At 44.3% G+C, this 72,089-nt stretch overlaps 1 pseudogene; it reads right to left on the bottom strand.

Moving 5' to 3' along the window:
* Positions 1-42,530: 42,530 nt before the first annotated feature.
* LOC124656757 lies at positions 42,531-66,087 on the bottom strand (annotated as a pseudogene).
* Between the last annotated feature and the right edge of the window lie 6,002 nt (positions 66,088-72,089).

Raw genomic sequence — 72,089 nt, 5'->3', positions numbered from 1 at the left:
TGTGGGTCATCAAGACTATTTTCACGGCGCTGTTGCCGGGGAGTGAAGCGCTATTGGTAAGTGGAATTGGTAAGGGAAACTTTTCTTGTTTGTGCTGATTTTATTTCGCTTTCGCTGCCATAATTCATTATGGAGAGATCTTCTCTTGAATTTTTATTTGGAAAATCTACTACTACTGCAAAGGTAGTGGATGAGGCGCCAGGTGAGGAAGAAATACCATACAAAATACCTATGAAAATTATTGATCGTGTTGTGGATAACCGTTATACAGGGGATGGAACTGTCCATCCTGGAGATCATTTACTGTTGTTACATGAATTATGCGGTTTATTCAAGTGTGCAGGTATTGCTATGGATGAAGTGAGGAATAAATTATTCTCTATATCGCTGTCTGGTAAAGCGGCGCATTGGTATAAATTACTGGATAATGGGGATTCTCTTGAATGGAATGATATTGTGCCCCGATTTTATTCTAAGTTCTATCCTCCAAGTGAAATTCACAAGGATCGGAACCGCATATATAATTTTTGGCCTCATGATGGAGAGAGTATTGCCCAAGCATGGGGGAGATTGAAGTCTTTAATGCTCAAATGCCCCATTCATGAGCTTCCTGGTAATATTATTATTGATAATTTCTATGCAAGACTTTCTTTTCAAGATAAGACCTTGCTGGATACTTCTTGTTCTGGATCATTTACACGCAACAAAGAAGAGTTTAAAAGGGACCTTCTTAATCGGATCCAGGAGAATACTGAAGGATGGGAGAACGACAAGGATAGAGAATCAGGTATAAATTATGATTATAAATGCATTGAAGCTTTTATGGATGCTTGATAAATTTCGTAATATGAGTGCTACTTATGGTCTTGATTCTCAAGTTGCTGCAAATCTTTATAAAGCTTTTGCCTCTCATTATGAATTGCCTAAGAAGAATTTTGATAAGTATCATCAACCGTATAAAGATAAAATTGATTCATCTATAAATAAGTGTGTTGTAGTTGAAACTGTTGATCATGTTATTCCTGAAGCTTATATTGAAAAAACTCCTTTCCCTGCTAAAATGAAGGAGTACTCTGTTATAAATAGTGCGGTTCATAAAAGTGAAAAGAAACCTAAAGAACCTGAAGAGCAAATAAAAGTTGAACCTGCTATTCCAATTGTTAAAGATCTTGTGACTGAAAATGTGGAAGATGGTCATATTATTTTCTGTGAAGATGCTTCTAATATTGTTTCACATCCTAATAAGTCTAGGAAAGCTAGTGTTCCTATGCTAACTGTTAGAATTGGTGATCATTGTTATTATGGTTTATGTGATATTGGTGCAAGTATTAGTGCTATTCCTTATGAGCTTTACACGGAGATTATGCACGAAATTGGTTCTTGTGAACTTGAAGATATTGATGTGGTTATTCGGCTGACTAATAGAGAAACTATCTCTCCAATTGGTATTGTTCGAGATGTGGAAGTTCTATGCGGTAAGATTAAATATCCTGCTGACTTTTTGGTACTTGGTTACTGCTTGCTAGTAAATATTGTCCTATCATTTTTGGTAGACCTTTTCTAAATACTTGTGGAGCTGTTATAGATTGCAAGAAAGAGAAAATTTTGACTAAATTTGCTTGGTGAATCTTATGAGTTTAATTTCTCTAAATTTGCCAAAACTCCTTATAAAGCTGATTCGCCTAATAATGATTTTAGAGTTGAACAGTGTGCATCTATTGCTCTTGCTCCTAATAATCCTTTGCGAGCAACATTTGGAGAATAGTGAGAGTGAAGTTTTTAGGGAAGAAAGAAATGAGCTTGATGAAATTTTCCTTCGTCAACCTATTCTTAAGCATGATTTACCGGTAGAAGATCTGGGTACAACACCACCACCAAAGGAAGATCCCGTCTTTGATTTAAAACCATTGCTCGATAATCTTAAATATGCTCATATTGATGATAAGAAAATATATCCTGTTATTATTAGTTCTAAGCTTTCAGAGTTTGAAGAAGAAAGGTTATTGGAAATACTGAAGAAACACCGAGGAGCTATTGGCTATACTCTTGATGACTTGAAGGGGATTTCTCCCTCTATTTGCCAACATGCCATTAATATGGAAGATGATGCAAAGCCTGTTGTTGAACATCAGCGTCGTCTAATTCCTAAGAAGAAGGATGTGGTAAGAAATGAGCTATTAAGACTTCTTGAAGCTGGTATTATATATCCTATTGCTGATAGTAGATGGGTTAGTCCTGTGCATTGTGTTCCTAAGAAAGGAGGAATGACTGTTGTGCCTAATGATAATGATGAGCTCATACCTCAAAGAGTAGTTGTAGGGTATAGAATGTGCATTGATTATCGAAAAGTTAATAAGGTTACTAAGAAAGATCATTACCCTTTGCCTTTTATTGATCAAATGTTAGAAAGGTTATCCAAAAATACTCATTTTTGCTTTCTTGATGGTTATTACGGGTTTTCACAAATAGGCTGTTAAAACTAAGGATCAAGAGAAAACCACTTTCACTTGTCCCTATGGAACTTATGCTTATAGACGTATGCCTTTTGGTTTATGTAATGCCCCTGCTACTTTTCAAAGATGCATGTCTGCTATTTTTCATGGCTTTTGCGAGAGTATTGTAGAGGTATTCATGGATGATTTTTCTGTCTATGGGAATTCTTTTGATAATTGCTTGCGGAACCTCGATAAAGTTTTGCAGAGATGTGAAGAAACTAACCTTGTTCTTAATTGGGAGAAATGCCACTTTATAGTTAATGAAGGAATTGTATTGGGACATAAAATTTCCGAGAGAGGTATTGAAGTTGATAGAGCTAAAGTTGAAGCCATTGAGAAGATGCCCTATCCTAGGGATGTTAAAGGTATTCGTAGTGTTCTTGGTTACGCTGGGTTTTATAGGAGGTTTATTAAAGACTTCTCCAAGATTTCAAAGCCTCTTACTAATCTTCTTCAAAAAGATGTACCTTTTGTTTTTGATGATGATTGTAAGGAAGCTTTTGAAACTCTAAAGAAAGCCTTAACAAGTCGCTCCTATAGTTGAACCTCCTGATTGGAACTTACCTTTTGAAATTATGTGTGATGCTAGTGATTTTGCTGTAGGCGCTGTTCTTGGACAGCGGGTAGATAAAAAATTGAATGTTATTCATTATGCTAATAAAACTCTTGATGCTGCTCAAAGAAATTATGCTACTACTGAAAAAGAATTGTTAGCGGTAGTCTTTGCTTGTGATAAGTTTAGATCCTATATTGTCGATTCAAAAGTTACAATTCATACTGATCATGCTGCAATTAGATACCTTATGCAAAAGAAAGATGCTAAGCCAAGGCTTATTAGATGGGTGCTTCTGTTGCAAGAATTTGATTTGCATATTGTAGATAGGAAAGGTGATGATAATCCTGTTGCTGATAACTTGTCTAGATTGGAAAATATTGCTTATGATCCTGTTCCTGTTAATGATAGTTTTCCAAATGAACAATTGGCTGTAATAAAGGTGAGCTCGCAAGATAGCCCTTGGTATGCTGATTATGCTAACTTTATTGTTTCCAAGTACTTGCCTCCAACCTTTTCAGCTCAGCCAAGGAGGAAATTCTTTTATGACTTGAGACATTATTTTTGGGATGACCCACACTTATATAAAGAAGGAGTGGATGGTATTCTGCGAAGATGTGTTCCCGAATATGAACAACAGGAGATATTGAGTAAATATCATGGTAGTGCTTATGGAGGACATCACGCCGGAGATAGAACCGCACAAAAGGTTCTACAATCGGGTTTTTATTGGCCAACTCTCTTCAAAGATGCAAGGAAGTTTATTTTATCTTGTGATGAATGCCAAAGGGTTGGTAATATCTCCAGACGCAATGAAATGCCTATGAATTATACTCTTGTTATTGAACCGTTCGATTGTTGGGGATTTGACTTCATGGGACCTTTCCCCTCTTCAGAAGGTAACACTCATATACTTGTTGCTTGTTGATTATGTTACTAAATGGGTGGAAGCCATACCTACAAAAAGTGCTGATGGTGAGACCTCTTTAAGAATGCTTTTAGATATTATTTTTCCTCGATTTGGAGTTCCTAGATATATTATGACTGATGGAGGTTCACATTTTATTCATGGTGGTTTTAGAAAAACTCTTGCTAAATATGGTATTAATCATAGAATTGCTTCCGCTTATCATCCTCAAACTAGTGGGAAAGTAGAACTATCAAATAGAGAGATTAAATCTATCTTGGAAAAGACTGTTAATAAAACTAGAAAGAATTGGGCTAGTAAATTGAAGGAAGCACTATGGGCTTATAGAACTGCTTATAAAAATCCCATGGGAATGTCACCTTATAAAATGGTTTATGGAAAAGCTTGTCATTTACCTTTAGAACTAGAGCACAAAGCTTATTGGGCGGTAAGAGAACTAAATAAAGATCCTAAACTAGCCGGTAAGAAGAGATTGCTACAATTAAGTTCTCTAGATGAATGGAGAAGTGAAGCTTATGAAAACGCTAAACTCTTTAAAGAGAAAGTTAAGAAATGGCATGATAGAAGAATTATCAGAAGAGAATTTAATATTGGAGATAAAGTCCTATTGTATCGGTCTCGTCTCAGATTCTTTGCAGGGAAATTACTCTCGAAATGGGAAGGACCATATGTCGTTGAGGAGGTGTATCGTTCAGGAGCAATTAAAATTAGCTCTCTCCAAGGCGATGCCACACAAGTGGTGAATGGACATAGACTCAAGAATTATATCTCAGGTGATTCTTATAATGAAGATGTTGATGTTATTCGAGTGGAAACACCGGAGGCTTTTATCAAAGGTCAAATTGACAGTCCGCCAGAGTTCGACTTTGAATAGGTAACAGTACTGGTAATAAAAAGTTCGCGATTTACTTTCCGAACAATGTTTTTGCTGTTTTTGGAAAATATGAAAAATTACGAGATCGAAACGGAGTGGAGGAGACGCACGAGGGCGTGCCCCCATAGGCCGGCGCGGGCCCCAGCCTGGCCGCGCCGCCCTATGAGGTGGCCACCTCGTCGCCTCTCTCCGACTCTGGTTTGACCTGGTACTTTCCTTGTGTCGTAAAAATTCCTGCTATATAATCTCCCGGACCCCTGGAGGTCCGTATATTGTTTTCTCGACGTGTTTTGTTTCGAGCTGTTTTTGCCAGGATCTGTCTTTGATCTAGGAGCACCATGGCCTCCAACAACAAGGGCAAAGGGCTTTCGGAGGAAGAAGTGAAGAGGGTGTCGTCAAAACAAGAGCAACAAGCCGTTGGGAGTAAGCAAATCGTGGTGGGATCTGTTGACACTCGACGTTCTTTCTCTCATAACTTGCAGGGACCCTTACCACCCGCTCTTAGCCTCGACTCTTTCCCTGAGTTGGAAGAAGCTCTACGGGTTACCGATGAGTTTTGCGATCAATACCGTGCTCTGAGAAGGGAAGTGGAGATACTTCAGGAGGAGAATTACCGACTTCGTAGAATGCTGGAATATTACTCGATTCCCATCACAAGGCTGCCACCGCCACTTTCAGATAACAATGAATCTCTTCGAGTCTTAGTGCAGAACTGCCAAACTGAGAAGCTGAAGCTGAAGGAGATCTGTAAGAATCGCGGGAAGGATTCATCACCACCATCGCCGAAGGAGTAATTCATCATCGGTATTGGCATCCCCTTGGTTTGTTCCAAGCTTGGGGGAGTGCCGCGGTATCACATCATCACTATCTTTTACTTTTTACTATCAAGTAGTGTCATATCATGAGTAGGGAAGTTATCATATAAGAAGTATCTCTCCTTTAGTTGGTTGTCTATGTATCCCTTGGTGTGAGTTATCGTTATGGAATATTAATGAGAAGTCTTATCATTTACATATTGCACATCTTATTTTAGTTTGCAATCTCTATTATATGATTGATCTTGTTATTAGTATTGGTATCACTTTGGGAGCATTGAATAAATCTATTTGGTTTTGGCAAACTTAGCATTGGTCAATAGCAACAACACTTTGAGGTTTAAGTAGAAAAGAGAAATACATGTAGTAGTTTCATTGTCTTTCTTTCTTGTTAACTCCTTAGCTTATTATTCTGAAGTTAAAATTGTTTGTACTTACAAGAAAGATGCATGATTGTTTCTATCACATGTATATTTGTTTGTTTCCCTCAACTCTTGTGCTTGCTAATTAACCTTGCTAGCCAAAAACCTGTACCGAGAGGGAATGCTTCTCGTGCATCCAAACCTTAACCCAAACCTATGCCATTTGTGTCCACCATACCTACCTACTACATGGTATTTCCTGCCATTCCAAGTAAATACTTCGTGTGCTACCTTTAAACAATTCAAAATTTACTATCTCTTATTTGTGTCAATGTTTTATAGCTCATGAGGAAGTATGTGGTGTTTTATCTTTCAATCTTGTTGGGCGACTGATACGTCTCCGACGTATCGATAATTTCTTGTGTTCCATGCCACATTATTGATGTTATCTACATGTTTTATGCACACTTTATGTCATATTCGTGCATTTTCTGGAACTAACCTATTAACAAGATGCCGAAGTGCCGATTCTTTGTTTTCTGCTGTTTTTGGTTTCAGAAATCCTAGTAACGAAATATTCTCGGAATTGGACGAAATCAACGCCCGGGGTCCTATTTTGCCCACGAAGCTTCCGGAAGACCGAAGAGGAGACGAAGTGGGGCCACGAGGTGGCCACACCCTAGGGCGGCGCGGCCGGCCCTTGGCCGCGCCGACCTGTGGTGTGGGGCCCTCGTGTGGCCCCCGACCTGCCCTTCCGCCTACTTAAAGCCTCCGTCGCGAAACCCCCGGTACCGAGAGCCACGATACGGAAAACCTTCCGGAGACGCCGCCGCCGCCAATCCCATCTCGGGGGATTCGAGGAGATCGCCTCCGGCACCCTGCCGGAGAGGGGAATCATCTCCCGGAGGACTCTACGCCGCCATGGTCGCCTCCGGAGTGATGAGTGAGTAGTCTACCCCTGGACTATGGGTCCATAGCAGTAGCTAGATGGTTGTCTTCTCCCCATTGTGCTTAATTGTCGGGTCTTGTGAGCTGCCGAACATGATCAAGATCATCTATCTGTAATTCTATATGTTGCGTTTGTTGGGATCCGATGAATAGAGAATACTTGTTATGTTGATTATCAATTTATGTCTATGTGTTGTTTATGATCTTGCATGCTCTCCGTTACTAGTAGATGCTCTGGCCAAGTAGATGCTTGTAACTCCAAGAGGGAGTATTTATGCTCGTTAGTGGGTTCATGTCTCCGTGAATGCAGGGAGTGTGACGAAACCTCTAAGATTATGGATGTGCTTGTTGCCACTAGGGATAAAACATTGGTGCTATGTTCAAGGATGTAGTTACTTGATTACATTACGCGCAATACTTAATGCAATTGTCCGTTGTTAGCAACTTAATACTTGGAGGGGTTCGGATGATAACTCTGAAGGTGGACTTTTTAGGCATAGATGCATGCTTGGATAGCGGTCTATGTACTTTGTCGTAATGCCCAATTAAATCTCACTATACTCATCATAATATGTATGTGCATGGTCATGCCCTCTTTATTTGTCAATTGCCCAACTGTAATTTGTTCACCCAACATGCTTGTTTATCTTATGGGAGAGACACCTCTAGTGAGCTGTGGACCCCGGTCCAATTCTCTATACTCGAAATACAATCTACTTGCAATATCTGTTCTACTTGTTTTCTCGCAAACAATCATCTTCCACACAATACGGTTAATCCTTTGTTACAGCAAGCCGGTGAGATTGACAACCTCACTCGTTTCGTTGGGGCAAAGTACTTTGGTTGTGTTGTGCAGGTTCCACGTTGGCGCCGTAATCCCCGGTGTTGCGCCGCACTACATCCCGCCGCCATCAACCTTCAACGTGCTTCTTGACTCCTACTGGTTCGATTAAACCTTGGTTTCTTGCGAGGAAACTTGCCGCTGTGCGCATCACACCTTCCTCTTGGGGTTCCCAACGGACGTGTCAACTACACGCATCAAGCAAATTTCTGGCGCCGTTGCCGGGGAACTGAAGAAAAGCTACACCACAGAGATCTCTAACTCCCACGTCAACTTTGCGCCAGAAGCAAATTTCTGGCGCCGTTGCCGGGGAGATCAAGACACGCTACAAGGGGAGTCTCCACTTCCCAATCTCTTTACTTTGTTTTTGTCTTGCTTTATTTTATTTACTACTTTGTTTGCTGCACTATATCAAAATACAAAAAAAAAATAGTTGCTAGCTTTACTTTATTTACTGTCTTGCACTCTATATCAAAAACACAAAAAAATTAGTTACTTGCATTTACTTTACTTGATTCATCATGTTTCCTTTTAATTTTACCACGAAAGACATATCGGTAGGACGTGGGTCTATAATTGGGAGAAATAATATAGAAGAATTTTTCAATCATGTCGGTATCAGTTGAAGATTTTGAAGATAGACACTTGGTAGAACTTGCTCCTACCTATGAAATTGCCGCTGCTGCTTTAGTTCGTATGATGGAAACTAAATTTGTTAACCTCAATCCTATAATCCAACACATGTTTCTTACACTCGGTGATATGGAAGAAGGGGAAAAGAAAGACTTTGTTTTAGAAACCCTTCTTAGAGAATTTGGTGGTATAGCAAGAGAGGCTAGAAAGGTCTTTGCTAAATATAATATGCTTGGTTATTATACCAATTTTGTTAGTCTCCTTGAAAAGATGGATATGGATAGAATAAAGTACACTAATAATATTAATGATGGTGGGGAGATCAAAGCACCAATACCATGTAAGCTCGATGAATGATGCACTAGAAAATAATTATGCTTGGCTTGTTCCTGAAAATTTGTTTGATGAGAGTAGCAAGCCCAAGACTAATGAAAAGGGGGACGCTAAAACTTATGTATCTAATATACTATGCCTGGTTGAGAAAACTCCGCATCCCGCTGTAGATGCACCATCTCTTGATAATACTTGATACACACTTTCTGCGCCTAGGCTGAAAGGCGTTAAGAAAAGCGCTTATGGGAGACAACCCATGGTTTTTACTACAGTACTTTGTTTTTATTTTGTGTCTTGGAAGTTGTTTACTACTGTAGCAACCTCTCCTTATCTTAGTTTAGTGTTTTGTTGTGCCAAGTAAAGTCGTTGATAGTAAAGTTCATACTAGATTTGGATTACTGCACAGAAACAGATTTCTTTGCTGTCACGAATCTGGGCTGTTTTCTCTGTAGGTAACTCAGAAAATTATGCCAATTTACGTGAGTGATCCTCAGATATGTACGCAACTTTCATTCAATTTGAGCATTTTCATTTGATCAAGTCTGGTGCCTCGATAAAATTCGTCAATACGAACTGTTCTGTTTTGACAGATTCTGCCTTTTATTTCGCATCGCCTCTTTTGCTATGTTGGATGAATTTCTTTGATCCATTAATGTCCAGTAGCTTTATGCAATGTCCAGAAGTGTTAAGAATGATTGTGTCACCTCTGAACATATTAATTTTTATTGTCCACTAACCCTCTAATGAGTTGTTCTAAGTTTGGTGTGGAGGAAGTTTTCAAGGATCAAGAGAGGAGTATGATGCAATATGATCAAGGAGAGTGAAAGCTCTAAGCTTGGGGATGCCCCGGTGGTTCAGCCCTGCATATTCTAAGAAGACTCAAGCGTCTAAGCTTGGGGATGCCCAAGGCATCCCCTTCTTCATCGACAACATTATCAGGTTCCTCCCACGAAACTATATTTTTATTCCATCACATCTTATGTGCTTTTCTTGGAGCGTCGGTTTGTTTTTGTTTTTGTTTTTGCTTGAATAAATGGATCCTAGCATTCACTTTGTGGGAGAGAGACACGCTCCGCTGTAGCATATGGACAAGTATGTCCTTAGGCTTTACTCATAGTATTCATGGCGAAGTTTCTTCTTCGTTAAATTGTTATATGGTTGGAATTGGAAAATGATACATGTAGTAATTGCTAAAATGTCTTGGATAATGTGATACTTGGCAATTGTTGTGCTCATGTTTAAGCTCTTGCATCATATACTTTGCACCCATTAATGAAGAAACACCTAGAGCATGCTAAAATTTGGTTTGCATATTTGGTCTCTCTAAAGTCTAGATAATATCTAGTATTGAGTTTTGAACAACAAGGAAGACGGTGTAGATTCTTATAATGTTTACAATATGTCTTTTATGTGAGTTTTGCTGCGCCGTTCATCCTTGTGTTTGTTTCAAATAACCTTGCTAGCCTAAACCTTGTATCGAGAGGGAATACTTCTCATGCATCCAAAATCCTTGAGCCAACCACTATGCCATTTGTGTCCACCATATCTACCTACTACATGGTATTTCTCCGCCATTCCAAAGTAAATTGCTTGAGTGCTACCTTTAAAATTCCATCATTCACCTTTACAATATATAGCTCATGGGACAAATAGCTTAAAAACTATTGTGGTATTGAATATGTACTTATGCACTTTATCTCTTATTAAGTTGCTTGTTGTGCGATAACCATGTTTACGGGGACGCCATCAACTATTCTTTGTTGAATATCATGTGAGTTGCTATGCATGTTCGTCTTGTCTGAAGTAAGGGAGATCTACCACCTTATGGTTAAGCATGCATATTGTTAGAGAAGAACATTGGGCCGCTAACTAAAGCCATGATCCATGATGGAAGTTTCAGTTTTGGACATATATCCTCAATCTCATATGAGAATAATAATTGTTGCCACATGCTTATGCATTAAAGAGGAGTCCATTATCTGTTGTCTATGTTGTCCCGGTATGGATGTCTAAGTTGAGAATAATCAATAGCGAGAAATCCAATGCGAGCTTTCTCCTTAGACCTTTGTACGGGCGGCATAGAGGTACCCCATTGTGACACTTGGTTAAAACATGTGTATTGCGATGATCCGGTAGTCCAAGCTAATTAGGACAAGGTGCGGGCACTATTAGTATACTATGCATGAGGCTTGCAACTTGTAAGATATAATTTACATAACTCATATGCTTTATTACTACCGTTGACAAAATTGTTTCTTGTTTTCAAAATCAAAGCTCTAGCACAAATACAGCAATCGATGCTTTTCCTCTATGGAGGACCATTCTTTTACTTTTATGTTGAGTCAGTTCACCTATTTCTCTCCACCTCAAGAAGCAAACACTTGTGTGAACTGTGCATTGATTCCTACATACTTGCATATTGCACTTATTATATTACTCTATGTTGACAATATCCATGAGATATACATGTTACAAGTTGAAAGCAACCACTGAAACTTAATCTTCCTTTGTGTTGCTTCAATGATTTTACTATGAATTATTGCTTTATGAGTTAACTCTTATGCAAGACTTATTGATGCTTGTCTTGAAGTACTATTCATGAAAAGTCTTTGCTATATGATTCACTTGTTTACTCATGTCATATACATTGTTTTGATCGCTGCATTCACTACATATGCTTTACAAATAGTATGATCAAGGTTATGATGGCATGTCACTCCGAAATTATCTTTGTTATCGTTTTACCTGCTCGGGACGAGCGAGAACTAAGCTTGGGGATGCCGATACGTCTCCGACGTATCGATAATTTCTTGTGTTCCATGCCACATTGTTGATGTTATCTACATGTTTTATGCACACTTTATGTCATATTCGTGCATTTTACGGAACTAACCTATTAACAAGATGCCGAAGTGCCGATTCTTTGTTTTCTGCTGTTTTTGGTTTCGAAATCCTAGTAACGAAATATTCTCGGAATTGGACGAAATCAACGCCCGGGGTCCTATTTTGCCACGAAGCTTCCGGAAGACCGAAGAGGAGACGAAGTGGGGCCACGAGGTGGCCACACCCTAGGGCGGCGCGGCCCGGCCCTTGGCCGCGCCGACTGTGGTGTGGGGCCCTCGTGTGGCCCCCGACCTGCCCTTCCGCCTACTTAAAGCCTCCGTCGCGAAACCCCCGATGCCGAGAGCCACGATACGGAAAACCTTCCGGAGACGCCGCCACCGCCAATCCCATCTCGGGGATTCGGGAGATCGCCTCCGGCACCCTGCCGGAGAGGGGAATCATCTCCCGGGAGGACTCTACGCCGCCATGGTCGCCTCCGGAGTGATGAGTGAGTAGTCTACCCCTGGACTATGGGTCCATAGCGGTAGCTAGATGGTTGTCTTCTCCCCATTGTGCTTAATTGTCGGGTCTTGTGAGCTGCTGAACATGATCAAGATCATCTATACGTAATTCTATATGTTGCGTTTGTTGGGATCCGATGAATAGAGAATACTTGTTATGTTGATTATCAATTTATGTCTATGTGTTGTTTATGATCTTGCATGCTCTCCAGTTACTAGTAGATGCTCTGGCCAAGTAGATGCTTGTAACTCCAAGAGGGAGTATTTATGCTCGATAGTGGGTTCATGTCTCCGTGAATGCAGGGAGTGACGAAACCTCTAAGATTATGGATGTCTTGTTGCCACTAGGGATAAAACATTGGTGCTATGTTCAAGGATGTAGTTACTGATTACATTACGCGCAATATTTAATGCAATTGTCCGTTGTTAGCAACTTAATACTGGAGGGGTTCGGATGATAACCTGAAGGTGGACTTTTTAGGCATAGATGCATGCTTGGATAGCGGTCTATGTACTTTGTCGTAATGCCCAATTAAATCTCACTATACTCATCATAATATGTATGTGCATGGTCATGCCCTCTTTATTTGTCAATTGCCCAAGCTGTAATTTGTTCACCCAACATGCTCGTTTATCTTATGGGAGAGACACCTCTAGTGAGCTGTGGACCCCGGTCCAATTCTCTATACTTGAAATACAATCTCTTGCAATACTTGTTCTACTCGTTTTACGCAAACAATCATCTTCTACACAATACGGTTAATCCTTTGTTACAGCAAGCCGGTGAGATTGACAACCTCACTTTGTTTCGTTGGGGCAAAGTACTTTGGTTGTGTTGTGCGGGTTCCACGTTGGCGCCGGAATCCCTGGTGTTGCGCCGCACTACATCCCGCCGCCATCAACCTTCAACGTGCTTCTTGACTCCCTCTCGGTTCGATTAAACCTTGGTTTCTTACTGAGGGAAACTTGCCGCTGTGCGCATCACACCTTCCTCTTGGGGTTCCCAACGGACGTGTCAACTACACGCATCAGCGACTTTCACCAATGGACTAGTGGCTTCATCCGCTTATCCAATAATTTTGCAAAAAGAGCTGGCAATGGGGTCCCAGCCCCGATTAATTAACCTTCATAATTTTATAAATAGACCCTCCTCCATGGTATGTGATTGTTGGAAGGCACCCGAGGATTCGGTTAGCCATGGCTTGAGAAAGCAAAGGAGGGGAGGAGTGTCATCTAAATAAAACTAAAATAAAAAGGCACTCCTTCATGGTATGAGATTGTTGGCAGGCACCCGAGGATTCGGTTAGCCATGGTTTGTGAAAGCAAAGGTTGGGAGGAGTACCAACCTAAAATAAAACTTTATGGGAGCCGCTCTTCGAGAGTTTGTCTGGCAAGGAGGTTAGAGTACCCGCTACCAGTCGTTGACAACAACAAACACCTCTCAAAATGTTACTTTTATTCTCTTTATATGATTTCAAAACTGAAAAAGCTCTAGCACATGATTTAATCCCTGCTTCCCTCTGTGAAGGGCCTGTCTTTTACTTTATGTTGAGTCAGTAAACCTATTTACCTCCATCTTAAAAAAGCATTTGAGTTGTTGTGATCAAACCATCTATATTGTGATTTACTTCATCATGTCTTTTATTCTTCCTTGTTTAGTACAAGTTTTATCCGAATGAATATAGCTTTGAAAGTTATCAATGATTATGAGGAGATTATTATGATTGAGTATGCAAGTTGTGCCATATAAACTTTAACATGAGAGCGCTGCTCGATAGATAAGTATAACCTGTTAATTGTTCTCTGACCAAGAACGAAGTTTGCCATCACCAATTATGATTTCTTATGCACCTTTATTTGTGATTACCTTCTACTTGTTTCAAGTTGAATTATATGAGGAGGTTGTTTACTAGAATATCTTGTGTGAATGAATGTGATGCTTCTTGTCCGTATTTTATTTATCGACTCTTCACTCCATAAACATGTGGTCCTGTTTACCGAGTTCAGTTTCGCTTGGGGACAAGCGAAGTCTAAGCTTGGGGGAGTTGATACGTCCATTTTGCATCACTATTTTATATCATAATTTGTCTGTTATTCATTGATATATTTCATATTTGGAGATGATACTTATGTTATTTCATCTATTTTGCATGTTTCATGATTATTGGAGGATCGCGCACCGGAGTCAGGATTCTGCTGGAAAAAGCGTCGTCAGAATGCAATATTTCGGAAGATCAACAATTGACGGAATTTATATGAAAAATCCTATTTTTCCAGAAGACGAAGGGAGCCAGAAGGGGGAGCCGAGGAGGGCCGCCGTGGGCCAACCTCACAGGCCGGCGCAGGCCAAGGCCTGGCCGCGCCGCCTTGTGGGGAGGGGGCCCACAGCCCCCTCTGGCCTCCTCTCCTTCGCGTATTTCTTCGTCCCGAAAACCTAAGCTCCGGGGGGACAGTCGCGAAGAGTCATAGCCGCCTCTGCGAGGCGGAGAACACCAGAGAGAAAAGAGCTCTCCGGCAGGCTGAGATCCGCCGGGGAAATTCCCTCCCGGAGGGGGAAATCGACGCCATCGTCACCGACATCGAGCTGGACATCATCTCCATCACCATCGTCATCATCTTCATCATCATCACCGCGGTCTCCATCGCTGCACATCGTCACCGCTGTAACAATTTGGGTTGGATCTTGATTGTTTGATAGGGGAAACTCTCCCGGTATTGATTTCTACTTGTTATCGATGCTATTGAGTGAAACCATTGAACCAAGGTTTATGTTCAGATTGTTATTCATCATCATATCACCTCTGATCATGTTCCATATGATGTCTCGTGAGTAGTTCGTTTAGTTCTTGAGGACATGGGTGAAGTCTAAATGTTAGTAGTGAAGTATGGTTGAGTAATATTCAATGTTATGATATTTAAGTTGTGGTGTTATTCTTCTAGTGGTGTCATGTGAACGTCGACTACATGATACCTCACCTTTATGGGCCTAGGGGAATACATCTTGTATTCGTTTGCCAATTGCGGGGTTGCTCGGAGTGACGAAACCTGAACCCCCGTTGGTATATCGATGTAGGAGGGATAGCGGGATCTCGAGTTTAAGGTCTGTGGTTAGATTTATCTTAATTACTTCCTTGTAGTTGAGGATGCTTGCAAGGGGTATAATCACAAGTATGTATTAGTCCTAGGAAGGGCGGTGCATTAGCATAGGTTCACCCACACAACACTTATCAAAACAATGAAGATTAATTAGCTATATGAAGCGAAAACACTAGACTAAAATCCCGTGTGTCCTCAAGAACGTTTGGTCATTATAAGTAAACAAACCGGCTTGTCCTTTGTGCTAAAAAGGATTGGGCCACTCGCTGCAATTGTTACTCTCGCACTTTACTTATTCGTACTTTATTCATCTGCTGCATCAAAACCCCCTGACTACTTGTCTATGAGCATTTACAGTGAATCCTTCATCGAAACTGCTTGTCAACACCTTCTGCTCCTCGTTGGGATCGACATTCTTACTTATCGAAAATACTACGATACACCCCCTATACTTGTGGGTCACCATTGATCCATATGCCTCAACTCATACTTTCCGGATACTTAATCCCATCTTTATAACCACCCATTTACGCAGTGGCGTTTGATGTAATCAAAGTACCTTTCCGGTATAAGTGATTTACATGATCTCATGGTCGAAAGGACTAGGTAACTATGTATCGAAAGCTTATAGCAAATAACTTAATGACGTGATCTTATGCTACGCTTAATTGGGTGTGTCCATTACATCATTCATATAATGATATAACCTTGTTATTAATAACATCCAATGTTCATGATCACGAAACCATGATCATCTATTAATCAACAAGCTAGTTATACAACAGGCTTACTAGGGACTCTTTGTTGTTCACATACCACACATGTATCAATGTTTCGGTTAATACAATTATAGCATGGTATGTAAACATTATCATAAACACAAAGATATATTATAATAACCATTTTATTATTGCCTCTTGGGCATATCTCCAACAAATACTACTAGGGTTTCTCCATCTCCCCCAAGAATGGGATGAACTACTCACACATGGAGACAATCAAGAACATCATCATAAACTTGCGTATGGAAAAGGGATAACGGTGTGAATCCAAGTACAAACCTACTATGGTAATGTAGATTACAATCTATTGGGATGGACATAATGGAGATGGTGATTCTTTGTAGATGATGATGAAGGTGATGATGCCTTGTCCTCCAATGATCCAGGTAGTAGCTTGGATGAGGCCCCTTCTTGACCTTCCTTCAGATCTCTTCTAGGACGATGTTCTGGTGTTTGTGGTCGCGTACGTGCTTGGATCTCGGATCCTTCTACGGTAGGTGAAAGTATTTGACGAGGCGGTGCTTCCGACAGGTGGTACGGGCAAGGGACGCCCGTACCGATGCCCGTTAAAGTTAAAGAAGGTTGTCCTTGCATTGTATTTTTCTCATGTGGGTTATTAAGTGCAATTTTTTTTATCACGTCAAAATGCCAGAAAATGACAGTTTTAATTGATATTTTATTATTTACTTATTATTTGGAGATCCTGTGTAGACTAGCATAAAAGGGCGCGGTAGCACGCTGAAATACAAAATCCCTACCACTACTTAATGAAAACTTAATGGAATAACGATGCAAAAACATGCTAAAAATGCACCCATCAACGAGCATATGTTAAGCTTGGGGATGTTGGTGCATGTAAAATGCATACATGAACTTTGCACTTTATTGCAACATATTACCACATATTTGCATCTTATATAATGTTATTTCCATGTTTTATTATGTTTTAAAGGATTTTCTAAACAACCCCCTTCCTCCGGTTCTAACTCTGTTTGGCAGGAAATGACATTTTTTAGTATTTTTGACTTTCCAGGAGCTACGTTACTCGAAAAAGGGCAAGGTCAGGGGCCATGCTTCGGAATTTTTGAGACGAACAAAATGAGCTAAAGTGGGACACTAGGAGGTGAAGGAAGTGGAAACTAGGGCATGTGGCGCGCCCTCCCCCTTTGGGCGCGCCACCTGGGGTCGTTTCACCGTTGTCTGTCCGATTCGCTTCAATCCAATGCCCACCGACCTGTTTTGACCTAAAAACCACTATATATACGACCCCTCAGGGTTTCGTCGAGGACGGCGGCATAGATCAAAAACACAGAAACAGAGTTAGTAGGCCGCCACCGGCGGAGATCAGAGGGGGGAAACACTGCCGGAATCACCTCCGGTGGACTCCTCCCCCCTCCGTTGAGGGCATCATCAGCATCTTCACCATCTTCATCACCATATATAACAACTCTTCATCACCCCCTCTGTAATTTCTTGGCAAACATGATGTATGATGCAATATATTGTTTTCCCATGATCTATTGTATCTCTATGTTGATGTTTGAGTAGTTAATTGTTCATGGCAATTGTTATATAGTTTGTTGATGGCTGCATACAAGTATTTGTTATCTTATATGATGATATTTTGTGCTGGTATATGAGTGCACACATATGTCAGGAGATGCATAAGGTTGTCACGTTGCATGTTGATAGGATGAGAGATAGCGGGAGCGACATAAATCTTGTCCTGATTCTTAGATGCATGTTAGCGGGGGGGTCCAATTATGGGGACCTTTAAACTTACAACGGTGGTTGAACTTCATGTCTTAATAATTCCGTTGTTTGCACATACCATTGGCCTTAGGATCAATCACTAGGGGTGTACTTGCTCATGTCCATGGATACACCTATCTATGGCTCCTCTCTAGAAAAAAACACTAAAAAGACTACAATGATCTTCACTAATTGTGTCAACCACACAAACAAAATAGCAATTTGCCAGAAAACTTGCTCTCTTGAGTTACTCCACTTTCCTTCCCTTCATCTCATTGCATTTTACTTTATTGCACTTTACTTGTCTTGCATTTTACTTTTTGCATTTTAATTTCAACACTTATAGTTTCTAGTAAAAACCTAGTCACACACACTATATCTTTTAGCTTTGCATAGAAGGCCATATAAGTGGGTTATATGGCTTTAGAGAATATATACTTTACCTTCATATCCCAGTGGGTTCAAGACTCAAATACTTATAAAATTGTACTGCGGTGATCCCCTGCACTTGGGGGTTATCAGGGATCAAAGTGGAAGGCGCCTCCGGAGTACGCCATGGTCGCCAACGACTGTAGGGGACCCGACGACCCGAAGGATTTCCTGGGTCAACGCGTGGCCATCCGCACCTCCCTGAAGCCGCTACAGCCGTCACCGGTGGAGTCTGGCCGGTCCTAGTGGGTGAAGGAGAACCAGGCCTACTGTGCACGCCGTGGTGGCGACGGCCTAGGCTGTAGTCTCTGCGGCCATCTGTCCCCACCGCGTGTGCCATCACAGGTTCTGCGGATGTAACCACCACTTTCGCCTCATAGGTCCGAGCCGCGCTCGGCGAGCGACAACGATGGCTCCTCCGATGACAACGACGACGACTACGATTACATGTACTATAGGCCTAGATATGAGTATGACTAGTCTTGTATTTATATAATGGAGTAAAAATAATTTTATTTAAAATGTACATCATTTTTATGGGGGTCATGACTGGGGGCCGACCGACCCCCATCTTTTGTTTAGCGTCGGAGCGCACCATATGGGCCAAAAATGAACACCGCTAAAGCCTATATGGAGGGACGAGTGGAGATACTCTTAGCATCTGAGCATCAAACAGTTAAAATGTCAGATCAATCGTTTAGGAATGTCGATGCATGGTGTACCTAAATAGATAGCCGGCACTTGGGCTACATTTTATTACTGTAACATAATTCACCCAATAAATTTGGTACATTTATTATGTATTTTTTTTCAGCAACCACATATATTATTAATTGAAAATAAAGTTACATGAAGCAACACATGTGAAAACTAAAAGATAAACCGGGATAAAGTGATTATCCTGAATTTGCAGATAAAATCCTAAAAGATCGATAAATACAAAGTGATCCCTAGGATTTTCTGCAACCACCGTAGCCACGGAAAATTTTGTGAGTGAGAAAAATGCACACAACACCAATGTTTGGTAACATAGTTGCACAAAATACAGAATCAAAATAAATTTTACACCTAACCTCAACTTTTAGGTTAATGTATTGCAGCTAGCCTAAATTGATGTTTTAAAACCCTTAACTGTGTATCTGACTCATGGGCCCAGATTATTTTATCAAATACCACATACATATAACTCTTTGCTTAAAGATGGCCATATAATTTTAAAATATAATCCAAAATATTGTAGTATACCATTTTTAAAAATGGGCCACTCAAGGATAGAAAAATAGATATTATGCACATACAAAATATCTTGGAATGTTGTATCTACTTTATGTAGATACCGATGTATCTAGACACTGTAATGTGTATAGATATGTCTGTATTTAGACATAGATACATTTGTATCTAGGCAAAGGTTAATCACTTTTATTCGAATTGAGAGAGTATTTTTTTTTAATAATTGGTGTATATACGGTATAGAAATTTAGGGCACATGTGAGATACGTTGTTAAGGACCATAAACTGGAAATTTGGACTCGTTGCAACATATTACAACAAAAGTTGGGGTTAGCTATAAAACTTGTGTTGATTATGTGTTTACTGCAACACCTTGTGACCAAAGATTGGTGGTGAGAGTGGATCTATTGGTGGAAAGTCTGCTAACAATTCATTCCGAGGATCTTCTATGGCATAGGCAACATATAGATGCACTCGGTACCTTTCGGTACCTTTGGTAGCCACACAAGATCCTCAGAGTGGATCGGCTTGCACCAATCTATCTACTCCAGGATGTTATGTGTGGCTAGGCACCGACAATACAAGGCACACAGATGCAAGCATAGCCACAAAATCCTTCCAATGGATGGCTCCTAGGCGAACTCTCAATGACATGTGGTTTTTTTTGACGTGGCACCTTTCCAAGTTGTGTCTGGGGCATCCTCAATGTCCTCTACACACCCGAGATGCACTTGGGGATCCAAACACAACTTGTAGTCGCACTAGACAAAGCATGCCTTTGGGGGCAGGGGCGGTGGTTTGGGGGATGCGGCTGCTGAGGATATAAGTGCATGCATTAGATCATCTCTGACGGCATAGGTTCCTTTTCGTTTGTGTCGAACAATGGCAGAACCAGATAGAAACCTAAAATAATTTTTTTTTTCTAAAAAATAGAACATCTCGTTTCTGGATCAAATTTGTGATCAATATGGGACGAGGTGGAAAGTGTTCACGCGTAGGTTTGTCCTCTCTCGTGTCTTTGTCGTTGGTAACTAGCAGAGCCAGACCAAGCACCACACACAAGAAGTAAAACTTAGCACCACGAGGTCGAGCGACCACCGTCGGCCCCGTCCTGGAGGCAATAGGGAGTTGCGCCGGTGCTCATCTAATTGATGATAGGAGGAGGGGCGACGCACCGAGAGGTAGGATATTGTCGACGTGCCGAGAGGTAGGACATTGCCGACATGACTGGTTTCCCTGGTAGCCTCCCGGAGTCGTTCTTTGCGATGGTGCCTAGGAGGGAGGAAAAACATAAAAGAGAGAAAATACGAGTGAGGAAAAACAAGGCGTGGAAGGAGAGATGTGTGTCCACCAATGGGCCTAGCAACAAACAACAAGAGCCTTGCCTGCTCCAATCTCATTGAAGGCTCGCTAAAACACTCGTGTGATTCATTCCAACGCAAGAATGAAAGAAAGAAACCCGGGACGAAAGTAAACAACCTATTCTCTGGTGTAAGAACCACAAAGTGAAGTTCACCCTCCAATATGCGGTGACCTTAAAGGCGGCGACCAAAACCTTTACAATAATGGTGGAGCAATCTCCGCGATTAAATTAGAGGCTCCCAACAACGATCATGAAGCTTGACAACAACAATAGCGATCTCTGGGGCTGGCCTCACTACTAGGAAAAGCTCTACTGTAGGCGCACCAGTTTTCGTTATACCCGATGCACCAGCACTCGCCGGTGAGAACATGTCGGCGGTATTACATTACCACTGGTTCACCATCCTGTGTGCCAGCGGCACCTCCCTTACCACTGGCGCACCAAGTGCGCCGACGATAAGTCCATACCACCGGCGCGCTGGCCTATGCGCCGGCGATAAGACGTGGCACCAGTGGCGCTTGCACGTGTGCCGACAGTAGTGGAATAGATGCACCATCGATATATTTTTGATTTTCTTTTTTTTGTTACTGTTCAACGTATTTATATCTTGTATTTATACAGGTCAAGTACATAGCATGTGAGAGGGGATTTGGTGACTAGGTGTATATGTGAGCACCCTCTAGATGCCACACGATCTGCGTTGAGATCTGGTTCTCGTCAATTGGATCTGTTGCCTTGACGTTATCTTATCCATCGCTAACGTACTTGGCGTGGGTCCTACGTGATTTGAAAGTGCATCTGGCCCACTATTTGAATTCAAAAAGGTGGGTCCTACGTGATTTGAAAGTGTTGTTAGTGCTGATATGGTTTGCTAATCCAACAATGATGGTAACAGTGGATTGCTAGATGTGACATGTGTCAACCAATGGATGCGTGCTCACGTATACACCCGGTCACCAGGCTTCTTCCGCATAGCATATTTATACAGATTCAATACACATGCAGTATGGAAACACCTATATTCGAACATGAATTTACGGTATCAATACACAAATACAAGTCGTTTTCAAATCATGATTCATATAATGTTACAACACCGAAAGAAGTAGCAAGTTGTAGAAGTGACAAAGTTATCAAGTCTCAACCTAGTCGGTAGTATCATAACTCGCAATCTAGCTACTGATCTAAACTACGATCACATAGAGCAACATCATGGTCACGATGAGCATCATAACGATAACGATGGTCTTCATCCGGTTCCTTCTCATCTCTCTCCTCTCTCCCGCTAGATAGCACATGTATCTACCTTCCGCTTCCACCCTGGTGTTGTACCCTTTGTAGCTTTTATCGCTGAAACGGTGCACTGTCTCCGACAATCTTCCCAATTGTCGTATACTCTGGAGTCTCGAAACCCTACCCTTGTACACGACATACGAAGACATCTCTATGCAAAAGACCAATGAAACGTCAGTAGCGAATTCATAGGTAATATATATTCAACATATAACTATGCAACAAAAAAATAGGCTTTTACGCGCTCTGTTGTTGGAGGCCGTACCCCTTAGCGACTTTTACATGCTCCGTTTTGTTTTCGTTGAGATTGCCACTTGGAGGATTTTTACAGGCTCCGTCGGCAAACCAGTTTTGTGGTCCACCGATGTGATTGCGTTTCTGTAAGTGGCAACTGTGTTTGGGCACCTTTGCTTCCGCGAACGCTTGGCGCCACTAGTCTCGGTGTCACTAGCCCAGGCGGCTCCACTAGCCTAGGTGCCACTAGCAGTCCTGCCAACGCCACTAGTGGTTGTATCGCCGCCCCCAGCGGCATCCTCCATCTCATAGCTGCTTGTAGCTGATGTAATTTCTTTCTCATGTTGCGATGATGACTTAAGAATGCCTAATGGTTGTGCAACTCCAATTCTTGATGAGAAGGCCTGTCACCGTCGTCGTTGGGGTGTCCGGATGACGAAATGGTAGCTGCACTAATCAATGATGAAATCTATTAGTAAGCCTAAAATTCATGGAAAATGTTGGCACGACCTCTGCTATAAAAGGTCATGCCGTGTGTCAGATTTCCGGAACGGAAATGAATCAACGTTTCGACAATTCAATGGAAACTCATGTATAGTACCTGTAAAAAAGGACCCTCTCTTGCTCAACATCACAAGCACAACCTCTTATTGGTTAAAATTGTTGTGCAATTCAATGGAAACTCATGTATAGCCCATAATTTGTTCTATTGCATAGGCATAGTCAATTTGGTACTCGATCCGTTTGCTGAAATGCTATGATAGAGTTTTGTACTCAATCTATTTGCTGAAATGTCAATGAGTATATTTAGTTTTATACTCAATATGATTGCTCATATGCATAAGCATATGTAGTTCTGTACTCGATCAATATGTATTTCCTACTTTTCCTTAAATTAACACCCAATCATGTGTCTCATAATTAAACAAATAGGCATAACTTGGATATTGCCTGGACAATTATCCACCCCTTCGTATATAAATGGTGTTGAATTGAATGCTTTACATAGTTTGTTAGAGCTCATGAAGGTCACAACCTAGACGTGTATTGCCTATGTCGCACATGTATGAATGATGAGAGGTGGCCTCAACATATAGTGAATGATCATCTATAAACTTTTGGGATGGACCACACATATATTAGATGGGTTTATCATGGTGATCCATATGATGATCCTATAGCAGGAAAAGAAAATATTTATCATTCAGATAAACTAGGACAGACGGGAGAAGCTAATCTTGCTCACGTTGTATGTGTGCTATGATGTCTAGTTGATTACTTATATTGATGTTGTCATTTTTTCAATAGTTCAGATTGTTGTGCCCCATCATGTACTCTATCTTAACTTGTTGCAAACGGACGAACATGGTGGAGGAAAAAGTGTGTGCTTCGTGAAACCGGTTTCAGCTATGTGACTTATGCTATGCCAAATGAGAAGGTAAATCTAATTTCTTTAAGTTGCATCTCTTAGATGTTTGTCTAATCTCTATTGATGTACTAACTATAGAAGCATATAGAGTTGAAGAGGTCTCCCAGTTTGATGGGAAAATTGAAGATAAATCTCAGTTTGGTGAGAATCCTATTCAGGATTCTCAGGTTGCTAAAACTGAGATTTTTGTGCCGCGTGTTTTATCAGCAGAAGACATAGATGCACCTGGAGATGATACCAATGATCCTGCTCTTGACATTGTCGTGTCATGGGAAGGAGGTGGTGCATCTGGTCTAACTTGTTTAGGACCTCATGCACCTGGGGATGGTGGTGATAATGAGCCTTTCATAGATGATGAGCCTGCACCTTGTGTTCTTGCAGTCCATCACTCGCTGGAGCTCATGGTGAACCAGTTGATCCCTCCAAATCGGTCAACCCTATGAGCCACATTTTTGTAATCGAGTGGATCACCTCCTAATATTTCTCCATCCTTGCTAATACCGAACTTCCCCATCGAAGCTTACCGGCACCGGTCGCATGGAAATCCTTCATCGCCATCTCGAGACTCATCTTTATCGTCGAGTGGACCTGTTCGTAGCCGTGTGGGAGGACTACCGGCAAGGCCCTCCCGCTCGTCGCCTCCCCATTTGGATAGCGATGTTGAGCGGCTCGCACCACACCTATCCTAGCATGGAATCAGTGGCAAGATCTTTGGCTCCCATATATGGCGAGAGCTAACTACAAGGCAGAGAAGAAAATCGGATAGGTCGTAGGTAGGAGCACTAACTAGGTCGCATGAAGAACACCGACGAGATCCTAGGAGGATGGGTCATTTCTCCCTGCGCTCTACTGCAGATAGAGGAAGGGGTGATGCCGAATTAATGAAGAAATGACTGTGTGTTAATGCCTTGCTAAAAATTGCTCTTTAGTTTTCTGATAAAGAGATATCTCATGCACTATTTCATATTGGGCTACTGAAAGCACCTGAACCGGATGGTTTTCCCGCAAGATTTTTTCAACGCAACTGAGTACGTTGAAGGAGAAAGTTATGTTGTGGTGAAAGAATTTTTTAGGTCAGGAGTAATGCCAGAAGGAGAGAATTTAACCTCTATTGTGCTTATTCCAAAAATAAACACTCATGTTAAGCTCTCGGATTATCGGCCAATCAGTGTATGTAGTGTAATTAACAAAGTTGTATCAAAATTTCTGGTGAATAGGTTGAGGCCTCTACTGGATGAAATTATTTCCCCTACCCAAAGTGCCTTCGTCCCAGGGTGTATGATCACTGATAATGCTCTGTTGGCCTTTAAGTGTATCCATCACATCAAGCAAGAAAAGGATTCGACAAAAAGTTTTTATGCCTATAAGCTTGACCTATCAAAGGCATATGCCATGGTTGATTGGTCTTTCTGAAGCAAGTGACGCAAACGTTAAGTTTCTCTCATCGATTTGTTGACTGGATAATGACGTGTGGTGAGATATTCTGTAAAATTCAATGGGACCCTCTTGGATTCATTTGTACCGACGTGTGGGCTTCGGCAAGGTGACCCTTTATCCTTGTTATTATTCTTTTTTGTTGCCGATGGATTATCGGCTATCTTAAATAAAGGAATTGATGCAAGTGAAATATCTCCAATCAAAGTTTGTCTTCGGGCCCTTGGGATATGGCACCTGTTATTCGCTGATGATACATTATTATTCTTCAAAGTTAACCGTGACCAAGGTCTGCGTGTTAAGCAAGCTCTTGGAGAATACAGTGCAACTACTTGACAGATTTTAAATCCTTCCAAATGTACTTTAATTTTTTGGTGACTCGTGCCCAATTATTATAAAAGAAGAAGTGCTGTCGGCTTTAGATGTTACATCATTGGTCTTTGAGGGCATGAGCAATGGTGACATACACAACTAGCTGCTCCATGTAAAAAAGTTGTCAGAAGCAACATGGTTAATTTTATATCTCCAATGGAAGCTACAACTTTAGTTAGAAAAAAGGGAGAAGGAACCCCACAAATATGACACTATGTATCTCTTTCTCTCTCCAAAAAGCATGCTTTTAAGGCTTAAGATCCCACTTCCTGAAGAGGAGGCTGCCTCCTCATCCGAACCTACTTTGGACCACCCGAAGCTAGTTAAAGGTGTGAGGCAGTAGCTCTAGGGCAGTGCATTGGGCATGCCCTGAGGAGAATTATTTGGGGCTGCCAACACCTGATGGCCGCATGACCAGAGGGAAGTTACATAATCTTCAAGCACAACTCGGGAGATGGTAATCTCGCACAATTTGGAAGAGGAGTTTTTATTAAAGCAGTAGTTCAGGCACTCTTTATATATATTGTGGGAGTGTTAAAATTGCCGTTCTCAGTTTGCGACGATTTAACAAAGCTGGCCTGGGACTTTTATTGGGGATCTAACGACAGGAAAAGAAAGACTCATTGGCATGCTTGGGAGAAGCTACACAAACTGAAATGCCAAGGTGTTCTAGGCTTCAGGGATTTTCGTATGTTCAACCAAGCACTTCTGGCAAGACAAGCATGGCGATTGCTTACTAAACGTGATAGTTTGTGAGCGCGGGTGTTAAAAGCCAAATACTATCCTAATGGGGGATTGAAAGATATTGTTTTCAGTGGAAATGCATCTTCATCATGGACTACAATTCCTTACGGTCTCAAACTTCTCAAGAAAAGGTTGGTTTGGAGAGTACATAATGGGCAGAGTATACGGATATGGAAGGATCCATGGATTCCGAGACCTGTATCTTATAGATTGGTGTCTACAAAAGGAAGGTGCAGACCAAGGTTTGTCTCAGAACTAATTGATATCACCAAGATGGACATTGCTAAAATTATGAGGCTGAAGCTATCACCAAGATTGTCAGTTGATCAACTTTCTTGGACACCTAGAAGCATGTATTATTTACTGTGAAGAGTGCTTATCGTTTGACAATAGAAGAAATTTGGAGACCATCCACTGAATCCACAAGCTCGACTCTCGAGGGTACAATGAAAATCTGGGATTTAATATGGAAAAGCAAGTACCACCAAAAGTACAACACTTTGCATGGCGTCTTGCTACAAATTCACTTCCTACTTAGCGAAACAAGTGCCATCTCACTCTGGAGGTTACTGATCAATATCCTATGTGTGGTATGGAGGCTGTGGACAATTTTTTTTAACGAGGGGTGAGGACAATTTCCACCCCTTTATTCGATGTTCTCTGGCGATCCAACTGTGCTCTTATATGGCAGAGGTGTGGCGTCTTCCACTCATAGAGGAAATCATGAATACATGGATCGAGTAGGTGCTCAATCTAATAAGGGGCTCTTCAAGAAATGAAATATGTATGAGCTTGCTAACCCTATGGCGTATTTGGCATGTCCACAACGAAGTTGTCCATGATAAACCACCGCCGCCACTGGAGGTATCTCGTTGTTTTTTAATGAGCTATATGGAGTCTCTAATAAATATTAAGTGTCATGCTACTGAGGATATCATGAAGGGCAAGTACATCTTTGACCAGGATGAGAAACATTTTCATGAGCAAGTAGACAATGTTATTAAACCACCTGTGCATTGGTCGCCTCTACTAGTTGGATGGTGTAAACTCAATGTTGACGGGTCATTCGATGCTACAGGAGGTGCAGGAACATGGATGAATGCACGAGATCATGGTGCTAACATTATCTTCTCGGCGTGTCGACAACTTCAATCATGCAAAGATTCTTTGGGCTCAAAATTACATGCGATCATGGAAGGTTTATCACTTGGTCTGAATTGGTGTAACTTGCCGATCTTGATTGGAACTGATTGTCTTGAGATGGTGACGATGCTGAAGTCGGAGGATGTGGATCGATCCGTTCATGCACCAATGATAGAAGAGATCAAGTCTCTGCTGAAAGTCCGTCAGACTTATATCAACCATGTGAATCATAGTCAGAATAGCTGTAGTCATTTTTTAGCCAATCACGGTAGAACTTCTTCTCATACGGCTTTGTGGCTTTGCTCTATCCCAGATGGTTTAGCAAGTTTGTGCTACCAAGATTGTAATCCCTGATTTGAGTAATATAAGTTTCAGTCGCAAAAAAAAAAAAAAAACACACTCCATCCCATCCCATCCACCTCACATCCTCAAACAAAACATAAATTGGGATGGTCCCATCCCATCCACAAAAACAGGGATGGTCATTCCAATCCCTATCAAGCCAACGGCCAAACACCCGCTAAGATAAGATAATGGATTGGCACCAGATTAGGATTTTAGAGAAGAGGTTTCCCCATGTCCATGTGAAACCCTCGTCTCCCCAAATGAGAAGAAGTTGACCCAACCTCTAGATCCGCAATGAACGTACAGCTTGATTTCAAAAATATGAAGCATATAGGCATCTTACTTAGCTGGGAACAATACCAGATAGGCTAATTATTCCAGCTCTGGCCTTACGAGTAAAGCAAAACCAAAGCAATTACTCTACCCCGCGCCATCATCGCTGAGTACTAACCAGTGAGCTGTGTCCAGGGAAGTGTTTGTATAAAACTCACGCAAAGGTATTCGTTGCCTGACTTACCTGTAAACCTGTCATGTATCCGCCAGACCAGAATCCATTTACCGATCACTTCGCTCCTTATTTCCCGTTCTTCGAATCACACTCCACAGATTTCACAGCTCAAAGCATTCGTCGTGCGCGTCTCTATTTCTCCAGGCTCCACCTCGGGTCCCGGCATCATGTCGATATAGTTGGTACACCAACATCATGTATGGCCACTTTGTTGGTGTCATTCTCGCCCATCTCGCCGTTCCTCATGTCACATACTCACGTCCTCGTCGTGATGTCTTCCGTCACATGATGCCATAACCACCTTGGTTCCGCTACGGCTGCTCATGAACTACGCGTGGTGTTCCACCGTGTTGTGCTCAAGGACGCCGCAAAAAATATCATGGTCGCCGCTTTCTGGGTTCAGATGTGCGTGCCCCATCAAAATGATTATACTGGTAATTACAACCGTGACAGCCAGCCAATCAATCATTAAGCTGGATGTGGGAGGCACACCAACGTCTTGAGAATTTGGAAGGTCAGGTTAATCTTAGATTGGGACATGAATTCAGAGCTGTTCCATGTGCAATCCTATCTCCCCAAATGTGAGGAAGTTGACCACAACCTCTAGATCTGCATTCAAAAACTCCACTCTACAAGAAATTGACTAAGATGCATCTTAGCTTGTTGGAACCAGTACCATGTATAGCTCTGACCTATTGACTTGAGAATGGATGATCTTTGTTCAAAAGTGGACGATTTTGTGGTTTTTTAACGGGAGAAACCCCGAAGGACCTAGAAACTGAATTAGTCAAGCAGTCGGTACAAGTTTATAGAAAGCCCCTTAAAACAACAAGGTATTACAACATGGGGCTGTGAAATTGCAACAAAGACCCTAAAATACAACGCGAAAATACTATCCAGTCCTTGGCCTTCTTCGCCGTTGATCTGAGACCTCCAGCTCCGGGCGCCATCGCCACCACCGGTGAACATGGCACTTGGGGCGTCAGTGACGATGAATTCCAGGCTGAGGTCGAAGAAGATCCTCTTGAAGAGGACGAAAATCCATGGAAGAACCCGGCATGGAAGTTCTATTCGCCAAAGATAGCTCGGGCATCACGTCACTGATGCTGAGGAACTCCATCGATAACATCTTCCGAAGTGCATGCAGCCGCACACACATGAGCTCCCTGCCGACTGCCGAGCAACAACTCGTGGAGTATGAGCTTCCTCTTTTCCCTCGTGTGTCTCCATGACTACCAGGAGGGATCGATGAACTCGCAGATCCCCATAGGAAGGAGCTCCGCGCCCGAGCTTTATTGATGGGGGAGCAGAGGGAGCATCATTCCTCGCCTTCGGCTCTGTCAGCTAAAACACCACAAGCAACCACAACACTGCCACTTTTCGCCTGATCAGCTCTTGCCTTTGGAGGTAGCAAAGCAGGTTCATTCAGATCAACTTCATAGTTTAAACCATCCAAGCAACTCATAGAGGAGTTCTCATTCCATAAGCATGAAAAGCTCTTATAGTCCATTCCGCTCCGTTTTCCACCATATCCACAAACTCTTGAGGAGAGCAGTAGGACGGCTTATATTCTGAGCACTTCACACGCTCGATTATACACTCGCACCAGGACGTAGGGCTTTTATGGGGTCATCTCGCGTGTGTGTGCGCGCCTAGATTGTTAGCCCATCAGATTATGATCACAAGCCATTTACAAAAAAAGAAAAAGATTCTTATCACAAGCCCAAAATACATACAAATCTAGGACTAGGAATCAAAACTCCAACACTGCATGTGCATGTGTGTGCGTGCGTGCACATTTTTTCGATAAAGGGAATATATTAATATCAGAAGATACCAATTACATCCAACTTCTGCAACAACGCAATGTCCTAATAACATTACGGATGCACACAGCTAAAAAGGAGAAAAAGAAAAACTAAGAAATAAAAGTCCTGCTACAGTATCCCAACCCTAGCAATAGTTATACATCCACCACTAAGACACCACCTAAAATTTAGACTCTTCAAAAGCAACACCTCCAAGAAGGAAACAATGACCAGCACCATCATCGCTGGATCAAAGATCTTAGGTTTTCACCCCTGAAGATAGTCTCCGCTCTCAGAATAATGCCTTCAACAAGAACATTGCCAGCCACAATTAGTTAAGGCCAGACCTTGGATTTTCACCCTGAAAGGTAAGATTCTGAACTTCAGATGTGCTGCCGCCCCCACTTTCATATCACTGTTGCGAAGTCCGGAACGCCAAGCAATCCCCTCAACAGCGCAAAGACTTGAACCTCCATTAGATAGTCCTCTAAATCTGTCCTTCATGATATTCTCTTCTTCTGACTTCACCATGGATCAGATGTCACTTGGTGTCAACACAGAACAGAGCTTCGCGCAGCACCCTCCAAAACCAAACGGCTAGAATAAAAGCATGGGTGCGCACGACCGAATATCACCGATCCAGCAAATTCTAGGCAACAGAAGCACTGTTACATTCGTCGGCGAAGCTTCCGGAACTCAACACTCCGGCCAAATCATGAAGGGCAGGCCTCCGGCAGGTCTTCGTCTTCGCCCAAGAGAGACCCTAGGACCGCCGCCTTTATTCATGTCGGGCCCCCACGCCGACGACCATCCCAGGCTGGCCATGGTTGCCGCCGGAGACACCAAGCAGATCTCGTGCGTGCACATGTGTTAGTTGCCTGAGTTAAGAAGTTAGAGCGGCTGCTCAAGAATGGGTTTCCTGGGTGTCGGTTCAGGTTGCTTGGGTGGCATAGCCCAGGGCTCATTGGTGCACAACCTTGGGGCTTGTTTGACAGTTTGGCGGTGTTTGTTGTAGTGTTTGGGCTGCCTCACGACGCTTGATTCTTGAGGCCTGTGTTCTTCGTCTCCGTTGTTGGCCCTAGAAACTTGGCCAAATCAAGCCGATTGAATTCGCCTCAAACAGAAGCGTCGTGAGGCAGGAAGGCACACATTACCCGTGAGTCGTGACCAGTGGCAGCGAGCTCGGCCGGACCTGGACCAACAGGAGCAGCAACAGCAGCAGCCGGCAGTTACAAGTAGTAGGTTAAACAAGCAGAGCAAAACAGCGGGCGCCTTGAATTGAATGAGATGAGCGTCGGTTGGTCCGTTTGTTGAGGTATCTGTGGTCGAAGACTTTCACGCCCATCCATGATCCACGGCCATGGCCATGTGCGCGGCTGTGGCGTTCAGGAGATCGACGGGCCAAGCCCACATGCGCTGCCCCTGCCCTCGCGCTTGGATCTTGGCTTTGTTTTGTTTACATGTACGCACGCACGATCGCGCGTCAGAACGGCCAGTGTGCATGCACCCCGTTCTTGCGATTTGGACAAGTCTAATCCTAAAACAAATCGCGATCGCTCCTCGGTTTCGCAGCGCTCTTTTTGTACGTAACTGGTTTAGAGTATGTTATCAGCAGGTACGTCACGGAGCCGCTTTCCCGGCTTCTCCCTGCTGATTCTCCGTTGAAGTAATCGCCGTTTTACTATTCGGAATTGCTTCACACACGACAACTTCCGTACGATCTCTGTCCGACATTATCCCACAGCGCTATCGTTTTCTTTCTTTCTTTCCTTTGAACTGACGATAGGCCTAATCAACCCTCTGCCGAGTCCAAGCCCCGGCCTGAATTTTTTTATAACGAGACAAAAACATTACCTTCGAATTAAGAAGAAAAGTTGTCCATTTAATTAACGAAAAATCGGCTATACAAACGGGACCGAGCCTCACAAGCCTAAGAAAAGACAACGTTACTCTTAGGGCATCTCCAGCGGCGCGACGCAAACGGATGCTGAGCGACCGTTTGCGTCCGTCCGGGCCGAAAATGCACCACCTCCAGCGAGGCGATGCATAGTGACCGGGCCGTCCGTGGCGATGCAAACGTGGTCCAAATATGTGCTAGGTTTGCGTCTCTGCGGCCACGCCGACGCGTTCCAACGACCGCGCTTCGGCTGCTGCTCCGGCCTAGGATCCCTGACCACCTTCACCACAGTCTCTTGCGCAGGCGACGACCTGGCCGTAGTTGCCGCAGCCTGCCCTATTTCCTCCACCGCCGGCGTACCAGCTTCCATGGCCGACGTCGGAGTTTATCGACCTCATCAGCGACGACGACCAGTAGGTAGTACCTACTTTTACTACGCCTTTATGGCCTTTTTATTTTTTATTAATGTAAATTATAACGTCGTCGGCCCAAGTCGTATTGGGGTTGACTAGCTCGCGATCGGCGATGTCCCGACGGTGGCGCCGGTCTGTCCTTCGCTGCGCCCTGAGGTCGACGAAGAACGCCTCCGTGTCGATGACGTCGGCGGGAACTGCGCCCTCCACTGGCGCATCAGCTCCTCGTCGCGCCCGGCGATGGCGAGCCGGCACTGCGCCTGGCGGTGGCGGCGACGATCCTCATCGTCGACGAGGCATAACGGTGGCGCGAGGAACTCGGCCTCCTCCAGGGACTCCACGTCCGGGAAGTTGAGGTCGCGCCGCGGCCGCCGGAATCGCCACACGGCCACGTCGTATTCGCGCGCCGCCAGCTTCGGCGTGTCGTACGTACCGAGGGTGAGGCGGAAGCCGCCGGCACGAAGCTCCACGTAGAACCTGCCGTTGGGCCGTGCTCGGATGCCGCGAAACCGGATAACCCGCGGTGGCGCGGCGGCATCCCGGCGACGAAGGTGGAGCGGCGGTGGCGCGCGTGGGAGAGCTGCGGCGGCGACGCATGATGAGACAAAGCGGCGAGGCGTGGCGGGTTTCCGGGTTTGGCCCGACAGCCGGGCTAGGCCTAGGAAGCCATGACATTAATCTCGTGTAGTCAAATACATGTATTCATATAAACTTTTCGTAATTTTTTGCATGATTTTGTGCCTATGTAGCAAAAACCTATTTTTAAAATAATACAATTTTGATTAAATTTCAGAAACAATAAGTAGGGGACGCCGAGGGCGTATTATTTTTGGAAATTTCCAAAACATGTATTATTTCTAAAATTAAATAAAAATGCATTATTTTTTTAAAAATAGCTAGCTGAAAAGCTGTGGAGGCTCTTACCTTGGTTTCTTTAGCTTTGTTTTTAGCGCCATGAAGGATTATAGCCGAAGGATGATAGCATTTTTTTTAGTGGAAAGATGATAGCGGAGTATTTAGCTAGGCTTGAATATTACGTAGGTACAAGAGAAAAGGCAGAGTCCAACCTTACCCGCGTGAAGCAAGCTCGCTGCTACAAAGGATTCGTACGGGTATCGGATAGAAATTGTCGTGTGTATAGCAGCACTCTTTACTATTCGTCCCCTAGCTCAAGTTCGTCGTAGCCGGAAGGCTAAGATGGGTTTACACTTTGGAATTTTTTAGACACGCCTGGAGACAAAAAACAAACTGCAACATCTTATTCTTTTCTTTTCTTTTGCGGCTGGTGCTAATTTGTAGACGTTGTGTATGTCGGCAGAGTGCTTCCAGTTGTGGCTCTAGTCGTGCGTGCTGACGGTTCACTGCGTCCGTGTAGGATCGGTATGTGTGTGGTGTGAACTAGGGAAGTATGGCGCGCATGTGCGTGCAGTTGGCCCGACGCACACCAGCAACTGATTCTCGTACGTACAAATATTCAAACTCTCTAGAAAGGCGAGCGAGACCGTTCGGGGCAAGTGCGGTGTGTTCGTGTGAAGTCGAGTCCTCTTCATATCTAGGACGTGTTTGCTAGCACGCACAACCTCAGATCCTTTCTGTGCCGTCAACAATGAAGCAGGACCAGGTGCTGGCGAAGATGCTCAAGATCAAGCAGAAGCCTCTAGAGACATCTTTTTTTATTTATAATAGGCGCTTTATTACTTAGAAAGCAATTACACCCGATTTCTTTATAGTTAAGATGTACAACCGTTCAAAAAGTCTCAAAAATCTGTAGTGTTAAAAAAAGATGAATTACATATCAGACATGAGCAAATGTAGAACGTCTAAGGTGAAGGCGGAGGTCCAAACCGTAGATTATGCTGCCACCCATTTAGGAAAAAAGTATCTCTCGCCGTGTCCTCCAACCGTGTACAGACCTCCGTAAACAGGCCGCGATTCTCCCATTTCTGCAGCGCGGACCACGAACGGACCATAGCGGTACATCTCTAGATAACATGCAAGAGAGAACAATTCTTGTCATTAAAAACTCTGTCATTTCTACACGGCCATAACGACTATATAATGGCAAACGCCCCCACCCTAATAAACGTTCTAAATCCGTGATCGATACCATGGAGCCAATTATCGAAGAGATTGGCCACACTAGTCGGGGGATACAGATTAGAAGCTACTTGGATGCATGACTATATAGACCCGGCAAAGCAACATTGGAAGAACAAGTGTTTAATCGTCTCATTGTGTTGACAAAAAACATATTGTGTCCTCCCATGCCAATTGCATTTCACAAGATTATCTTTGGTTAGGATAAAAAATGGGGAGAATTTCACTTCCCGGCCTCTGCACCAACTAAGGATGCTCACATCCATTAAGCATGAGTACTAAGATTTTTCATCTTGGTGAAGATTAAAGCATAGTCCTTAAGATAAATTACATGAGTACCAGGTTCAGCTACGTGCCTCAAGTATAAATAGGAACCTTAATTCGCGTCTGTGAGGATTTGAACTCAGGTGCTCAAGTACCAGGTTCAGCCTGTGCCTCAAGTATAAATAGGAACCTTAATTCGCGTCTGTGAGGATTTGAACTCAGGTGCTCGGTTGTACATCCACTCCCCAAATCAGTTGAGCTAGGCTCACTCCCAACTCTAGAGACGCCTATCAGGGTAGGTAAATGGTGCGAGAACTTGATGCAGAGTGGAAGGATGGATGTCTCGTCTTCTTCAAAGGCTGGAAAGAGACCACCTTCAAGAACAAGATGAAAATCGACAACGCTGCAATCTTTTAAACTGTTTGCTAAATTCATGAGCAGGCAAGAGATAACCTGACGAACTGAAACATCTTTCTTTTCTAGCCAGAGAAAAAAGAAAATGTCTCATGTTGCTCCTCAGAAAACACGTATAGTGGCCTTCGTCGATGCGACCTCCATTTGTGATTTCCCTTCTAATGAGACGTCTTAGCTTCTCTAGCTCTGTTAGTGAGTTGCGATGCACGTCGCCGATTTAGACATGTTATGTTCGTGAAGCACGGATTGTGGATGTGCCAACCGACCCGCGCGTGCCCCTACAGTTGCCTCACAACGCAGGATGTCACGTGAAGAGTGGACCAGATCGATTCCTATGGAGAAATCTCGACAACACTTTGTTATAATGGCACAATACTTCGTTTCCTCAACAAAAAAGGAATAATATTATATACTTTATGAGTTAAAAAAATATTACCATATACTTTACAAGCCACCAAACCGTTTCCTCCTGCAAGCATGAAGCACGTACACGTTGCTGCCGCTTCAAGTCGCACCGTGACATATGACCAGGCACCAGCAAAGGATGATTAAATAAATGAAAACGAGGAAAATCTGTTCAGAGAAAAAAAAGGACAATTTGTCAGCCGTAAAACTTACCTTTTTTTATGGAAAGCCGTAGCAACTTTTTTTTTCTTGAGCTTAGAAAGCCGTAGGAACTTCGTACTAGGCAGTAACGTCCTTGGCTCGTGGCGGAGAGCTCGCGGGCTTTGGTCACACTCAAACTTGGGCCGGGTATAAGGAGAAATGGCGGAACAACTATGCCGCTGGTTCCTTTAGGAAGATTTCTGCTTTCAGCTCAGGACGAGGACGACCCTGAAAGGCGCGGATCCTATTCATCGCTCATTGCGGCCCCTATCCGTGACGCCGCACAGGGGAGGGATTCGTTGGGCCGGCCCATCACCAGCAATGTGGGCGTTTTCCGATTTTCGTGCATTCTCATCAGCTCGCGTCTCTTTCCTGGTTCTTCTCTGTTTTTTCTTTTTTCTGTATGGTTTTCTTCTCTTTTTATTTTCTTTTTTCTTCTGTTTTTAAAGTTTTATTTTTTTCTAATATGAACCGTTTTAAAATCTTAACAACTTTTGAAATTCTAAAAAAATCGAATTCGAACATTTTCAAAATTTAAATGTTTTTTTAGAAGTGAACAATTTTCAAATTTCAACCTTTTCAAAATCTAAATATTTTTAAAAACTGAAAAGTTTTCTAGGTTGAACATATTTTGAATTTGAACATTTTTAAGATGTGAACTATTTTCTAGTTTGAACTTTTTTTGAAGTTTGAACCTTTCAAAATCAGAACATTTTTTTTTATTTTTGAACAGTTTTCAAAATTAAACAATTTTATGTATTCTCATTTCTTTCTTCTCTTTATTTTTATTTTCTCTTTTATGTTTATTAATTATTAAAAATAGTTCAAATTGTTTTAAGAAAAATCATAGATTAAAAATATATATTCGCATGTTAAAAAGTGTTCACATATTCAAAAAACATAAGTTCAAAGTAATTTGCCGTTCCAAAAATTACTCAATGGGTGAAAAAAATGTTCATGTGGTTTAAAATAATTTGTCGATCGAAAAATTGTTTGTCGGATTCAAACAATGTTCAAATGGTTCAAAATTTTTTTCCGATCCAACAATTGTTCATCCGCATAAAAACTTTTCACGTGGTTCAAAATAATTCACCGACCAAAAAATGCTCGCCGGGTTAAAAAATTTCATGTGGTTTAAAATAAATTCGCAAATTTAAAAACTGTTCGTCGGACTAAAAATATGTTCAAATGGCTCAAAATAATTTGACGATCCAAAAATTTTTCACTGGCATAAAAACTTTTCACGTGGTTCAAAATAATTCGCATACCAAAAATTGCTCGTCAGGCTAAAAAATGTTCACGTGGTTCAAAATAGTTCACCGATCGAAATATTGTTCGTCAGATTAAAAATTATGTTCAAATGGTTCAAAATAATTTGCCGATCCAAAAATTGTTTCTCACATTAAAAAATGTTCACATTCTTTTAAATTTTCATGTTTAAAAAATCCTGTAAAAAATGTTCATCTATAATAATATTCTTGTTGAAAAAATGTACAAAATGTTTAAAAAATTAATAATAGGTTCAAAAAATACGATCGTGGATTGAAAAATTAATATGTCCAATTAATATAAATATTAATTTCTATATTTATTTAAAATTAAACAATAATGAGAAACTGCACATGCTAACACATTTTTCTACTCCGTACCTGTAAGAACATACGAAAAAAGAAGAAAGAAACTGGCCAACTGGTCGCTCGGCTCCACTGCTGATCCGAACTTCCAAAGGTGCCTTCAAAAAAAAAAAAAGAACTTCCAAAGGTGGCGTGCGCGCGAGGTGGGCCGCAGCCCAGCCGAAGGCAGCATGCTCACCGTGTGTGCGGCGCGTCTCTTCGGGGCCGCTTAAGGCGGTGTAAAGGAGCCCCCCCTGAAAGGCCGACACAGTTACGCTGAACAAAGTGCTACATGACCTTCTGCGGAAATACGCTTATAGAGCAACTCTAGCGAATCCCAATGTAAACGGAATCCGGATAACCGGTATATCGGGGGTGTTGGTTAACAATCATCTCGCGTGTGGGAGAGACAAAACATTTATACCTCAATTTGATATCTAAATTTTAAAAAAAAACATATGAGTCAACTGGAAAGCCTTCATGATGTCGAGGGTGGGGCAACTGGCCCTCATCAAGTCGGTGCTCGCAGCGATCCTATTTCACCAGCTCATAGTGCTATCACTATACAAGGAAAGCTCTAAAGCAAGTGAACAAGATGTAGCACGGTTTCCTATATGGGTGGGCAGGAATGATGCCAACGGTGGACACTGTCATGTCAACTGGGATAGGGTTGCCATGCCGGTGGTTTGGGAATCTAGACCTCGCACGAACGGCCATTAGCCTCCGGGTTCGTTGGCTTTGGAGGATGCGTACATACCCTTCGCAATCTTGGCGCGGAATGGATATGCAGTTCTCCAGGGATGACGTCGGGTGTTCCATGTCTCCAATATGATGGTGCATGGGGGTTGGGGCCTCCACCTTGTTCTAGCAATCAAGGTGGATTGCCGGGAAATCGGTGGAGGACCTAGTGCCGGATCTCTACGCGCTTGTTAGGAGCCGACCACGGAAACGCCGCACGGTGGAACTGGCACTGGCGGGACCGCAGTTGGATTACCGATTTGTTGGGGGCATTGGGCCCACTTGACCCTTTGGCAATACGTCCAACTCTAGGTTCGCCTCCCTGGAGTTCAGCTCACCGAGGTGCCAGACAACCTGGTGTGGCGATGGACGCCGGATGGTCAGTACATTGTCGTCCTGTTACACAACGTCTTCCAGGGGTCGTTTCACTCAACATCATGGAAGCTGAATTGGAAGACATGGGCGCCTCTAAGGGCAAGGTTCTTCATCTAGCTGGCCTGTAAGGATAGATGTTGGACAAGTGATAGTTGGCACGACGGGGTCTCCCCAGGGACGGAGGGAAGGGGGGACGAGTGGGGGCTCGACCCCCCTATGATTCGCTCGACCCTTGAAAATAATTAGCGAGATCGCTAAATTTTGGGACTTTCCAACTACGTCGCCCCCCCGTGCGTGTGCAACAGATGTGAAACAATCCCCCAAGTTCCCTATTTTAAGCCCATCTAGTAATATGAATCCACGTACAAGAGAATAGCTAGGCCCAACAACTACCAGTCCATTCGGAAGACAAGGAATCAACCAAGAATCAGCACGCACGATCAGAACTCACAAGAAATTGTTTTGTTTCTTTTCTGCTGCACCTGTGTTCCACGCCTGCTTGCCAGCCGCCACCGTGGTGTCAATTCCAGAAAACCGATGTCCAAGATCGGCCGAGGATTGATAACTGAGAAGGGCAAGGGCGAAATTACCCACCCAAAGTGATTGGGGAATGGTTTCTCGCACTATTTCATTGTTCTCTGGATAGGGTTAGTTCGTCTGGTGCAGCGGGTCAGGCGGCGGTAGTTGGGAGACGCCATTGCAACCTCAGGTTTGTCCTTGGCCAAAGTCTCTTTCCTCCATTCAGTTTCTAGTCTTGTTTGATTGCCTGATCAGTTAATTTCTTCCATCGTATTGCATGGTTTTGTACTCTAGGTTTTGAGTTTTGCCTATGGAGATTGTGTTTAATCAGATCAAATTTAACAATGAACTGAACCAAGCTGTAAATTATCTATCCCTATTGCATTAATATGAGTATCAATTATCGTTCACCAAAAGGATTTATCAATTCTTTAGAAGAACATAAAAATAAATAAAATATATACTAAGATAGGGTCAGACTTCGCCCTCCCATATACTGAAATCCTGGCTCCATCCCTGGGTCTCCCAATCCCGTCCAGGTGCCCGCTCTGCGATCAGACGGAGGAGACGATGGAGCATATCCTGACTGGGCGCCCCTTCTCCATGATGTTGTGGCATGGTGTTCTGTCTTGGATCAGATCCACTGCCCGTCCCCCGTCCCCCGGTTTGCCGAGGGTGACTTTGTTGAGTGGTGGGCACTGGTGATGCGATCCACACCCTAATCCATGTGCAAAGGAATTTCGTCGTTGATTATGCTCACGACATGGCGGATTTGGAAGAAAGGGGCCATCTTCAACAATGTGAGTCCCTTAATATCCTCGCTGCTCGACACAGTTAAGGATGATGCAAGATCGTGGGCGAGCGCAGGTGCGAGGGGCTTCATGAGCTTCTCTCTCAGTTCGCTTTTAGGTTGAGTTGTATGATGGGGTGTCTACAAATCCCCGTTTAGAAATTCCATCTTTACATCCATCTGATGTAGCTCTAGATCAAAATGTGCAACTAATGCCATTATGATTCTGAAGGAATCCTTACATGAGACTAGAGAAAATGTCTCATTGTAATCTATCCCTTCTATTTGTGTAAATTCTTTTACCACAAGTTATGCTTTGTACTTTTCTACATTCCCATTGAAGTTCTACTGTTTGGCTCCTTTAGGAATTTCTTCTAAGTCTCAAACATCGTTGGAACTCATTGATTTCATCTCGTGTTCCATGGCCTCAACCCACTTTGGATGAGTAAGGGCTTCTCATAGTTTCTTCATATCAAGTGGGATCACCTTCCATATGAACTATTTCTGTATTATAAACTTTATAATCAGTGAAAATAGCTGATTTTTAAAATTCTTTTAGAACTTCCGAGGTCATCATTCTCTGTCACATTCTATTCTTCAACTTGCGTCTCATCTTTTGGATGTGGTTGTTGTTGCTCTCTCTCATGCTCAACAAATGGTTCAGATGGCTCCTGGCGGGCAGGTTCCGAATTTTCACTCATTATTGTCACGGGTGTAGTCGCAACAAACACTTGTACCACATTCTCAGGGATTATCGGTGCAGGAGCAATAGGTAGTGCAAAAATGGTTCCTGAGTCATCGGATTAGGTGCATGCACCCTCTTCTCCTCAAGATCATTTTTCTGAGCTACCATGCTCTCCTCATCATTTCGTCATCTAGGAAGACTGCATGTCTTGTTTCTACAAACTTTGTGTATTTGTGTGGACAATAGAAGCGAAAAACTTTTGACTTTTCAGGATAGCCAATGAAATGGAACCTGATTGTTTTTGGATCTAGCTTTGCAATATTTGGATTAAACACTTTGGTTTCAGCTAGGCTCCCCCACACCCTCAAGTGGTTAATAGAAGGTACTCTTCCTTTCCACAGCTCATACGGTGTTTTGGGCACCGATTTGCTTGGTACTCCATTGAGAATGTGAATGGCGGGTTTTAACGCCTCGATCCACAATCCCAGTGGTAGGGTGGACTAACTCATCAAACTGCGCACCATATCCATAAGAGTATGGTTGCGCCTTTCAGCTACTCCATTTTGCTGAGGCTCGCCCGACATTGAATACTGGGCCACTATGTCAGTCTCCTGTAAGAACCTTGCAAAAGGTCCAGGGTGCCATATGGAGTGTGCCAACCGTAGTACTCCCCCTCCCCCACACGGTCAGATCTCACTATCTTTTTGTTCTTTTATCATGCTGATTTTCAACTTCAGGTTTGAATATCTTCAATTTATTCAACGCTACCAATCTTTCTTTGATTGGATAAATATAGCCATAGCGAGAGTAATCATCTGTGAATGTTATGAACGAGTCATAGCCATCCACACTTTTCACAAGAAATGGTCCACAATGTCGGTGTGAATTATTTCTAGTGTTCCGGTGCTTCGATTTGCACCCTTTTTTGATTTGCTTTACATACTTTCCTTTAATGCAATCTATGCATATTTAGGTTTCCGAGAACTCTAATGGAGGAAGAATTGCATTTTTAACGTGTCTTTCTATTCCCCCTCGAAATTTGGCCTAAGCGATCGTGCCATAATTTCGACGATGAGTTCTCATTCTTTTCTTTTGTTATGGATCCGACACGGAAACATGCGCATTCACATTACACACATAATATATTTTTTCATGTACGTAGAACAAAAATAAAGCTCATTGTGAAGGAAAGCAACACCCACATAAGCATTATTAAACATATGTCACACTTGCCATGTCAAAAATAGCATTCATAATGATCTTTGTCCAAACGGGAAACACTTATTAAGTTTCTGTGTAACGAATGAACATATAAAACATCTCTAAGCAGAATCATGAATCCATCAGCTAACTCCAGGGAGATGTCACCAACAGCTTCAACGTCTGCTTGAACTCGATTTGCAACTTCAATGCATCTTTCGCTTCTTTGCATAGTCCGCGTCGAATAAAATCCTTGTAAAGAATTTACAACATAAAAGGTTGCACCTGAGTCAATTCACCAAGTAGATTTTGAAAACTATGTATACAAGGATTCATTTACGAAGGAAGCTATGTCGTTACCATTTTTCCATTATTGACTTTAGCCAGGCAGGGCAATCTTTCTTGTAATACCTAGTCTTCTTTATCCACTGGGAGAGACTTCTGCCGATGCTGATGTTGCATGTGAGCTTTTCCATATGACTTTGAAGGAGAACCCTGGTTGCTTTGATTGTAGTCTTTTTTGTTGTTGTCCTTCACATAGTTCAAAGAACCTCCATGTGAGGATTTGAGTATGTCCTCCTCTTGCACACACATGGCTATTGTCTTTTCTATATCTCACCGCTCTGGCTGCATGTTGTAGTTAACAATAAAAGTGTCAAACTGACTTGGCAGTGAAGCCATAACCAGATGAACCAGGAGTGCAGTCTTGAGCTCCAGATCAGCATCCATGGGCTTTAGGTTAGCAGCCATGTTGCTCATCCTCAGGATATGCTCTCTCTTATGCCATCTCCACCTCCAGTGTACTTTTATCACGAGTTGCTTCAGCACCTAGACAACATAAATCTTTGAATAACCAATGAACTGTCTCTTTATCTTTTCAAGGTACTCCTCGACGGAGTCACACTCTGCAATTGAGCGCACAATAGCATGCTCAATTGTATTCTTTATAAAAGCCGTGCATTTTTTGTTGGCGGTGAGCCACTTTTTGTTATCGAGGGTATATGTCATCTCCAATGGAGCATGATCTCTCTTCTTTTTCTCCCATGCAGCATCATCATCTTTGTCATCTCTGACTAGCTCTTTTGGTTTGATTGGCTGCAGGGTGTCGATGACCCAGTCTACCTCAGCGTAGATGAAAGCCAAGTCGACCTTCTTTCTCCATTCAGTGTAGTTATCACCTCGGAGGGTTGGAACATCCTTGATGCATCCCATCAAATAGTCCCTCCTTCACAAAACCACAAAGAAGTGAGATCATAACAACAATTACATGCATTAATTCAACGTTGGTCAAAATTAAGACATACAACTGTTTACGCAACTGATTCTATATCACCGTTGGGCAGAACATAAAAATAAAAGCATATAAGCAAACACAAATCATGATCATGCTATTAACAATGTTGGTTGGAAAATAACAGGAACATAATTGTCATCATCATTTTAATCATGCTCTTTGAATAAACATCGTTACTTTTGCTCTTTTAAATTTAAAGAACACTTTTTAACTATTTGCGGAGGAAAAAATGAATAAAATTAATTAAACTTTATACTTTGCAGAAGCAATTCTGTTACTTTTATATTTCCTAAAACAAACATCTTGTTGGTTCAGTTTAAGTAGGAGAAAACTTTACAAAATTAGTCAAAAAAACTGACCTAAAAAATGTTAAAAAAATGCCTCCGTATAATTATAAAAGAAAAAACTGTGCACAGACCGGAGGAGATCATCCTAACAGGTCAGCCTTCTTTGCCGTGAGCAATCTCGTGGTTGCACCACACATTTCTGCAGCCAGGAGTGGAGACCACCCACATAGTCTCTGTAAGCATTAACCGAGCTTGCCAAACTGGAGAAAGCGAAACCTAAGGTTCATCAAGGTAAGTTTCTGCGACTCAGCATGAAGGAGATATAGATGAGATCTTTGCATCTGCCTGAGAGATGATGGTATGCTGCAGTTGGTGAACTTCCTGCATCATTCTCCACATACGTGTCTGCCTGTCATTGTTTCATGCACGATAATAAGTATGATGCCTACATTAAATGTCAGAGCTTGCATATAAGGGAAATGATGAATATTTTAGCCAGCATCTTCAATCTCTGCTTAATATACGAATGTCCCATGAAAATGATTACATTATTTAACTGCAGCACGTGCAAACACAGTTTTGAGAATAGTTCTGTCGAAATATTGGGCCCACAATTGTCGAAATATTGGGCCCACTTTTAGTGGCCCAAATTAGATTTCAGTTTTTCCTATAAATCTCAAAGCCCACATAGTGGCAGCCTTGTGAGTTTGAGCCCAAGTTGGTGGCAGCTCACTAGGAAGTGGCAAGAGGTGGAAAGTTTAGTCCCACATGGAAAGTTGGGAGGAAGTTAGACCACCTTATAAGGTGGGTTGTTCCACCACTAGTAAGTGCGTAAGAATAGGAGTGCTACACACGCGCTCCTCCTCCTCCTCGCTCGCTCGTCTCGACTCGACTCGTCACGACGCGCGCCGCGCTCGTGGTGAGTGGATTGAGCCTCGAGCCGAGACTTTCCTTACTTTTTGCAGCTCAGGAAAACGAACAGAGTCCTAGACGGACGCGTCGCAGTTAGTCGGTTCGGGTCGCTCCCGGATCGTGGGCTATCTGTAACCGACTCGAAACGTTCGTGCGACGTGGGCGTGGCCCACGTTGCCTAGGGTTTCCCGAGCCTATATAATCTCCTGCCTGGCTACCGCAGAAAAACATCTAATACACGAGTTAGGGTTTCCACCTCTCTCTGCTTGCGCCGCCATCGTAGCCTACTCCATCCCGTGAGCCGACGTGCATCGGCGAACGGGAGAGCAGGTCTCCGGAACCGCTCGTCCTTGTGATCCTGTACGGGAGAGGGCGAATTAGGTTTTTGGGAAGCGCTCGCGCGACTCGCTCAAGCTCTTCATCACGGGTCGCCTTCCGTCCAAGTCGGGCGGTGCTGCCTACCGTCGTCTTCAACGCCGTCTACTTCGACCCGTCGTCCCCGTCGTCAACAACGTTGTCATCAACAACGTTATCGCTGCGACATCTTCCGCTACACCTCCACCGCCACCTCCACCGGATCGGTACGTGCGACATATCTCGATCCGTTTAGCGATGGATGCTTTATCGTTTGCGCTGCTGCTACTCATGTTGATTAATGCATCTAGTATGTTCGAGTTTCACATGTTAGTAGTTGCTGTCATCATGTTTTATATTCTGGAATTAATCATGGAAATTCTGCCTAATTATCCAACAATCCAAAAACCTAATTGTAGGCAATTTCCCGAGTTAACAATGGCTGGTTTTGTTGATGCACCGAGGCCGGATAAGTTTACCGGTGTGCACTTTAAGAGGTGGCAAGTTAAGGCCACGCTCTGGCTTACTCATCTGAAAGTGTTCGAAGTTAGTGATGGTTTACCTGAAGGAACTATATCTGACCAAGATCAGAACAAGTTCAAGGAAAACAATACTCTCTTCGTCGGATGCGTTCGAGTATTCTTGTCGATCGTCCGTGTGATGTGTACATGCACATAACGGATGGTAAAGAGCTCCGGGATGCACCGAATGCTAAATTCGGTGCAACCGATGCAGGCGATGAACTCGTACATCATGGAGAGTTTCCATGACATCAGGATGGTAAACAACCGTTCTGTAGTCGAACAAGCTTATGAGATACAGTGCATTGCGAAAGAGCTCGAACTCCTTAAGTGTGTCTTACCTGACAAGTTTGTGGCTGGATGCATCATTGCTAAGTTGCCCCCTTCATGGAGGAACTTTGCCACAACTCTCAAACACAAGAGACAGGAGATATCAGTTGAAAATCTGATAGCGTCCCTTGATGTTGAGGAGAAAGCTCGGGCTAAGGATAATACTGAGAAAGGAGAGGGTCGGCCTAGCGCCAACATGGTGCGAAGAAACCCTACGACAAGAACAAAGGGAATAACAAGCCCTTCTTCAATAAGCCTATGAAGACTACAACCTTCAAGAAGAAGAAGATGATAAACAAAGCGAGATCCGAGCTGCTTTACCTGTGGAGAGGCTGGCCACTTTTCTAAGGACTCGTCCGGAGAGGGCAGACCGCAAGAAAAAGGGGAGGCAAGTCAACACGGTGACCGCTAGCAATGCTGATGGGTACGGTAATCTCTTTATCGTTCTTTCGGTATTTCAATCTCCATGTTGGTGGATTGATACAGGTGCTAATGTTCATGTGTGTGCTGACATATCCATGTTCACTTCTTACCAGGTCGCCCGGGATTCTTCCGTCTTGATGGGGAATGGGTCACATGCTTCGTTCGTGGTGTTGGCACGGTAGATCCGAAGTTCACTTCGGGGAAGATCGTGCGGCCGAGGAACGTGCAGCATGTCCCTACTATGAACAAGAATCTCGTTAGCGGCTCCCTTCTATGCGAGATGGGTTTAAGGTTGTTTTAGAGTCGAATAAAGTAGTTGTTTCCAAGTTTGGACAATTTATTGGTAAAGGCTATGAGTGCGGAGGCTTGTTCCGCTTTTCGCTTTCGATTTCAGTAATAAGTCCGTGAACCATATTTGTGGCAATGTTAGTGATGATACCGGTGTTTGGCATTCTCGTTTATGTCACATTAATTTTGGTTTAATGTCTTGGCTATCCAGATTTAAGTTTAATTCCGAATTTCACCATTGCCAAAGGTTCTAAGTGCCATAGTTGTGTGCAATCAAAGCAACCTCGGAAGCCTCACAAGGCGGCCGAGGAGAGAAACTTGGCACCTCTAGAACTCATACATTCCGATCTATGCGAGATGAATGGTGTGTTGACAAAAGGAGGAAAGAGATATTTCATGACATTGATTGATGATGCGACTAGATTTTGCTATGTTTATTTGTTGCGAACTAAAGATGAAGCTTTAGACTACTTTAAAATTTATAAAGCCGAAGTTGAAAATCAACTAGAGAGAAAGATCAAGCGTCTTAGGTCGGATCGTGGTGGTGAATATTTTCCTAAAATCTTTGATGAATTCTCGTGAGGAACATGGCATTATTCATGAGAGGACGCCTCCCTATTCACCCCAATCAAACGGGGTTGCCGAGAGGAAAAACCGCACGCTGACTGACTTGGTGAATTCCATGTTAGCCACTGCTGGTTTATCAAAGGCATGGTGGGGGGAGGCTTTGTTGACTTCATGTCATGTCCTGAACAGAGTTCCTAACAAGAATAAAGATAAAACCCCTTACGAGGAGTGGGCTGGGAGAAAACCATCACTTTCATATTTGCGCACATGGGGATGTTTGGCGAAAGTCAATATTCCAATTACTAAGAAGCGCAAACTTGGACCAAAGACAGTGGATTGCATCTTTCTAAGTTATGCTCCTCGGAGTGTAGGATATAGATTTTTAGTAGTTCAATCTGAGGTACCTGATATGCATGTTGATACTATTATGGAATCTCGTGATGCAACATTTTTTGAGAATATGTTTCCTATGAAAGATATGCATAGCATTGCTAGAATTTCTACTGAGATAATTCCTGAGTCTAGTACATCTAATGAGTATTTTGAACAATCACATGAGAATGTTACTGAGAAGGATGAAAATGAAGCTCCTAAACGGAGTAAGAGACGAAGGATTGAAAAATCCTTTGGTGATGATTTCATTGTGTACCTTGTGGATGATACTCCCACGTCCATTGCAGAGGCATATGCATCTCCAGATGCGAGATGACTCGGAAAGAAGCTGTCCATAATGAGATGGACTCGATTCTTTCTAATGGAACTTGGGAGTTGTCGAACGACCCCATGGATGCAAGCCTCGTAGGCTGCAAATGGGTGTTCAAGAAGAAGCTAAGACCCGATGGTACTATTGAAAAGTACAAGGCGCGGCTTGTAGCGAAAGGCTACACACAGAGAGAAGGCGAAGATTACTTCGACACCTATTCACCTGTCGCTAGACTTACCACCATTCGAGTACTATTATCCATGGCTGCCTCCTATGGTCTTATCGTTCATCAAATGGACGTAAAGACAGCTTTCCTTAATGGAGAGTTGGAAGAGGAAATATATATGGATCAGCCTGATGGGTTTATAGTAAAAGGTGAAGAAAGAAAGGTGTGCAAGTTGCTGAAATCTTTATATGGCCTGAAACAAGCACCTAAGCAATGGCATGAGAAGTTTGACAGAACTTTAACTTCTGTAGGCTTTGTTGTCAATGAGGCTGACAAGTGCATTTACTATCGCCATGGTGGGGGAGAAGGTGTTATACTATGTTTGTATGTGGATGATATTCTGATCTTTGGTACAAACATGAAAGTAATACACGAGGTCAAGTCTTTCTTGTCAAAGAGTTTTGATATGAAAGATCTGGGAGAAGCTGATGTGATTGTGAACATCAAGCTGATTAAGAACGAGAGTGGGATTACTCTAACGCAATCCCATTATGTTGAGAAGATCTTGAGCCGGTTCGGCTATATTGATAGCAAGCCTTCTTCAACACCTTATGATCCCAAGTGTGACACTACGCAAGAACCGGAGGATTGCCATAGATCAATTGAGATATTCTCAGATCGTTGGCTCACTCATGTACTTAGCGAGCGCGACTAGACCCGACATCTCTTTTGTTGTTAGCAAGTTGAGTAGGTTCATGTCAAACCCGGGTACTGATCATTGGCATGCACTTGATAGGGTCATGCGCTACCTATGTGGTACAATGAGTTATGGGATTCACTATTCAGGGCACCCAGTTGTGCTTGAAGGATATAGTGATTCGAATTGGATCTCGGATGTAGCTGATCTCTACGCCACAAGTGGGTATGTATTTACCTTTGGAGGTGGTGCAGTATCATGGAGATCTTGCAAGCAAACCATATTGACGAGGTCAACTATGGAAGCAGAACTAATCGCTTTAGACACAACCACCGTTGAATCGGAATGGTTGCGTGAGCTCTTGATGGACTTGCCTCGTGGTTGAAAAACCTGTTCCGGCAATCCTTTTGAATTGTGACAATCAAACCGTAATTGTCAAAGTGAACAATTCTAAGGATAACGCGAAGTCATCAAGACACGTCAAGAGACGTTTGAAGTCTGTCAGGAAATTGCGAAACTCCGGAGTAATAACTGTTACATATATTCAAACAGACAAAAACCTAGCAGATCCCGTTACAAAGGGACTATCACGTAATGTGATAGAAAGTGCATCGAGGGAGATGGGTTTGAGACCCGTTGATGTTATGCCATAGTGGTAACCCAACCTTTGTGATCGGAGATCCCGTGAATTAGGACCTGAGAAGAACAAACTAGTGGTTTAATTGAGGAGAGTATTATGTAACCCTCTCTATGTGAAGATGCACAACTCTCAATTGCTGTAAGGCAGGTTGGAAACAAGCCTTAATGTGTTTATGTTGGCTATTTTAGCAAAGGTGCTGTCCTACAGAGCATTCTTGAAATAACACACCTATATGAGTCCGATTGTTAAACGTCGCAATCTATGAGATTTGGGTGATCTCTAGTAAACTCATGAAGAGACCATGAAGTATGACGCATATGCTTCACCCGCGGGGTAGGCTACCGGCAGCCATGTACCGGTCATGACTTTGAGTGAAACCCCTGTTCACGCAAAACTTGCAATTCAAGGCTTAGTCCATTGTTCAAGTGTGAGTGGATGTAGCTTAAGGTTCTAGGCGGAAGTTCAACTTAACAGTCTCCGCTGAAACACTGGTATATAAACAAGCAGCGAGTATTGGTAAATCTCTAAATGGGGATTTGAGATCTGGTGGGGGATTGTCAAAATATTGGGCCCACTTTTAGTGGCCCAAATTAGATTTCAGTTTTTCCTATAAATCTCAAAGCCCACATAGTGGCAGCCTTGTGAGTTTGAGCCCAAGTTGGTGGCAGCTCACTAGGGAGTGGCAAGAGGTGGGAAGTTTAGTCCCACATGGAAAGTTGGGAGGAAGTTAGACCACCTTATAAGGTGGGTTGTTCCACCACTAGTAAGTGCGTAAGAATAGGAGTGCTACACGCGCGCTCCTCCTCCTCCTCGCTCGCTCGTCTCGTCTCGACTCGACTCGACTCGACACGACACGTCACGACGCACGCCGCGCTCGTGGTGAGTGGATTGAGCCTCGAGCCGAGACTTTCCTTACCTTTTGCGGCTCGGAGAAAACGAACGAGTCCTAGACGGACGCGTCGCAGCTTAGTCGGTTCGGGTCGCTCCCGGATCGTGGGCTATCCGTAACCGACTCGAAACGTTCGTGCGACGTGGGCGTGGCCCACGTTGCCTAGGGTTTCCCGAGCCTATATAATCTCCCCGCCTCGGCTACCGCGGAAAAACATCTAATACACGAGTTAGGGTTTCCACCTCTCTCGCTTGCGCCGCCATCGTAGCCTACTCCATCCCGTGAGCCGACGTGCATCGGCGAACGGGAGAGCAGGTCTCCGGAACCGCTCGTCCTTGCGATCCCGTACGGGAGAGGGCGAATTAGGTTTTTGGGAAGCGCTCTGCGCGACTGCTCAAGCTCTTCATCACGGGTCGCCTTCCGTCCAAGTCGGGCGGTGCTGCCTACCGTCGTCTTCAACGCCGTCTACTTCGACCCGTCGTCCCCGTCATCAACAACGTTGTCATCAACAACGTTACTGCTGCGACATCTTCTCGCTACACCTCCACCGCCACCTCCACCGGATCGGTACGTGCGACATATCTCGATCCGTTTAGCGATGGATGCTTTATCGTTTGCGCTCGTTGCTACTCATGTTGATTAATGCATCTAGTATGTTCGAGTTTCACATGTTAGTAGTTGCTGTCATCATGTTTTATATTCTGGAATTAATCATGGAAATTCTGCCTAATTATCCAACACTTTTAGTGGCCCAAATTAGATTTCAGTTTTTCCTATAAATCTCAAAGCCCACATAGTGGCAGCCTTGTGAGTTTGAGCCCAAGTTGGTGGCAGCTCACTAGGGAGTGGCAAGAGGTGGGAAGTTTAGTCCCACATGGAAAGTTGGGAGGAAGTTAGACCACCTTATAAGGTGGGTTGTTCCACCACTAGTAAGTGCGTAAGAATAGGAGTGCTACACGCGCGCTCCTCCTCCTCCTCGCTCGCTCGTCTCGTCTCGACTCGACTCGACACGACACGTCACGACGCGCGCCGCGCTCGTGGTGAGTGGATTGAGCCGAGACTTTCCTTACTTTTTGCAGCTCAGGAAAACGAACAGAGTCCTAGACGGACGCGTCGCAGTTAGTCGGTTCGGGTCGCTCCTGGATCGTGGGCTATCTGTAACCGACTCGAAACGCTCGTGCGACGTGGGCGTGGCCCACGTTGCCTAGGGTTTCCCGAGCCTATATAATCTCCTGCCTGGCTACCGCAGAAAACATCTAATACACGAGTTAGGGTTTCCACCTCTCTCTCGCTTGCGCCGCCATCGTAGCCTACTCCATCCCGTGAGCCGACGTGCATCGGCGAACGGGAGAGCAGGTCTCCGGAACCGCTCGTCCTTGTGATCCCGTACGGGAGAGGGCGAATTAGGTTTTTGGGAAGCGCTCGCGCGACCGCTTCAAGCTCTTCATCACGGGTCGCCTTCCGTCCAAGTCGGGCGGTGCTGCCTACCGTCGTCTTCAACGCCGTCTACTTCGACCCGTCGTCCCCGTCGTCAACAACGTTGTCATCAACAACGTTACTCGCTGCGACATCTTCTCGCTACACCTCCACCGCCACCTCCACCAGATCGGTACGTGCGACATATCTCGATCCGTTTAGCGATGGATGCTTTATCGTTTGCGCTGCTGCTACTCATGTTGATTAATGCATCTAGTATGTTCGAGTTTCACATGTTAGTAGTTGCTGTCATCATGTTTTATATTCTGGAATTAATCATGGAAATTCTGCCTAATTATCCAACAATCGAAAAACCTAATTGTAGGCAATTTCCTGAGTTAACAATGGCTGGTTTTGCTGATGCACTGAGGCCGGATAAGTTTACCGGTGTGCACTTTAAGAGGTGGCAAGTTAAGGCCACGCTCTGGCTTACTCATCTGAAAGTGTTCGAAGTTAGTGATGGTTTACCTGAAGGAACTATATCTGACCAAGATCGAACAAGTTCAAGGAAAACAATACTCTCTTCGTCGGATGCGTTCGAGTATTCTTGTTGATCGTCTGTGTGATGTGTACATGCACATAACAGATGGTAAAGAGCTCTGGGATGCACTGAATGCTAAATTCGGTGCAACCGATGCAGGCAGTGAACTGTACATCATGGAGAGTTTCCATGACATCAGGATGGTAAACAACCGTTCTGTAGTCGAACAAGCTCATGAGATACCGTGCATTGTGAAAGAGCTCGAACTCCTTAAGTGTGTCTTACCTGACAAGTTTGTGGCTGGATGCATCATTGCTAAGTTGCCTCCTTCATGGAGGAACTTTGCCACAACTCTCAAACACAAGAGACAGGAGATATCAGTTGAAAATCTGATAGCGTCTCTTGATGTTGAGGAGAAAGCTCGGGCTAAGGATAATACTGAGAAAGGAGAGGGTCAGTCTAGCGCCAACATGGTGCAGAAGAAACCCTACAGCAAGAACAAAGGGAATAACAAGCCCTTCTTCAATAAGCCTATGAAGATTACAACCTTCAAGAAGAAGAAGATGATAAACAAAGCAGATCTGAGATGCTTTACCTGTGGAGAGGCTGGCCACTTTTCTAAGGACTGTCCAGAGAGGGCAGACCGCAAGAAAAAGGGGAGGCAAGTCAACACGGTGACCGCTAGCAATGCTGATGGGTACGGTAATCTCTTTACGGTTCTTTCGGTATTTCAATCTCCATGTTGGTGGATTGATACAGGTGCTAATGTTCATGTGTGTGCTGACATATCCATGTTCACTTCTTACCAGGTCACCCGGGATTCTTCCGTCTTGATGGGGAATGGGTCACATGCTTCTGTTCGTGGTGTTGGCACGGTAGATCTGAAGTTCACTTCGGGGAAGATCGTGCAGCTGAGGAACGTGCAGCATGTCCCTACTATGAACAAGAATCTCGTTAGCGGCTCCCTTCTATGCGAGAGATGGGTTTAAGGTTGTTTTAGAGTCGAATAAAGTAGTTGTTTCCAAGTTTGGACAATTTATTGGTAAAGGCTATGAGTGCGGAGGCTTGTTCCGCTTTTCGCTTTCGATTTCAGTAATAAGTCTCGTGAACCATATTTGTGGCAATGTTAGTGATGATACCGATGTTTGGCATTCTCGTTTATGTCACATTAATTTTGGTTTAATGTCTTGGCTATCCGAGTTTAAGTTTAATTCCGAATTTCACCATTGCCAGAGGTTCTAAGTGCCATAGTTGTGTGCAATCAAAGCAACCTCGGAAGCCTCACAAGGCGGCCGAGGAGAGAAACTTGGCACCTCTAGAACTCATACATTCTGATCTATGCGAGATGAATGGTGTGTTGACAAAAGGAGGAAAGAGATATTTCATGACATTGATTGATGATGCGACTAGATTTTTCTATGTTTATTTGTTGCGAACTAAAGATGAAGCTTTAGACTACTTTAAAATTTATAAAGACGAAGTTGAAAATCAACTAGAGAGAAAGATCAAGCGTCTTAGGTCGGATCGTGGTGGTGAATATTTTCCTAAAATCTTTGATGAATTCTGTGAGGAACATGGCATTATTCATGAGAGGACGCCTCCCTATTCACCCCAATCAAACGGGGTTGCCGAGAGGAAAAATCGCACGCTGACTGACTTGGTGAATTCCATGTTAGCCACTGCTGGTTTATCAAAGGCATGGTGGGGGGAGGCTTTGTTGACTTCATGTCATGTCCTGAACAGAGTTCCTAACAAGAATAAAGATAAAACCCCTTACGAGGAGTGGGCTGGGAGAAAACCATCACTATCATATTTGCGCACATGGGGATGTTTGGCGAAAGTCAATATTCCAATTACTAAGAAGCGCAAACTTGGACCAAAGACAGTGGATTGCATCTTTCTAGGTTATGCTCCTCGGAGTGTAGGATATAGATTTTTAGTAGTTCAATCCGAGGTACTCGATATGCATGTTGATACTATTATGGAATCTCGTGATGCAACATTTTTTGAGAATATGTTTCCTATGAAAGATATGCATAGCATTGCTAGAATTTCTACCGAGATAATTCCCGAGTCTAGTACATCTAATGAGTATTTTGAACAATCACATGAGAATGTTACCGAGAAGGATGACAATGAAGCTCCTAAACGGAGTAAGAGACGAAGGATTGAAAAATCCTTTGGTGATGATTTCATTGTGTACCTTGTGGATGATACTCCCACGTCCATTGCGGAGGCATATGCATCTCCGGATGCAGATGACTGGAAAGAAGCTGTCCATAATGAGATGGACTCGATTCTTTCTAATGGAACTTGGGAGTTGTCAGAACGACCCCATGGATGCAAGCCTTTAGGCTGCAAATGGGTGTTCAAGAAGAAGCTAAGACCTGATGGTACTATTGAAAAGTACAAGGCGCGGCTTGTAGCGAAAGGCTACACACAGAGAGAAGGCGAAGATTACTTCGACACCTATTCACTCGTCGCTAGACTTACCACCATTCGAGTACTATTATCCATGGCTGCCTCCTATGGTCTTATCGTTCATCAAATGGACATAAAGACAGCTTTCCTTAATGGAGAGTTGGAAGAGGAAATCTATATGGATCAGCCTCGATGGGTTTGTAGTAAAAGGTGAAGAAAGAAAGGTGTGCAAGTTGCTGAAATCTTTATATGGCCTCGAAACAAGCACCTAAGTAATGGCATGAGAAGTTTGACAGAACTTTAACTTACGTAGGCTTTGTTGTCAATGAGGCTGACAAGTGCGTTTACTATCGCCATGGTGGGGGCGAAGGTGTTATACTATGTTTGTATGTGGACGATATTCTGATCTTTGGTACAAACATGAAAGTAATACACGAGGTCAAGTCTTTCTTGTCAAAGAGTTTTGATATGAAAGATCTGGGAGAAGCTGATGTGATTCTGAACATCAAGCTGATTAAGAACGAGAGTGGGATTACTCTAACGCAATCCCATTATGTTGAGAAGATCTTGAGCCGGTTCGGCTATATTGATAGCAAGCCTTCTTCAACACCTTATGATCCCAGTGTGACACTACGCAAGAACCGGAGGATTGCCATAGATCAATTGAGATATTCTCAGATCGTTGGCTCACTCATGTACTTAGCGAGTGCGACTAGACCCGACATCTCTTTTGCTGTTAGCAAGTTGAGTAGGTTCATGTCAAACCCGGGTACTGATCATTGGCATGCACTTGATAGGGTCATGCGCTACCTATGTGGTACAATGAGTTATGGGATTCACTATTCAGGGCACCCAGCTGTGCTTGAAGGATATAGTGATTCGAATTGGATCTCAGATGTAGCCGATCTGTACGCCACAAGTGGGTATGTATTTACCTTTGGAGGTGGCGCAGTATCATGGAGATCTTGCAAGCAAACCATATTGACGAGGTCAACTATGGAAGCAGAACTAACTGCTTTAGACACAACCACTGTTGAATCAGAATGGTTGCGTGAGCTCTTGATGGACTTGCCTGTGGTTGAAAAACCTGTTCCGGCAATCCTTTTGAATTGTGACAATCAAACTGTAATTGTCAAAGTGAACAATTCTAAGGATAACGCGAAGTCATCAAGACACGTCAAGAGACGTTTGAAGTCTGTCAGGAAATTGCGAAACTCCGGAGTAATAACTGTTACATATATTCAAACAGACAAAAACCTGGCAGATCCCTTTACAAATGGACTATCACGTAATGTGATAGAAAGTGCATCGAGGGAGATGGGTTTGAGACCCGTTGATGTTATGCCATAGTGGTAACCCAACCTTTGTGATCGGAGATCCCGTGAATTAGGACATGGGAAGAACAAACTAGTGGTTTAATTGAGGAGAGTATTATGTAACCCTCTCTATGTGAAGATGCACAACTCTCAATTGCTGTAAGGCAGGTTGGCAACAAGCCTTAATGTGTTTATGTTGGCTATTTTAGCAAAGGTGCTGTCCTACAGAGCATTCTTGAAATAACACACCTATATGAGTCCGATTGTTAAACGTCGCAATCTATGAGATTTGGGTGATCTCTAGTAAACTCATGAAGAGACCATGAAATATGACGCATATGCTTCACCCGCGGGGTAGGCTACTGGCAGCCATGTACTGGTCATGACTTTGAGTGAAACCCTGTTCACGCAAAACTTGCAATTCAAGGCTTAGTCCATTGTTCAAGTGTGAGTGGATGTAGCTTAAGGTTCTAGGTGGAAGTTCAACTTAACAGTCTCCGCTGAAACACTGGTATATAAACAAGCAGCGAGTATTGGTAAATCTCTAAATGGGGATTTGAGATCTGGTGGGGGATTGTCGAAATATTGGGCCCACTTTTAGTGGCCCAAATTAGATTTCAGTTTTTCCTATAAATCTCAAAGCCCACATAGTGGCAGCCTTGTGAGTTTGAGCCCAAGTTGGTGGCAGCTCACTAGGGAGTGGCAAGAAGTGGGAAGTTTAGTCCCACATGGAAAGTTGGGAGGAAGTTAGACCACCTTATAAGGTGGGTTGTTCCACCACTAGTAAGTGAGTAAGAATAGGAGTGCTACACGCGCGCTCCTCCTCCTCCTCGCTCGCTCGTCTCGTCTCGACTCGACTCGACTCGACTCGACATGACACGTCACGTCACGACGCGCGCCGCGCTCGTGGTGAGTGGTTAGTCGGTTCGGGTCGCTCCCGGATCGTGGGCTATCTGTAACCGACTCGAAACGTTCGTGCGACGTGGGCGTGGCCCACGTTGCCTAGGGTTTCCCGAGCCTATATAATCTCCTGCCTGGCTACCGCAGAAAAACATCTAATACACGAGTTAGGGTTTCCACCTCTCTCTGATTGCGCCGCCATCGTAGCCTACTCCATCCCGTGAGCCGACGTGCATCGGCGAACGGGAGAGCAGGTCTCCGGAACCGCTCGTCCTTGTGATCCTGTACGGGAGAGGGCGAATTAGGTTTTTGGGAAGCGTTCTGCGCGACTGCTCAAGCTCTTCATCACGGGTCGCCTTCCGTCCAAGTCGGGCGGTGCTGCCTACCGTCGTCTTCAACGCCGTCTACTTCGACCCGTCGTCCCCATCGTCAACAACGTTACTGCTGCGACATCTTCTGCTACACCTCCACCGCCACCTCCACCAGATCGGTACGTGCGACATATCTCGATCTGTTTAGCGATGGATGCTTTATCGTTTGCGCTGCTGCTACTCATGTTGATTAATGCATCTAGTATGTTCGAGTTTCACATGTTAGTAGTTGCTGTCATCATGTTTTATATTCTGGAATTAATCATGGAAATTCTGCCTAATTATCCAACAAGTTCTTGGGGTCCTTGCATGTGTTGTACATAGCACTACGAAGCAAATAAAGGCTTACCCTTCGGATATTTATTTCGGCTCATGGGTGCATATGAATTCATTGTGTGAAAACATACTTCAAAATATCAAAAAATTCTAAAATAAAATTGTGCATGTACATATAGACATTCTATGTTCGTACACAAGTTATCAGAAAAGAACATTTTTTTATGGCTAGTATAAAAAAAGACAAATTTTCATGATCGAACATGACTATTCACGAGACATTTCTTGTCTTTTTCTACACAGGCCACATAAAATGTTCGTTTTCCCCAAAAAGTTATGTACGAACATAATTGTCTACATGTACACGTAAAATTTTATCTCGGAATTTTTTGACATTTTTAAATTCTATTTTTATGCATTTTTTTGACATTTTTTATACATGTATATGCACTAATTATGTGCCAAAACACCACCTCCCTTACCCTTGCAGAAGTTCTAGAAGTTCAGGCTGCAACTCTTCATTTCGCAACTTCTCAATATTTTTGAATTTGAGTATAGTACTTCAATACCTACCATGAGTCACGAATACAGCTCTCTGATAGTAGCCCGGATTCTGTCAAATTGCCCTGGTATTCCCATCCTTTGCAAACTGATGGCTTAACTGAGCACATTTTTTGTCGAATGTCTGCTTGATTGATTCACTATTCTGCAAATCATAGCACCATACAAGCAGTTAGGTCAGAGAGTAGCAAATCAGACAGAAAATACCATGTGCACTTACATAGGAACATTGCGAATAACACAAGTACCTGAAAACTTTTGAAAGTAGTAAGAGCATCTCCACCGGCCCCCCATAGCAGTCCCGATAGCGTTTCGGGAGCCGGCAGCGAAAATTGGCTCGCACAGGAGCGCCCCAAACGGCGCAGGCCAATTTTCGAGCATAATAGAATCACCGGCAATCCCGTGCCGGCCCCTTCGCCAAGGACGCGAATCGGGCGCGTCGGCGCCTCGCGGCACGTCTGAAAACGAGTGTGGGCTTCGCCTGGCAGCCAGACACACTGATTTCCCACCTCCTACCTACGCCCGAGTAGACTCCCACCCCTCTAGATCGCCACCGTCATCGTCGCGCCCCCTGCTTGCAATAGACACCACCGTCTGTCGAGGAACCGCCGTCCATCAACACGTCCGCCACACCCTCGACCGGCGGCCGTTGTTTCGCCCGGAACAGAGCTCGCCGCCACCGTGGCACAACCGTCCCGCCCGCGAGGTTTTCGTCGGATTGCCGCGATGGATAGCAACGACGAGATGATGGTGTAGCTGTTCACGGAGGAGCAGATTGCTCAGGCTATTCGGCGGCAACAACAACAGCTAATTCTGAAGAACATGATGCGCGTTCGCCAGCCTTTCTTAGTCGTGCCTCGGTACGACGGCTCAAAGCCAGGCAAGAGGAGGAACATCAACCGACATCGTCAAGCCGGCGCAATGCTGCTTGACGCCGACTACTTCAACGACGACGCGACTCATTCGCCGAAGGAATTTTGGCGCCGGTTTAGGATGAACAAGGAGCTGTTCTTGAAGATTATCCACGACGTCAGGGAATACGACAAGTACTTCATGGCCAATCAAGATTGCATAGGTTTGTGGGGCTTCACCTCAATTCAGAAGTGCACTGCTGCAATGCGCTGTCTTGCATACAGAGCTCCTCCAGATGCAGTCAATGACTACCTACGGATGGCAGAGTCGACATGTACAGAGACTCTCTACAGGTTCTGCCGAGCCGTCATAGCTGTGTTTGCTAAAGACTATTTGAGAGCACCAAGAGAAGATGATACAGCTCGGATCCTGCAAAAGAACGCAGCAAGAGGGTTTCCTGGGATGCTCGGAAGCATTGACTGTATGCATTGGGGCTGGAAGAATTGCCCTTTTGCTTGGCAGGGGATCTACAAGGGGCATACTGGTGAGTGCATTGTCATTCTTGAGGCGGTGATAGACCATGAGCTTTGGATTTGGAATGCATTTTTGGCATGGCAGTAACAAATAGTGATATCAACGTGTTGCAGCGCTCTCCAGTGTTTGCCAGGCTAGCTGAGGGACAAGCTCCTGCCGTGAACTTTGAGGTAAACAGCCACGCATACATCAAGGGGTACTATCTAGCTGACGGTATCTACCCAACGTATGCTACATTTGTGAAGACAATTCCCTCTCCATCAAACGAGATGGAAGCCTATTTTACAACATGCCAGGAAGCAGCATGCAATGATGTTGAGCGTGCTTTTGGGGTGCTTCAGCAGCGTTTCGCCATTGCCAGGTACCCTGCTCTCACTTGGTCCGAGGCTCAGATGTGGGAGGTGATGAACGCCTGTGTGATCATGCACAACATGATCATTGAGAGCGAGCGCGACACACCTATGCAGGATGATCAACCATTTGATTATCAAGGGCCACTCACTGAGGTAGAGCATGTACCCCAAGAATTTGCCGTTGTTCTTCATATGCACAATGAAATTCGAGATGCAGATGTCCATGCACAACTGAAGGCGGGCGAGGAGAGGAGCCGCCAACAATGCATGATTTTATTTCTATTTGTTTGCATGTATGAGTAATTTATGTACTATTTGTTTGTTGGGTTGTATGAATAATCTAAGTACTATTTGTTTGATTGATTGTATGAATAATTTAAGTACTATTTATTTGATTGATTGTATGAATAATTTTATTTTATTTGTGTGATTGTATGAATACAATGTGATTGGTATATTGTTTCAAAATATTGTAAAAAGAAAAAAATTGGGGGCCGCCATTTGGAGGCGCCGGTGTGGGAACAGCGTCCCAAACGGAGGATGCGCTGTCGGCGACCCCATACAGCAGTGTCGGCGCCACTGCCGGCGACTATTTAGGGACCGCCGGTGGAGATGCTCTAAGATACTTTGTAATCTGAAAACATCAAGATGCCCACGGGAGGTTATTTCAAGAAATTTATGCATTCAATAGGCAATACACATATTAATCTTAGGACAGATATTTTGAACACGACAATTTTTTTCCGATAAAGAGTATAGATTAATATCACGGAGATACTAATTACATCCGACCCCTGCAACAAAGCATTGCCCTAGCGGCACTACGGATGCACACATCCCGAAATAAAGAAGAATTACAGAAAAGAAAAGTCTCGCTACAACAATCTATTCTTTGAAACAATGGCACTAACACCACCAAGACAGCACCAGAAGTTCAACTTCTCCAAAAGCGACGCCTCCAAGAAGGAAACAATGCACAAACACCATCGTCTCCCGTTCATAGATCTTAGGTTTTCACCCTAAAGAAAATCCTCACTCTCAAAACAATTCCTTTAACAAGAACATTGCCAGGCACAACCAATTAAGGCTAGACCTTGGATTTTCGACCAGAGAGGTAAGACTTTGAACTTCTCTTGTGTAGTCGCCCCCACTTGCATACCGCCGCTTCAAGTCACGAATCACCAAGCCAACTCCTCATCACCACCCAGACTCGAACCACCATAGCTAGTCCTCAGATCTCGACTTTCATATCATTCTTCGCCAGCATCATTGAACGAAAACGTGCTCCAAGATATTAGCGGCTAGCAGAGCTTCGAAGCGCTCCCTCTGAAACTGAACGGCCAGAGAAAAACATGGATCCGCACGACCGAATTCCACCCGATCCAGCAATCTCCAGGCTTGTCGTCCATTTGGTGTTCGCTGGCGGAGCCTTCCGAAACACGACTGTCTAGCCAGATCATTGAAGACACGCAACCGGCGGATCAACATCTTCGCGTGAATTGGAATCGTAGGACAGCCACCTTTATGCGGCCGGACCAGCAGCCCCCTCGCCGCCGGCCGGCTTCCGGCGCACGGAAGGAGCGCTCCAACCCCTACAGGCCCAGATCGAGCCCTAGGGATGGCCCCGGATCGTCCCACGCACGGATGGATCAGGGCAGGCGCCTCCGTGGATCGCGCCGCCGCCGGCCCACCATCGCGAATGTTGCCTTTGCCTTCTCCGCGCGCCGGCGAGCGTCGCACACGGCGAGCGCCACCACCACCGCCCGCCGGCCGCCGCCATGTCTCCACCTGCGCCACCCAGAAGGAACCCCGCGCGAAGGGAAATTGACGGGCCGCGCCATCCCCGCCCGCCGTCTTCGACAGCCATGCGTGGCCGCCACCGCCGGCAGCATCCCTCGCGCACGAACGTCCCGAGAGCAGGCGGCGGCAGCGGCAACGTGCGGGATCTCGATATGCCGCTGACGAGAAGGAGAGTCGCCTCCGGAGCCGCCCTTGGGCGAGCGGCCCGGGAGAAGAACATTTGGTTTAAGATCCTAAACCACATATTAAACATCCTCATTTTGCAAATAAATAATAACCCTTTAGTTCTCTCGCCCATTGCCTCCCTTGTCACCCACAGTCCTCCCCTCAGTTGACGAACCTCCCCTCCCACAAGGTGCTGGCACCATCAGGCCACAATACTTCTCTTCAACAATACAATGCCTAGTTGCCCTCTTAGCTCCTGTCCAACTCATCAGCCCCCCTATGCATCATCCATTTTTTTCACTGTGAGCTGCCTACGTTCAACCCGTATAAGTTGTTCATCCTTCATGACACTTTATCACACTTACAGATCCTACTTTCATGTAAAATTTAGGTGATTTTTATTTTTTAGCCCATCCTAAATTACATTTTTTCGAAAAGGAGGTTAACACCCCTGGTCCTAAATTACAATTAACATTCGTAGCTTTTTGTTTGGCCTGTAAATAACCGCCGAGTTGCTTTTTCTTAGCGCTAACAATCAAACTGCTTAGATCTACAGTGAGTACATAAGCCTAATACTGCACACGCTAGCATTGGCCCACTTGCCGACAACATGCATGGGTGCAAAATAATGCAATGACAAACACAAAGCAAACAGCAACCGACAAAATATAGTTATCTCCTAAAACCGAAAAAACTCTGAATAAAAGACCAAAACAAATTAAACTATTGACGGAGACAATTTTTTTTTTGACAATTACTTGTGAATGGAAATGTACATTTGGAAAGAAAATGACCTATTATTACAAATATGTGTTACAATTTTTCAGCAATTTAATGCACAAAATCATAACATATAAAGTAAAATAAACTATGTAACGAGAGAATAAATGAGCTAGTTCGCTAGTAGATAGATACTAAAATACAGTGGCCGAGCCAGAACATCAATATTGTGTAGTCAGTTGAAACTTGTGTAGTCGAATACATGTAGTTGTATGTATTTCTTAATTTTTCTTATTGCCTACTTGAAGCTTGTATTGCCAAAAACTGTATAGTCAATTGACTACACAACTAAGACGTGGCTCCGCCACTGCTAGAATATATTGTAATTCTTATGTTAAAATTATCTTTACTGCAATTACCCATTTCATTTTACTACGAGTCGACCGCCGAAAAGTATGGGTTCCTCTATTAATTTTTGGGAGGAATAATTTCGATACCATCTCCATTCTTGTGCACTGGAGGCTCTGGAAAGAACGAAATGGTCTCACCTTTCAGCAGGAAATCAATGGAGTGGTTCACATGTTTGAGCTCATCATAGAAGATATCAGAGCCTGGAGGGCCGCAGGTTGCATTATGGCTTTGTAAGCCTTGTTTTTGTTTGTGTTGCAGTAGAGACAGTGGATGTCTTTTTGTTGTTTTTCTTTCCTGTCGGCTACCTCAGCCGATCGTAGCCATTTAGTTGGCTTTTCTGTACAAAACTCTCATTTTTCTCTCTTAATGAAGTTCGGCCGAAGGCCCTTCAATTCACATTTTGGGAGGAATACGTGTACACATACATTGCGCCTCAGACATATAACATTCATGGTGACAATGGTTCAATACACAAAGATCCCCTAGGAATGATCATAGCTCATCCGTATGAAGAGCATCTCCAAGTAACCTTTTTCGTGTGAGTGAGTTGCAGGAACATACTTTTATTTATATACACAACTTGAGCTCCAGATAAAATATTACAAAAGAAATAGACATCATAAGACAAGTGAGACTATATCTAAGTCCTGAAATTTCCCAACAGCTCACTAGCAAAAATATATTGGTTTTACCCCACTGCAATGGTGTGATTAGTTTTGATGACATGTATGGTTTCCTTTCTAGAAGACCAACATGTGCCACATGATAGTGTACACACAAAAACAAAATTTCTAAACATACATTTGCAGCGTTATTACGACTCAGCTGTATGCATGAAAGCTTCAGAAATTACTGAAAGTAGTGGTAACACCTACGAAAAGGTCATTGTATAATCAGATAGATGCCATAAAAAAAAGTTCGGTCAACTCTATACTACAGGTGAAATATAAAACACAGGACAAGCCCAATCTCATGGAGTTAATGGCACTGGGAGTCACACAACTTGTTCCGCATGTGCAGATAAGTCACTGAAGTTGTGAAACGAACGAACCAGTCATATAACTTTACCGTCGTGTGCACGCGAGGTCCACTTGTGAACACATCTGGGAGAGCACTAGGATCAAGAGGAACTAGAGGGGCAAGAGGAGCAAGAGGAGCAAGAGGAGCAAAAGCAGTTTAAGTTATCTATATATGGCAGTTTAATTGTGATGCCAATGTCTTAATACTGCTCACTTTTGATGTTATAATAGACCATGAATACAATTATATTATGTATACTGGCTGTGACTAGTATTGATGCCATTTTGCTGTAAAATATGATGTTGATTTTCTTTTAGGGAAAACATGATGTTGAATTTGTGTCAATAGATGCTGTCAAAAATCTGGACGGAAATGCTGTAAAAAATCTGGCCGGAAATGCTGTCAAAAACATGTTATTTTGCTGTCAAAACTAAATATGCTGGATATTCCAGTCCTAAAATAACTGCAGCAGGGGGTGAAGTGCAATAAAACAGCCCCTCTCCATCTCACGTGCAACACACGTGTCTGGTTTTTGGCATGAACCGGGCAGCAGACCGTTTTGTGACCTCGCTTGCACACGAGAGTAAAGTTATGTGACTGGTTTGCTCGTTTCGCAACTTCCGTGACTTATCTGCACATGCGGGACAAGTTGTGTGACCTCCAGTGCCATTAACTCAATCTCATGGTTCTGTACTGACACTGCAAAAGTACCATTTCCAATGTAGTTAATTCCATATATAAACATCTGTTGAACAACATATGTTATCTCACTTTTAACTCATCATAAATCTTTCTTTCCCAAGCATAGAGTCTATATAAGAGGGTGCATGGCTTCCTGAAATCATACAGAACTGTTCAACGAAATCGCTGCAACTATCTGGAGGGTCATCTCCCTCCTTTTGAGCTGAAATGAATGGATTGTTAGATGAGCTTGATCGTGATGAAAGCGAGTGATTCCAAGTAATCACTTTTGTGACATGCTGCTCTGATTCTGCATTAAAACAGTTTGAGTTAAATAACCATCCACTGATCTACATGAGTCTGTTACTATTTAGTATTTAGAGTACAACAAAATACGCCACACTTCACAAATTACTGTATTTGATATGAAGAGAAAGTAAACCATGGGATGCTACATTTCCAGCACTACAACAGATCAATGATGCAGACAGAGAAAATGCACCTGATGGTTTCCCTGGAATAATTAGCACCAATATTAAGCAAGTAGAACTGTAGGATTTCAGTGTCACTAAAAAATATTGTCATCACCTGTTATCTGGGAAGAAACGCTAAGTCGAATCTTCCTTGTCTCAAGCATCCTCGACACCTCATGGCAAGACTCAGCTGCCCTTGTAAATTGGCGATCAAGTTCTTTCACATCGAAAACGATGTGGTAGCGGGGCGAAAGCCTGTTTCGAGGAGTTCTTTCACATCGGACAGAAAATCTTTTGATCTGCTAGTGATGGAACTGCCCTTGTCATCTTCACTGCATGATCCTTTGGGTACATTAACCTTGTCTACATGGTGGGCTTCATTTTCTCTATTATTGCTAATACTGTTAGGGTTCTGCCCCTCTACACACTGTTTCTGAACTTGATCAGGTCCTTTCTCTATGTTTAAATTTGGTAAATGCACATCAGCAATCTCAATTTTACTAAAATCAGTGTGATTCAACTTATGAAAATTTAAATTGTCATGGACTTCTTTACTTCCATATGTTCCCAGTTGTTCTTGCATCTGAACTGCTGGACTTGTGTTGCCGATCGACGAAGCTGAATCCTTTTCATCTCCATGGATACAATCCTCCAAATTTCTGATGCAAATGCTCTGGCTATCATCTAAGACATGGGATGCAACATTTGGATCAAAGAAATCCCACGAGGAGCAAACCTCCGATGAAGAGGTGGTGGAAAGGAAGTAGGGCTGCCCTTCTTTGACGAAGCTAGCATTGCTCGGGCTGAATGTCACTGTCAAGGATGTGCTTACCGCTGAGGCGCTGACCTCAAGCGACTAACATCAGAACGCCGGGGTACTCGTCGTGCTGGAGTGTTAGCACTGTCTGCAGCTGGCAATGGGGATGGTAAAGCACAAAAGAGCGAGGAGACTCCTCCAGAACACCCTCGTGATGTGATTCTACACGACATTGCGGAGAGATTGCTCGTATGACAGCTGAGCCGCCGAAAGGGCAAACCTTGCATCAATAGCTTGTTGAATGTGTTTCAGCTGACCCTTGCACAGCTGCATTGCAGTGTTGCAATCTTGCTTCGAGGCAGATGACCCCATGGTTCACTTCCTGACAACAAAAATGGATTTACAGTGAGAACAGCAAAAACAAATTATCATGGCCATGGAATTCATCATGGTTGACAAAAGGGATTAATCATTTGCATTCATAAAGCCAAGTCTATCAAGTTCACTTGTCTTGTTAAGTATATTACAAAAGCAGGGGAGCTTTTATTGATGCAAAAATTCAGGCATCAACAGAAAACTGTAATCGATAAAAAAAAAGAACACCTATTTAAAGACTTGAACTCCTCGCAGTACTAGCAATTCTTTGAAGTAGGAAATAAAGTAAACAAAAGCTCACCTATTTGACCACTGAATTCGGGGGATCTCCGTCCCAACTAAAAGTTTGCTTTGTCTCATCAGCAAATTTGTCCAAATTGTGTGCCACTTGGGCAGTGCTGAAAGAACACCTACTGCGCTGAGTAAGGACTCCAAATCTCAATAGGTATGTTGCAAGCCTGTATGAGTTCTAGCGAATCCGATTCTATGATCACTTTCCTACATCCTAATTTTTCAAGAACTTCCATTCCTCTAAGCAGAGCCTCAGCTGTAGATGCCGATAGAGTATTTTCAAGTGGACAGCAGCGATAGCCTCAGCTGTAGATGCCGATAGAGTATTTTCAAGTGGACAGCAGCGATAGCTTCAGCATTGGAGTTTCGAAGGATTGCTCCTAACCCAGTACTGAAATAAGATGCATCGGTGTTAATTTTATAGAAGGGCTTGTGCTTCCATAGAATCCCAAGATTGAAACGTTTTTGTGAGAGATATATACTGTACGTATAAACGGATAGTCTAGGATAGAGATAGGACTCTCGTGTCTTGTCTTGCACTCCAAGATTATCCCTGTACGTCTATACATACTCACCCATGAGCACGGGCGGAGCGTCGTGGAGGCGAAACTGGGCCACAACCCCCCCTTCGAAAATGCAACTTTGTTTCTACTTCGTATGCTCGCTCGTGGCCCAGCCCATCGGCAGTCAGCAAACCACAGAACGATCAATTGAACGAAGACGGACCGTGAACATAACATACGGGAATCGGATGGATCTGACCTAGGTCCTTCTAGGGTTTCTGACTCTCGCCGGCGATCACGCGGCGGAAGGACGTTTTCACCGCAGTTTTGATTCTTTCCGCTCCCTCTCACCTCTTGCTCGCTCGGGCTGATTCAGGGGACGGCTGGCCCGTCTACCCGGCCTTGGCGGCGCGAGGAGGAGGGTCTGGAGTGGGGAGATCGGTCGGGGCAGGGGTCTCATCGGGGACAATGGCGGCGAGGATCCCGAAAGAAGGGGGATCTTCGAATCCTAGGAAGGAAGTGGATTTGAAGGAGATGATGAAGAAACTCGTTCTCAAGGACGAGGAACTTGACGATGTGGTGCTCCCGAAGGAGGATTTCAATTCCCTCCGAGAGGAAGCGCGCTGGATGGCGGTGGTGAAGGTGCATACCACAAAGCACTTTGGGAACCAGCCGTTCTTCCAGAAGATGGATGTCGCGTGGGGCTTTGCGCGGACATGGACAATCAGGCCTGTGGAGGACAACTTGTTTATCCTCCAGGTGTCGTGCCTTGGTGATTGGAACAGGGCGATGCTGGAAGGGCCATGGATTTTTAGGCAGCAAGGCGTGCTGTTGGAGCCATATGACGGAATAGCTGACCCAAAGACGGTGATCCTGGATCGCATGCATGCATGGGTTCAGATCAGGGGAGTTCCTCCGTTGTTCAGGAAGGAGGGGATAGTCAGAGATATGGCAGCCCGTATTGGGGAAGTACAGAGCGTGGATCTGTATGCAATGGGGGCAAGTGGTACCAGTTTCGTGCGTCTGAGGATGAAGCTGGATGTGAAAAAGCCTCTTACGAGGTTTGTTGGCCTCCACCCGGAGGGGAATGAGAGGATGCATTTTCAGGTTATGTATGAGAAGCTGCCCAGGGTGTGTGAGGTGTGTGGCTTGTTTGGACATGACCAGATGGAGTGTGGAGATGGAGTACATGAGGAACAAGCAAAGCAATATGGATCGTGGATGATTGCACCCTACGAGGACTGGCATCCCCAGACCCCGGGTTTGAGTGCGAAAACACCGGCCAACGAGGGTCGCCGAGGAGGGAGTGGCAAGGCAGATTTGAATTCCCGCAAGCGACCTCAAGGAAGCTCACCAGCAGGAAAACCTCAAGGGGCCAAGGGCCCAGTGCCTGGCATGCCTTTGATCGTGGCGGATCCAGGACAGGAAGGAAAGGTCCAGGGCAGTGGGGCGAAGAAGAATCTGGAATTGGCGCTGAGAGAGAGCGCAGCTGCAAGTAGCACTGGGGGATCGCCGGTCAAACCGGACCCAAAACGGCCTCGGAAGAATGGGGTCGATACTGAACAGGCGGGCTCCGAGGAGCACCGCCAGGAACAATGAGTTGCCTGTCGTATAACTGTCGCGGTTTGGGAAGCGACGCGACAGTTAGGGAGCTCCGTGAGCTAGTAAGACGCTTCAAACCTACCGTGATGTGTGTAGTAGAGACGCAAATACACAAATCCCGGGTGGAAGGACTAGCTAGATCGCTAGGTTTTGATAATTCTTTTGCTGTTAGTAGTTCAGGTCGTAGTGGAGGTTTGGGAATGTACTGGAACAATGATATTACCATCGAAATTTTGCCTTTCTCGCAGTATCACATTGATGCACGGGTGAAGGAGGGGGACAATGAGCCGTGGAGGCTCACATGTGTTTATGGGGAGGCGCAGGTTTCCCAACGCTTCAAAACGTGGGATATGCTGAAGCATATAAAGTCGTCCAATCCGCTACCATGGCTATGCATTGGGGACTTTAATGAGGTACTTCATCAACACGAGCATGAAGGAACAGCGGAGAGGAGCCTAGCACAGATTGCGGGCTTTAGGGAAACAACCGACGTTTGTGGTCTAGCTGACCTCGGCTACGAGGGGAGAAGCTGGACCTACGAGAAGCGGGTGGCAGGTGGCTCTTTTTGTAGAGTGAGGCTGGATAGAGCGTTGGCTACAACAACCTAGAGTACGAGGTTTCCGTTGGCCACGGTGACAAACTTGACAGGGGCTACATCGGATCATGGTCCGATCTTGCTTCGCTGGAGGGAAAACGCTAGGCAGCGGAAAGTAAACGAGGATAAAATCTTTCGGTATGAGGTAATGTGGGAAAAGCATGATCAGTTCAAACCGTTCCTCGATGAATCATGGCAGGCGGAGGGGAAGGCAGTGTCAATGGGACAACTGCAACAAAAGCTGGCCAGAATATCTGGATCGCTAGGGAGCTGGGGAAGAGACACCTTTGGGAGTGTCCAACGCGAGATTAGATCGCTTACCCAACGCCTTGCGGTGTTGCGGGATGCGCCTTTGCGGCAGGAGCCGTCGGTCGAGGAGGGCCAGGTTACGCGACGGCTGGTCGAGCTCTATGACAGAGAGGAGCTGATGTGGCGACAGCGGTCGCGGGTCCAGTGGCTGGCCGAGGGGGACAAGAACACGCGTTTTTTCCACCTTCGGGCGAGTCAGCGGAAGAAGAAAAATAAGATCTCTCGGCTCAAGAGAAACGATGGGACAGTGACCGAAGAGGAGGGAGAGATGGCGGACATGACAAGGGCCTTTTATGAGCAGTTGTACCAGACCGAGGGGATTTCGAATCTGGGAGAGGTGATAGATGTGATACCAGTAAAGGTGACATCAGTGATGAACGACAGCCTGTTAAAGCCTTTAAAGGAGGAGGAAGTTAAAAATGCCCTTTTCCAGATGTTCCCGACAAAGGCCCCGGGGCCAGATGGCTTCCCAGCATATTTCTTCCAAACACATTGGGAGCTATGCGGCGAAGAGGTGACTTCGGCAGTCATTCGAGTGCTGAAGGGGGAGGACGACATGCGAGACATCAATCAGACCTTTTTGGTCTTAATTCCAAAGGTTGCAAGGCCGGAGGAGTTGGGTCAGTTTAGGCCGATTAGCTTGTGTAATGTTATCTACAAGATCGCATCCAAGACATTGGCAAACAGACTGAAGGAGTGCCTACCGGAGATCATTGCGGAAGAGCAGTCAGCTTTTGTTCCTGGTCGGCTGATTACTGACAATATCATTACCGCGTATGAGTGTCTTCATTTCATGAAGCGGAACAGGGCAAAAAAGAATCGTTTCTGTGCCCTTAAGTTGGATATGCGTAAGGCATATGATCGCCTTGAGTGGAGGTATTTGGAGGCTGTGATGCTCAAGCTGGGCTTCCATCGCCTTTGGGTTCAGATGGTCATGCGGCTGGTTACTACAGTATCCTTCCAGGTACTGTTTAATGGAGGAAAGCTACAACAATTTATACCCTCCCGAGGGGTTCGTCAGGGAGACCCAATATCCTCGTATCTGTTTCTGTTGGCAGCAGAGGGCCTTTCGTGCCTGTTAAAACATCATAGTCTTTCATCAGAGCTCCATGGACTAATGGTGGCACCGTCGGCCCCGGCGGTGAGTCACCTCCTTTTTGCAGATGATAGCCTGTTGCTTTTCAGAGCGGATACAGGGAGTGCGGAAAAAGTTCAGCAACTGCTGAACCTGTATTGTATGGCCTCAGGTCAGCGGATTAACCGGGAGAAATCATCCATCTTTTTCAGTAAGGGATGCCCGGGAACAGTGAAGGAGAGTGTCAAGCTGGCCCTCGATGTCCAGAGTGAGACACTCAATGAAAAATACTTGGGAATGCCGACTGATGTTGGAAGCTCAAGGAGTAGTGCGTTCAAGTATATCAAAGACAGAATTTGGAGCAGAATTCAGGGGTGGCTTGAGAAGCTTTTGTCTGTTGGAGGCAAGGATGTACTCATCAAATCTGTGGTGCAAGCCATTCCCATCTTCTCCATGGCATGCTTCAAACTGCCGAGGGGACTATGCTTACACATTAACTCGATGGTGAGGAAGTTCTGGTGGGGCTGTCGCGATGGAGAGCGGAAGCCAGCATGGGTCTCCTGGAAGGAGATGTGCAAGCCTAAACATATGGGCGGATTGGGGTTTAGGGACATTGAGCTCTTCAACCTGGCTCTGCTGGCCCGGCAGGGGTGGAGGATGCTCCAGAACCCAAACACATTGAGCGCCAGAGTGCTCAAGGCAAGGTACTACCCAGGGAAACATCTGTTGAGCGCTGAGGTGGGTGCAGCCCCGTCGCAGATTTGGAGGTCTCTCCACGAGGGCCTGCAGGTTCCGAAACAGGGGTTAATCAGAAGGATCGGAGACGACGAATCCACCCATCCGTGGAACGATCCTTGGATTCCACGTGATGGGATGCTCAGGCCACTCGCATGCCTGACGGAGGCGTCAGGGGCATCGCCGGCCCGCGTGTCGGAGTTCATCGACAGGGGCAGAGGTGAGTGGAACGAGGACAAACTACGCCAGCATATGCTACCAATGGACGTTGAGCAAATTATGGAAATCCCTCTTTGTTCAAGGCAGCAAGGCGATTTTTGGGCATGGCATTATGATCGGAGGGGCATGTTCTCGGTAAGATCAGCGTACAAAATGCTGGTTGATACGAAGGACAGGCGTGAGGCCTGGCTTAACGGCAGGGCAGCGAGCTCTGACAGAGAGGCGACTGCGAAGGAGTGGTCCCAGTTGTGGCGGTGCAAAGTACCATCAAAGGTGCGGTTGTTCCTATGGAGACTGGCGAAACAATCGCTGCCAACGAATTCGGTTCGGCACCATCGCAAGATGGCGGAAGATGATCGATGTCAGCTTTGTGGTGCACAAGACACATGGCGCCATGCTTTAATTGACTGCACTATGTCGCGCTGCGTTTGGGCGCTTGTCGACGAGGAAGTGACGGAACACATGCATAGGTCGGAAGAAGGAAACGCGAGAGAATGGCTAGCAACTATGACAAAGACCCTCAGTCATGGCGACCAAACTAGGGTTTTCGTCACCCTGTGGGCGATATGGCATGCGAGGAGGAAGGCGATACACGAACAGGAGTACAGAAGTCCCATCTCAGTCCACCTGTTTGTGGAGAAGTTTATCGCAGATCTTAACCAAACAGAGGAAGGAAGGCGACGCCTGCCGGTGGTGGCCAAGGCGGCAGTACCGGCGTGGATACCACCCCCACAGGGCATGCTGAAGATTAATGTTGATGCTGGGGTGGGGAAGAACACGGGAAGGGGCACGGTTGCGGCAGTGGCGCGCGACTCGAATGGGCTCTTCCAAGGAGCCTCGGCGGTGGTCTACCCGGGGAGGATGGACGCCGAGACGCTGGAGGCTTTGGCGTGTCGGGAGGCAGTGTCCCTGGCCCTCGATGTCGGAGCGCGAAGGGTGAAGGTGGCGAGTGACTGCAGCAATGTCATCGCAAGCTTGGAGCAAGGAACCTTGGGGGCCTATGCTCAAATTATCCAGGATATAAACAAGTCTAGGGGTAGTTTT

Source organism: Lolium rigidum, chromosome 5 (genome assembly GCF_022539505.1).
Source record: "Lolium rigidum isolate FL_2022 chromosome 5, APGP_CSIRO_Lrig_0.1, whole genome shotgun sequence".
In the NCBI taxonomy this organism is placed as follows: Eukaryota; Viridiplantae; Streptophyta; class Magnoliopsida; order Poales; family Poaceae; genus Lolium; species Lolium rigidum.
This window is presented reverse-complemented; position numbering and strand designations above follow the sequence as displayed.